The sequence below is a fragment of the Cariama cristata genome, unplaced genomic scaffold (genome assembly GCF_000690535.1).
Source record: "Cariama cristata isolate BGI_N322 unplaced genomic scaffold, ASM69053v1 scaffold28418, whole genome shotgun sequence".
Taxonomy (NCBI): Eukaryota; Metazoa; Chordata; class Aves; order Cariamiformes; family Cariamidae; genus Cariama; species Cariama cristata.
Genome location: NW_009631149.1, coordinates 1 through 56,570, shown reverse-complemented (window position 1 = coordinate 56,570; position 56,570 = coordinate 1). Strand labels below are relative to the sequence as shown.

Genomic DNA, 56,570 nt, shown 5'->3' with positions numbered 1-56,570 from the left:
CCTCGCCCCTCCCGCACGTACCCTGCGTCCCTGCTGCCTGCGCCTGTCCTTCGCCCCCCCTCCCGGCCTGCCCCGCCGGCCCTCCCGGCGAGCCTAGGGGGAGCGCATGGAGGAGTGGGGGCCTCTCCTATCCCCACACGCAGCTGGGCCTTTCCTGGTCAATACTTCAGAACACGTCTGGTTTTAAAACATCTGACTGGTACTGCATACGCAGGTGGGCATCTCTAGTGGCGCTGGGGGCAGAGATGAGGCAGCGTTAAAGAAATCTACTCATCTGTACCTCCCCTCACCTGTGTGAAAAGTCATAAAATTGTAGCGTGACACGTATTTTGGTGACGCCACAGCATCACCTTTGCCGCCCGGAGTTTGTATTTCTCAAACTGGTGTGTGGTGGGCCCATCTGCTGTCAGGTAGAGAATCACTACAGCTGTAAGGATGCCAAGGCAGAGCCATCACCTCCTCTGGGATGGCTGTACCCTCCTTTTGGCCTCCGAGTACCAATGGGGTGGTCCTGGAGGGATGAATGAAGGCAGTTGCTCACCTTCTTGTCTGTCAGCTACAAACCGGTGCGGAGAGTGGCTGGAGAAAGTGGGGAGTGGGACAGGAGGTTAGATGAGGAGGCATGTGGGCGAGCGGCCAGACCGAGACCAGAGGCCATCGCTGTCCTAATCACGGCTTTGGAAGGAAAGAAACGAAGGAAGGGAAAAGCTATCAGTGGCTTTTAGGGAGAGGCTGCATAAATGTGGAAGGACATTAGAGGAAAATGTCAATATGAAGTACTCAAAGAAGGAAATAATTCTGAGCATGACACTGCCTTTACTATAATAATGCGCTTATTGTTGGGGCATATTGTATCTGAACTGTCATTCATTCCAAGTCTAACTCCAGTAATCAGTCGATGCATCAAACATTAAAAAACATGACCCAAACCTAGAATAAAATTGTTTTAAAAATCATGTCTTAAAAAAAATGCACTTCTTGTTGATGGCATCTTTCTTCTGTTTTCTACACTTTTCAGATGTACCGGAGGTACATCTCCCATTTTTCTCCACCATCTGGAAGTGACATTTAATTATTAGGTAGCAGTGTCACTTCAGAGGTGGGGAGATCATGAAAAATAGTATTCTGAGTGCCATGAAAGCTATCAGCATTGTAATTTTGTTTCAGATGATCTGAGCTTGATGTCGCAAAAGCTACATGTATGGAATACCCAAAGCAATACTGTTGTGAGCCCAGAGCTCTGTATAGGTAAGCTTCATACAGCTTCCGGCTACCACAAGTCCCCGAGAATAGTGTCTATCCAGCATTGAATTTGGGGGAAAAAATCAAAGGGAATTCCTTCAGTTGTTTCTGTGAAAGTGGAAAAATGTTTTCTTACTGTAAAAAGAAATAAAATAGAATGAAAGGACTTTTATGTATTAGGCGTGAAGCAAAGGACTATAATCCTCTTTATGTGCTCTTGCTACATTTTGGTGTGTCATTTTCTTTCAAAAGCTGTGAACATTTTGTAGAAATTCCTTCCAAATACCTTGATATGCCACTTGATTGCATCAGGCTCTGCCCCCTATCAGACAAACCATTTGCAACAGAGAACGTTTGAAGTCAAAAACAATAATACCTTCCCAGAAAATCGTAGATCAAAAAATTAAAACAGGGTTTCTTCATTGTAATGGATGCCTGTAACTTTTGCTTCATTTTTGCAGTGCTTTTCTTTCATTTTCATCACTGTTTTTCTTCTTCCAAGGATACAGAAAGATGTCTTCCTCAGTAAACAGCAAACATGAGAATTTACTGTTTATCCTCCCTGTGCGCATTAATGTGATTGTAAGCTGCACAATCTATTGACATTGACACTAATTAAGTCTGGTGTTGGTCACTGTTAATGTTTTAATTTAATGTTAATTAATTTAATGTTTTGCTTCTGGATTAGCTCACTGTGATTTTTATTAGGTGATTTTAATAATTTTCTTTACTTTACATGAATCTGATCAAATTTCCATATTTCTCATGTGGATGCTTAAATAACCCATAGAGATTTTCCTTATGCTTGAGTACATTCTGTACCAATCCTGTTCAAGAAAAGACATGTTCATCTTTGTGTGATCTAGAACCATACTAGGTCAAGTGATGGTTATAAAAAGTGGGTTTTTTGTTTTGACCACTGTATGCAAGACAGTTATGGAGGCACCACTGTAATCACATTTATGTGGGTACACCAAAAAATTAAATAGGGATAGGGTTTAAGATGCAAGAACAGTTTCCCAGAAATAATTTAGTGTTTTCATGGCTGATGAAAATAAGGAGTTGATTTTCTTGCTGAAATCTTTTCAGGAATTTTTCAGGATTTTTCTTTAAACACAAAGTAAGATGTAGGCGTTATTAGAGTGTTGCTATCAGGGCTCTTGTAAAACTAAAATAATTCAATTTTTTCTAAAAAATCCCAAATATATAAAAATTTGGTTATATACCGTGCTGACTAATTTGTAAAGGTCCAGGTTTAACCACTTGGAGCTGTATCAGAGGCAAAATCATAGGTCCTAGAGTGAGTAGTGGAATGTCTTAGTCTTTGTTTTCCCTTAATTTTCCTGTTTCATTTAGCCAACAGTTTTGTAGTATTTTTACAACTGTATTTGACTTTGAAACATAGGGTTTCTTGAAGACCAAAGTTATTGAAAAGGAGAGGTGAAAAGCAAAATGTACTTGGGCTAATGGCTAGACAGAATTTTCTACTATTTATTAGTAGAATTTACTAATACCTGTTTCACTCTTACTTAGACTAGTCTGTATTATGTAAAAAAGCTATTGTACACCTGACTAGTCACTGGGGCATGGCATTTTTGCTGCAGTATCTTCATCTTATTCCATTTTCTTAATGTCTTAATCTTGTTTGCTTCAGAAATACTGTCCTATGTTTCATACAAGGGGATACTAGTTCTGCTTCATTCTCTCAGCATTACTCCAGTGTATACTGTTTTTATGAATGGGTCTGATTAATTTAATATTAAAGGTCTGATTAATTTTACTAAATAGGAGCTATAGCTACATGAGAATTTGTTAAAGAGATGGATTTATATCTGAACTGTAAAATGTGCTAGGACCTACCTAGAAAGGAGCTGGCAGTAGATGTTGCAGTATTAGGGAGATTTCCACAATGCTCAAGATTGCTACTGATGGTGACTCAGAGCACTTGACTGGAATTTGTAATGTACTTTGTGTTCTGTTTTGTAAAAAGCTCAGGCTGAGCAGCAGGAAGGCTGGCTGATCATCCACTGCTGATGGTTGTCTTCTGCCTTAGCAGGAACCTTCTGGCTGGAAGGAGAGATAGTCTGAGAGCAACTGACGTTGGTCTCATCCTACCAACTTAATGTTTTTTTTTCATGTAGGTTAAAATGGAATTTTAATGCATTAGGAATATGCTACGGACACAGCAGGGAAGAGCTGGATGGCTAAATAAATGGTGTTAAAGACTGGGATGAAATTCAAAGAGACAGAACGATTAGATACTTTGAGACTAATAACCCAAACTAGAAACTGTAACATTATCAGTTAGAAGCAACTGAAGAAGAGAAGTACCTTGGAATACTGACAAATCATAGAACTATGAGCTGCCTATACAGTACAGCTATTAAAAAAATCAAATTAAGTCCTCGGATATATCAGATTGAGTATTTCCAGTCAAACAGGGAAATCTTAGTGCCATTGCAAAAGACTATATCTGAGGCTTGTTCAGTTTTGGTTAGTCATGTGCAAGAAATTGAATTCCAGCTGGGACAAGTTAGGTGTTGCACCACTGAAATAGTGAGGAAAATGGAGATGAAATGCAAAAGGACTTTGGTTTGTTTGATATCTGTTGTTAAGACCTGGAGGATGGGCAGACAGGGAGGAAAGAAGAGGAAAGAGCTGCTTAAAATAAAGGAATATGTTGCCACACACAAACACTGTCTATATATCAAATGCAGAGTAGAAGTTTAAAAGCTAATTATCAAGTGGTGATGTTCTTTAATAGCTTTAAATCAAAATAATGAGGGTGAATAACCTATATGATTTAGGTTTAGAAAAAGAATTATATAATGTTGTTTCCGTAGTGGTGAAAATGACTGGATTCTTAAGAGATTTTAAAGTTTATATAGTAAGGAATAGAGGACAGAATGTTTAAATAATGTAAAATTGAGACAATTCCAAATCCACTTTTTAATTACATTGCATGGCTTACAATACTTTGGGAAAAATAGAATTAGTTGAGGTCAGAGTGTCAACTTCAGAGTGAATATTTGTCTTCTGCCACTTTAAATCAGTGCATCCTACTCTACAAGAGGGTAGTGGCTAAATATAGCTAAGTAAGAAGCATTTTTCTCTTAGACCCTTGTGTTTTAAAGCACCACTGCCGAAGTGTACCAAGAGGTATAGTCATTAGGAGTTACATGGTTTGGTGAGGGCTGCCTCCATCTACCACAAGCAAAGCAAAAATAAGTCAAAAATAAAACTCTGGTCTCTTGCTCTGCTGGATGTGTTTGTGACTCTAGGACATGTAAATCTATCTAAATAATGCTAATGTGTGCTGTGTTATCTTACAGGATTTCTATCAGAGATTTAGGCTGTCATATGGGATGCAATACTCAATTATTAACAGTTGTTCGGTGTATTATCATTGGAAAGCACAGAGTACATTAGTCTTATAACTGGAGAGGAACACAAATTCTACATATTAAATGCATATAATAATGAACAAAAGCTTGAATCCTCTAATTTAGACAGCTAACTTCTGTTTCAGTGCCTAGGTTGCAATGATTTATATGCTACATGCCTAAATATCCAGACTTAAAGCACACAGCACAAGAGTCCCTCATCTCCTCACTGCATGACACTGTTGGATCAAGAGATGCATGCAAGTGTCTTTACTTTTGCAGTTTTAATTTGCTAGTTTAGATTTTGCAGTATACTATCATGTTTTAAAGAGAGGCTGGAAACCTCTCAAATTTATTTTTAAAGTAACTCAAGAATAACAAAGAAAACCACAGCCCATATGACAATTGTGTATATTTGTCTTAACCACTTCTTGTATTTGATGGTTGATTCTTGATTCAAATTACAGCATTAAAAATGAGGCATATGGTATTATGCTACCTAGGAGGAGAAGGCATGTCTGCTTTATTTCAGTCTTTTAGCTATACCTCAGAGCGGCTGATTTGAGATGTACTGTATTTCGTGTTCTTTTTATCTCGGTGTAATTATATATTCCAGGAATGAATTCACATTTGCAGGCTCTCCTTAAACAACTATGTAGGCTATTTTCATTTTTTAATTAATTTATTTAGTTTAAGAAGTACTATAAAAATCTGCTGTCAACAATATTGCAAATGTATTATTTTATTATGACAACTACAATATGCAAGAAATACATTGTAATTTGCATTCAGTTTTTTTTTTGATCTGCTGAAAATTGCATATAAATTATATTTTTAATAGGGAAAAAAGAAGCTAGGTGTTCTGAACTTTATATTGCAGAATTCTTGTTTCTTGACTTTTTAAAAGGATGATGTCATTTAAAGATACTTAATGAAATCAGTATAGAGAAAGTATATTAATTGCATGGGGCAAAGATCTTGTATCCTTTTTTTGTTTTCTCTCTCCTTTACCCACCATTCTTACCTCAATCTGTGTTTTCAACCTGAATTTCCAACATATTTAGATTTTACATTGTCTTTCATGTAATTAAGACTAAATAACTGATCACTAAGAGACTTCAAAATTCCTGATTTCCAGCCCTTCATATTCCTCTGCATGTAGAGGCCTTGTCAATACAGAACACAGTAGATGGATCTTTTTCTCGATGAATGCATCACAAGAATGGCACTTTTTTTGTTTTGTTGCAGATTCCCAAGCAACATTTATTTTCTTAATGTTCATAAGAAGTAAAGCATACAAAGTTATTAAAAAAAATAAACAGAAGAATGAAGTAGACAAGATTACTATAACTATAATTTAGAATTAAATTGTAAGCTATTAAGTTCATATCAGCAGGCTGTATCTTTTCTTGATGACTTTGGAGATGGTAAATGACATTTGATACATACTGACACTGAAGGTAGTAAATAAAACATAAAAACACACTCCTACTGACTTTAACTGGAGTAGAGAGAGTTCAAATGCTGAGCTCTTTCCAAAATTTTCTCTGAAGTCAAGAGGACTTTCCCCTTTAGAAGATCCAGTCAGTAGACTCATGCCATTTTTTCAGCCTTTATGCTGCAGAATAAGAGCTCAAGAACATTGGTGGATGAAATGTTGAAGAGAGAAAGTCCAAAAAGGCTAAATAGTTGATTTGCTAAAGGTGTGAAACAGGATGTTAGAAGTTAAGAGGCTGATAATGAAGTGTAAGTTTGACCGAAATGGAGTCACTGACTTTTAGTTCTTTTGTGCCGTTGCATTATAAACAATGGAAAGATGACAGGAGCTTTTTAGTTGATACAGATTTATGCTATATTGAGATTATTATTTAGGTTTAGATCTTTATAATACAGCTTGGGAATTAAAAAAATGGACAGGAAATTTCGACTCAGACCCACCATCTGTTTTTTGGTGAGATCCCATTGTTGACTTGTCCCACCTCCACCTCCTTCAAAGCCTACATATGGGCACAGTGACATTCATTTCCTCTCTTGCCAGCTCAAAGAAAAAGATTAATTTCAAACACCCCATGTGTTGAATAGTCATTTTAAAATTCATACATCTTGAGATCATTCTTCTTAATTGATGTTCTCGTTGCCTTGGCTGAGAGTGAAGATAAGTGAATTGCCTAAGATCAGCCGGATCCAAATTTAATTCCTTTTGAAATAAATGGGAATATTATCTTTGTCTTGGGTTTTAATAAGGATTTTATTTACAATTTGTGGAGCTTCTAGCTTCTAGTTTGGGTAAGGAAATCTCACAAATGCCTTCTAAGACTGCTGTAAGACTTACCAGTTGGTCAGACACAGAAGTTTTCATAAAGCAAAATATTTACTGCTCCTAATGAATCATAGAATTACAGAATCATAGAATCATTATGGTTGGAAGAGACCTCAAAGGTCATCAAGTCCAACCGTATACCCGATGCCACCATGCCCGCTAAACCCACTAGACCATGTCTTGAAACGCCACATCTAAATGTTTTTTGAACACCTCCAGGGATGGTGACTCCACCACCTCCCTGGGGAGCCTGTTCCAATGCCTAAGGACTGTAACAGTGAAGAAGTTCTTTCTAATGTCCAGCCTGAACCTCCCCTGGCACAACTTGAGACTGTTTCCTCTCATCCTATCGCTAGTTACCGGGGAGAAGAGACGAACCCCCGCCTCACTACAACCTCCTTTCAGGTCGTTGTAGAGGGCGATAAGGTCTCCCCTCAGCCTCCTCTTCTCCAGGCTAAACAAGCACACTCCCTCAGCCGTTCCTCATAAGACTTTTTCTCCAGACCCTTCACCAGCTTTGTCGCTCTTGTCTGGAGTTGAATTTTGTATCTTTGAACTGTCTGACGAGGTGACTAAGAAATAGTAGTAACAGTCATCTCCGTAGTGGCTTGGATCACAAGTTGAGTATCTTTTCACTTAGACTTGGCTTAAAGGTGGAATACTGGGTACCTAGAATGAAGTTACACTGATTTTCTCTCAGTTTTGATGATAGGACCTTTTTTTGGTGTTTCAGAGGAAAAAGGTAGCTCCAATCCTTGCAGCATGTGGGTTGGAAGATTCACTTGTTTTTGAAAATGTTTGTTTGAATTTCAGTTTCTATGTGACTATCACACAATGAGAAACTATTGCAGTGTAGGTACGGTCCAGAGATAAAGCTGAAATGAGTTCTTGTCACTCTGCTCTTTCACAACATAAATATTTAAGATGTTTAACCAAGGTGGTGATTCTCTGAAATTTTAGGAATTGAAGGTTATTGAGATCCTTTGGTGTATCTAATGTGGAAGAAGTTATGTTTAAAGAAACTGTGGGGGACTTCAGAAAAGTAGCTATTTAGTACTTCAGGCTGTGTTAAATTCTGTTGTTTAGCTCTCCCATTCATTTAACAAAGGTGAAATATTTTCTTTAGCATTGTTCTTTTCCCCCAAATGTATATTTAAAAAGATAGATGAAGTAGAAAGAGAAATGCATATTAAAGATGGTGTGTGGTATTGTCAGGTCTTGCTGGGGAATGCGTACCACCTTACAGTGTATGCCAATGCACATCATAGTGCAGATATGGACCTTGATGTCCAGTGTAATGAAGTACTATGCACTCAGTAAAGCTCATCAATTAACTGAACCTCAGAAAATACTGGAACATAAAAATACTAATTTTAAGAATGGGAATAAAAAGCTATCAGGCACAAATTTATAGGAAGAGGTTCTCTCTGGCTATGTAATCTTCTGTTGCTAGGAAAACTCATCAGGATATTGAAGCTGAGAAAAGTTGCTTTATTGGCTGAGCTGGAATTTCTGAGGTAAGGGTGTGTAATATGAGGCCTGTAGCTCCATGATCAAAATCAAGCTTTCATGCTGTGCTAAATACCAGTAAAGCTAATTCAGCATTTTTTCTTTTCAGCAAAAGGGAAATATTTTATTACTGCTGCATGAATGTATGGCCTTTTTGGGGCGGAAATGTCAAAATGGTGCACACGCTTTAAATCTAAGTAGTGCAGTGGAGATAAAGTTTTTTTCTATTTTGTAATATGTTGATAGTGACACAAGTTGTAATGAATAATAAAGAGTTTATTAAATATGAGATTATGAATCAGATACAGACTTTATTTTTCTGACTATCTGGTTTAATCAATCTCTCACTCCAAAGGAATCAGAAAACTGATAAATGCATAATTTACGTTTCAGGAAAATACTTTCAGGGATAGTTTCAAGGGTTGCTTTTCAATCTTAAGATATTAGAGTTTGAAGTAATCAGCTCATGATTTTTCAGACTTTTACTGGGTTAGACATAATAATTGATGGTGAAGATTTCAATCATAATTTGAGACAACATTCTAATGTTGCAAAAGATGAAAAAGATGCTGCAAGTCATAAGAAGGAAATTATACTCACTGTCAGAATGTTGTAGCTAATATTATTTTTAGATAATTCCCTTGTTAAATGGAGATTTATTTTATGATTTGATGTAAATGAATGAAAGTAACTCTAATTATTATCTTACATTTGAATTTGTTATTTGGATTAAATATACTCATGAGAGTGATTCTCAACAGCTCTTGTGACAAAAAAACCAGATTTATTACATGCAAAATCTGCTAAAAGATGCATTGGTAAAAAATGGCGCTGGGTAGACATTTCTTCTTTGTTTGGCTGTTTTTCTGTCCACAGATGTTAGCTGTTTTGTATGGGAATAAAGGTGTTAGTTTATGAGTTTCTTGGAAAAAAAGTTTAAAGGCTTTGAATGCATGAGATGGGTGGACTGAAGCGCCAGAGGACATTGGTGGAATGTTAGGTGAAACCCATGGGGAAATAATTCAACAGCAGCATCTGGAAAGGAACTGAACGTGGCTTTAGGGTTTACTTTTAATGCAAGCAGTCAAGATGAGATTAAATGTAGGTGTTAGTATGTGAGAAATGGGGGAGCAAGTTAAGAGATGAAGATATATCATGTGGGATACTGAGATTAGGAAAAAGATTTAACAGAATGCACAGCTGATCACAGCTGAATTTTTAAAAGCCTGGAAACATAATTTGAATTGATCTATATGTTGGCTTCATATAAAGGAAAACAGCTTACATGAATAATTTATTGGGGAAAGAGAAGAGAGAGGATAGGCAATTCCTTGGCCCTGCCGTGTCTCACTTTTGCTTGAATGATATGAAGACGATGGAGAGTTAAGCTACTAAGGCAGCTGGCTGTTGGCTATACAGAGTGGAGTCAACTGATGATTGAGAATTTTTTCTTGTTTCCCTGCCATTTTTTGATATTTAGGACTTGGTTCAATTGCCTAAGTACAGTTGCATGATGCATGTGAGATGCCCTAAAGTAGCTGAGATGGCTTACAGGGTTGGCAGATACCAAACAGGATTTATGGAAGACCTGCACCCTCTGGTATGATAGCTGGGAGTCAGGTGGGATGTATCTCAAATGCACTAGGTGCCTGTAATTAGCCATCTGACTTCTGCCCTTCCTACTCAGCTGAGTTGTTTGATACACTTTTGACCATTGCTGGGAGTGCTGAGAAGTTGCTTGATTTAGCTGGCCATGCTTCATTGTTGATGGCATTTAAGATACAGTATAATATCCTACCTTACCTCCAGCTGCCAAAAAAGGCACAGGTCCTGTCCTACATGCTGTGTTTAGGGAACCTTAAGACATTATATGTGAATATATAAATTGACTGTACTGGGATATGTAGCACACCTGTAGACATAAACGTGTAGATACCTAAGTTCAGGTGTCTTCAAGTCCAGTTGAATCCTGCCATTAAGAACATTTCAGGTCGTTTTGAGCTTAGTGAGTGGTATGACTGGATTGCCATTTGGTCCATAAGTTTATTATCTATCATCAGAGTTTAGAACAACCCTTTGGTCAAGATTATGTGTCACGGTAAAATGAAAGTACAGCTAATGGTAATACTATTTTTTTTTTTTTTCACTTATTTCATGCTTAGTTAGCACTGACCCAATGGTCTTATTACCGGTTTTACAGCAATGCACATTTCTTTCTCATCTATTGTACAACTTACTATCCAGAGTATGAAGGCTGAAAAAAATCTTCCTAAATGTGCAAAGTCCAGAAGTGGAAGCAATAAAGAATTAGAAAATCTCATTATTCATTTTGCCATGACGACCCTTACTCTTCTCAAATAGTCTGAAATGATATGATCCCATTTTGGTTTTGTCTTTGTCATGTTTTCAGGTTTGCATGATTAGAACATGTTAAAATCTTGTTACGTTACTATTTAATGTAATAAATCAGAAGTTTAACCAGTTCAGCACAAGCTGAACTTATAATATGAGTACTTTTTAATAAGCTCCTAAAAACTGATAAAAAAATTTAAATGTTTAGTTTAGAAATAAGATATTATAGCTGTCTTTTTTCTAAATTTCATATAAGGAAAATTTCCAATAGCTTATTGTCAGTTAAATGGGCAGAAAATTATATTCTTTAAATGTGCTTACATTTGACTGATTCCATTGTGAAAATGGAACATTTTTATAACATCAAGAATGGTGTAGCAGTCAAGATACCATAATTTCCTTCCTACTATTGGGAAATTATTATGGCAACACTTTGCAGATGTTATTTTTCTAAAGAGCTTTATAAATTTTAAATGCTCCTGAAGGATGAGCTGCCAACAGTGGCTAAATAAATAACCATTAAACTACTGTCATTTTTATCAGTGTCTTTTGGGAAGAGAGAAATGGAAAACATGGTGATGGGCCAGCTGTACTTGAATTAAAAATTTCCTTGATCTTTTAGGCACTGCCTTTGGACACAGAAGGTGATTTTGATCACAATAATAACTGAGAATAGTTGATTTACTTCCAGCTTTTTACTTGAGTTCTTAAAGGTCTATGCATAACTCACTTTTATTGACAATGAGGCATTTAAAGAGACTTATCTGATAGGGTAGATGGGCTGGCTTGTCAATGTATTCGTTTCCCACCCCCCACCCCACCCCCCCATTGATATCCCAAAGCATTATAAAGGCAAATTACTTTCATATGTTGGTCTTGTAAGGATGATCATGCCTCTGCTTTTTTTCAATGTGTGTGGAAAAACACCACTCTTTCTGCCTTCTAGAATCCTGTCTTCAGTCTTGCCTGTAAAACACCATACACACCGTAATACTATTACCATAAATAATAGTAAAGGAAAGTGTGGGAGGTTTTGGCTCCAGTGTCATCAGTATGCTGTTGATCTCAATTCTCTGTATCCTTTTCATCCAGCCCAGATGGCAGAGTATAATTGCTTTTCCAGGCTTTGACCAAGATAGGGATATGGATGAAAGTGAGTTGGCTGCAAAACAACTTGGTTAATGGAGAAATGCTGCTTGTTAGCCAAGGGAAGCATTTAGGGAAATATAAAAAGGTAATGTATACACCATGTCCTGAAAATACATTTTTAATTTTTGCTGAGGTGACTGACTGTGTTGGCCTCTTACTAACAACCAGAGGCCTCTAGTACCATTTATTATTAATGATTCCGTTGTAACACAAGTCTAACTGTGACTGTCTATGCCTCTGCTATCACTTAACTCTAGTAATTCACTCCATCATTATTTCGCAAGTTATCCAAAATTATCTGTGACTACAGCACATCTGTCTGCTTTTAGGTTGCATGAACTGTTAGCTGTAATTGACACTTATATTCAAACCTCTGTGATTCCATGTGCTCTACGTTTGTTGAGAATAGCAATAAATGTTTTTTAGAAGATGGCAAGTCAAGTTGTCAGTGATGATTCAGGAAGTTCAGACTCATCCAGGAGACTTATCTGACAGATTTGGTCTATTTTTTTGGTTCTGTCAGGTTACGAATGATTTTATGTAAAATACAGACATGAATATTAAGGAAAGGATTTCTTTGTTTTCAAAGATTGTGAACAGTCTTTGGGCTTGATTTTATCATTCTGAGTATTTATCTTGTAATGCTACTACTTTTTTTCAGAGCATCTAACATCATGGCAGAGAATTGGATGTGGTTTGCAGTCACTCTTGGACATACAAGACATGTCCTGTTAGATGTTCAGTCCCCAGTTCCTGAGATTTCCTTTCTGAAGGGCTGTCAGAACAGCAATTTTGGTAGCCTGCATCTGCCTGTGGAATTTTTTGATCCACTGGAGCTCACATTTGGCAAGTTTTAAGCCATGACCACCAGAAATGTTTGTGTGACTCTCTACTGACATGTAATAAGTTGCCTTTGGCAGTATAGTTAGAATGTAGCATGGACTGTCATGATTTTGATGATCACAATTTAAAATGAGTAACTTTATGTAATTCAAGTATTCACATTTCTTACCTTTGCTTCTGTAACTATCTTAACATCATAATAATTTTTATACGTATTTTCCAGTATAGTTTCACTGGCTTTGTTTAAATTGAGATACCAAAATATTTGAAGAACAATAAGATTCAAAAACAATAAAATATGTAAATTATTCATAAATCTAGAATGTTGATATTTATATCCCTACATTTCCTATAAATATTTATTTCTGATATTTGAAGTAATACTAAGTAATTGTATTTTATGTAATAATGATATTATGTAAGTGTCTTCATGAATGTTTATGTTTTGAATAGGTGGTTTTAATAGATTTTGCTCTTTACCGTTACGTAAGGTGGGAAATACAGCTTTTATTAATTTTCTATCCGGCATAGCCATTACTGTGTACCTGAGATAAAACCACCAGCTAAGTTGTGTTCTATCATTTCACTGTTTTGGGGGTTGAAAGCAATATATGAAAAGCTACAAAGCAAGGACTTAATCAGAACTGAAGCTGAAGAATATAGGCTAGCAATTCATAGTTTCATATACTGCCACTGGGAAAAGCGCATTCCCAGTGTAGTAGTTCAGTGTAACTCTTCAGTCTTGGAAGAAATACTGATGGATTTTTGTGTTCTTTTCAAATAATGGAGAGATCAAGAAGAAAATCTAGTTTATGAAGAAACTGAGAAGGTCATAAAGAAGTACAGGATAATATTGTTGCAAGATCAGTATGGTAACCCATATAATTTGCTTGACTAAGAGTAGAAATTTCAGAACACTTTCCAAACCCACAACGTGATAAAAAACCAATGAGGAATCTTTAAGCCTGTTTATTATTTCTGAACTTGGCACTTCCTCATGAAAGGGGAAAATGAGGAATAGTCTAAGAATGAAAGTCAATTTAGTCTTTGATGTGATATGAAAACTACAACAGAAAACAACTTTCATCCTCTCGTGAATTTAAAAGAGATATTAATGAATTATAAGAGCTTATTCTTATGCTTTTAAAATAAAAGTGAAAGTAGACACCTTCAAACAGTGTTCAAATAAATGACTACCCTTTCAATTAAACAAAACAGAAAGAGCCAAGGTTTCAGTTTGTGTGTATTCATAATTCAAGCCGAGTTCACTTGAGTTGTTTATATGAGGCAAATTCTATGTTGGAGGCAGCTTGCAGCTCTGAGGGGCTAAGCACATCCACAGTAAGCAAAAAGGTAAACTGCAAAGCATAGAAAACAATACTCAGCAGGTGTTTCACCCCAAGTATGTGAGAGTTGACCTCTTCTGATCTAGCATAAAGTAAAATAGTCTGAGAAGTGAGGAATTCCTTCTCTTATTCCCTCTGTTAAGACTCCTGCAGACAGGGATTATATTGATTTATTAACTCTGTAGCTCTTTTGGAAAAATGTGCTATTTTGTGTTTGGCCTGAAAGAAATGTCCTTTCATATAGAAAGGAGTTGCTTATTTCATTTACTACATCTTGTTTCATTTTGCTGAGATCTGGGAAATGCTGTGCTGTGAAATCAGCTTGCACACTTAGTCCCCCTCCGGTGATTCTCTGCGGAGTAAGTGATTTAACACAATTGTGTATCATGCCTCAGTTTTCTGTTTTATGAGCGGAGTTGTATGTGTGTATTGGACAGAACTCTTTTACTGTTAGTTGGATTGTGGTGTATTTTTTCCTGTCAAACCCTTGTCTGTTGCTTGAACAAGACATTATTCTTTGTGATTACTCTCATAGCGTCTGATAGCTGTAGCCTCCACTGGGTAAGGAGATGGTGCAGTAGGATCAGGGAGAGTTAATGCGCAAAACACCAACTTTCAGATGTAGCTTATGACTGCTGCTGCTGTAATCTGGAGCATGTGATATTACTGACCTCCATCAATAAAGCTTATACTTACAGTGATAGCCATTAACAACTATTACACTTTATTTAAGGTACAACTGCTAGAAATAGGCAAAGTAGAGGCAGAAATACGCTACATTCTACTCCCAACATATATGACTTGGGGTAAAGAAATGCTCAAGGAGTATGTATCTGAGCTGGATGTCAGTTATGTTTTATGTTCAGATATTGCAATGAACTCTAGAATAAGATATTTCTCTCAGTTTGATTGTCAGGGAGCAGTGAGGACCAGCAGCTCCCAAGGGGAGGTAAGCTGAGGGTGGTAACAGGGCTGGCAGGGCACCAGCCAGGGCCCAGTCCCACAGTAGCTAAGTGAGGTGAGCAGGGTAGGTCTAGAAGTGGTAGCCAGATTCAAGCAAGAATCCAAGTCATTGGGCAAGTTTGTGGTGATAAGGAAAGTCCAAGGTTAGAGCTGGGACTGCAGGTCAGTGAGCCAGAGTCAGGATTTGGTCCAGTGATGGTAATCAGGGTTGACCATGCAACCTAGTGACCATCAGGCAGGTCCATAGTGATGAGAGGTCCGAAGTCAAACTGGAAAGTGAGTCCATGGGTCAAGGTCTGGATCAATGTGAATGCTCTGTTTACAGAGGGGTTACGGGAAAACAAGGAGGCAAGAATTCAGTTAATCTGAAGTGCTCCTAATGCATAGCTTGGGCAGAAGAGTAGGAATCATGCCAGTTGCTTCAAAGAGATGCTCTGAAACAGGAATTGGAATCCTCTTCATTGGACTGATGTTTAAATATCTGTGTGCTGCATGTTGCCTTTCATATACCTGGAGAATTGTTGATGTGTAAGGTATCAGTTGCTGAGGGCATATTTTGGATTGAAATGATCTGCTGCAAGGGGTAATGTTATTTCCTATGTTACAGTGGCATATAAGAAAGCTGGAGAGGGACTTTTTACAAGGGCAGGGAGTGATAGGACAAGGGGCAATGGCTTTAAACTGGAAGAGGGAAGGTTTAGGTGAGGTATGAGGAAGAAATTCTTCATGGTGAGGGTGGTGAGGCAGTGGCACAAGTTGCCCAGAGAAGCTGTGGATGCCCCACCCCTGGAAGTGTTCAAGGCCACGTTGGATGGGGCTTGGAGCAACCTGGTCTGGTGGAAGGTGTCCCTGCCCATGGCAGGGGGCTTGGAACTGAGTGGTCTTTAAGGTCCCTTCCAACCAAACCATTCTATGAATCTGTGATTCCTCTCTCCTATGTATGTATCTGTATTCCAGTTTTTCACTGAGGAAAAGCTTAGAGACAAAGAATAAATGGAGCAGCAGGATGGATTGGAAATCATGTCAGCATGGAAGAGTGAAAACTTAATTTAGAATGATGAAAAGAATACATCGCCTACTGAGCTCTTGGAGGAACTCAAAAGAAGTTAATCTGGTTTCTTTTGTTAACTCATTAAATTATATATAGTCCATTTGAGGCAGGTGTCTGCTTGGGATTAAGACAGCTGAATTAAGAGGTAAGTAGGTGTCTACAGCATCTGAAGTTCCTGTGATAGCCAGTACAGACCTAGGACAAGACTCAGTTACCTAAACATAGGTGCCTAGTGCCATTTGAAACACCTAGGATATATGAGACATCCTTATGGGGTAGGCATATCCTGTACGTTGTAAAATGAACAAGAGACCTCTTTCCTTCTGGAGTGACAGTCAGTCCCCAAGCAGTTACACAAACCTGACAATTGAGATCATCAGTCACTAAGTGTGAACCTTAAGATGACCTGAATTATTCTTTATCTCCATCAGCCATATCAAATAAAGCTCCTTCAGCTGTAATGGGAATTTAGACGTCTAGCATACCTTTAGACACCTGCATGGGGGGAGCCATTTAGAAGCTCAGTTCAGTTGCCTAACAGATGTGTCTAGTGCCGTTTAAGATGCCCTGCAGTATATAGACATCTTGATAGATTTGAAACGAGACCTATAGTAAGTGAGCAAAATGGAGCCCATGCCCTTCCTGAGCAGCACTTGGAGACCACAACTCTTAGGTCATCTAGAATGACTCCAGCTACGTATGTTTAGAGCGCAGGAATGAGCTGGGGTTTCTTAGCCTTTCGCTGAACACCGCCCTCAAACCTCGTCTTCTGTAGCTTTGGAAGACCTATTCTAAAGGATTTCCAAAGTGTATGATAATATACACATAGTATTTTCCTTTTTTAAATTTATAACTGTATGTCCATGAGTAATGTAGTTAAGAATGTGACTTGAATTTTCTAGTTTTGTGTAAGAATATTATTCTTAACACAGCAACATTTTTTTACAATCTCTGGAGAATTCCCTATTAATGTAATTTGTTACCTTTTGAACTGTCAGTTTGTCAGAATTCTGCTCACTTGATAGAATTCTTCTTACGAAATATTAATTTCTAACTTCTAAATAAAAGTCATAGTTTTTTTGTGTTATTTGTTAGTTAATATTATTTGCACTTTATGACTTTTATCTTTACCATTAAAGTCCTCTTTGTAAACAGAATTAGATCAAACAACTGGCCACTCCAGCAGCATAAGCATTTCTAGTTTAGTTGAATTCTCCTGTGTTTAGAGTCATATTTCTTTTGTTTGCGTATGACTTGTATTTTATTGTAAACAGCCCTGCAACAATTTAATAAGTGTACTAGCATATTGTATTAGAATTTAATAATTAATGGAAATGACAGTAGAAATGTTAGAGCTATTACTTTACAGTAGAAATCCCTACAGTGAATTCCCAGTCAGTTCAGATAATCTCCTGATACATGTAAATCACTACTCTTTCATGAGCTCACACAAGCCCTCTAATAAAATTTGAAGAGGTGGACTAATGTAATACCTGTAGGTTTAATCCCCAGTATAAAAGAGATGTAGACATACTGGATCAGATCCAGTAAAGGAACTTGAAGATGATTAATGAACTGGAGCATCTGTCATATGAGGAGAGGCTGAGAGAGCTGAGTGTTTAGCCTGGAGAAAAGAAGATTCAGGGGGATCTTATCAATAAGTACAAATACCTAGTGGGATGAATAAAGAAGACAAAGTCACTGACAGGACAAGAGGCAAGGGGCACAAACTGAAGTACAATAAATTCCATTTAAAGATGAGAAAAGTCTTTTTTACTGTGAGGGTGGTCAACACTGGAGCAGGTTCCCAGGAGTCTCCATCCTTGGAGATACTCAAGACCCAACTGAACATTGTTCTGGGCAACTTGCTTTAGTTGACCCTGCTCTGAGTAGGGGTGGTTGAACCAGATGATCTCCAGAGGTCCCTTCTGACCTCAACAATTACTTGTTTTATTCCAGATAAGTTAACTCTGCTTTTAACTAATTTCATTCTGTAATGATTTACTTGCATTTTATATTTTGCCCTCCTATGGATGGTCTCCAGTTGATTGAATTATTTTTTGAAGTAGGAAGTCCAAAACTAGACACAGTGTTTCTACTCATTAAGTGGCAGGACACTTTTATCTATGACATCCCTGTTTATAGCCTAGGATTAGATTCTCCCTTTCATTTCCCCCCCCCCTTTTTTTTTTTGAGAGCATGCTTTTTGTTTTTCTTGAGAGCATGATGTTATTGACTCGTATTCAGTTTGTTATTCATTTTAATACCCCATTCCTTTTCTGTAGAACTGTTTAGTCAGGTACTCTCTATCTTCTGTTTCACAAAAATCTTTTTTTTGGTGGTCAAAATTATTAAAATGGAGAAATAAGCATGACAGAATTTGTGAAGGACGACATGCAAAAATTCTTTTAATTAGTCAGTCAGGATCAGATACAATAAGGATAGTCCTAAGTGTTGCTACGTTTTACTCTTATTGAAATGCATCATATTTATTTCCCTAGTTTGTCAATGGAATTTTGAATTCCAGTCCTGTTGCCTAAAGCACTTGCAACTGCTTTGTTTGTGGTTATCATTCAGATAACATTATCAATGTTATCATTCAGATCACGAATATGCAATGATATCTTAAGAAAAATTTATTTGGTGAAAGCTTCTCAAGGGTTAATGAGGTTTTTTTGCTAGTCATGGCCTGTTCCTGGCTACTGTTATCCCAGGAGTCATGTTAGCAGCATAGGGCAGAAATTCTAGGATGAATACTCAGTTTATCTTTACTGAGTGATATTCGCCAGGTGTGTCCCACTGATTTCTGAATATCTGTATATATTCTTTATATCTCACAGGTGAATCTTCTCCATTTTCCACCTAGTTAACTTGAGAACGAATATGTTTTATATCTGCCTTCCAGTAGTGTGAACTGTATGAACAAGTCTCTGCAATACCACTTCAATCATTATTTGATTATGTACTACAATTTTAATTTCTTCCTGTTTATTTCCTCTATGTCCTGTGAAGTTTAGGGACATCTATGTGTTCAGAAGATTGACCACTGTTTTCTTTGTTCTCCTTCCAGCAATCATATTATTTATCTCAGAGCCTTCTCCCGTTTTTTTGGCATTTCTCCGTGTCACTGCACATTTACATGTGGAGCTATGATGCCACCTCCCTGCTGATCCTTGTTTAAAACATCTCTCCTGAATAATTCTTCCTTGTACAAGATGGATCCACCTCGGTTCAGTTGTCCTCTGTGCCAGAACACCACCTTGTGGAAAAGGAAAGCAGAGCTTCGTCTTTCCTTGGTTAGAAAGATTGAAAAGACCTGAACCTCCAGATTCTTCTCCCTTACTTTTGAGTCTTTTCAATTATTTTTGAGCAGCTCTGGGTAATATTTACCAGTGCTATTAGTATGAATGAGCTGCATGAAATAAAAATCAGAAGGCTGGAGGAACCTTAGCACCTTTACTAGAAGTAGTGAAGCAGTGACAGAGCTTAAAAGAGTGTATTTGTTTAATTTGATTACATTTATGGTTATGTTAAGAAGATTATACTGCTCTAATTAAGGGTTACTAGGACTTTCTATAACAAACTTGAATTTTCAGCTATTTATAGCTCAGGGAAAGTGTTTCCATACAGAAATTTGGCATTCAGTGTCTCAGGCTGAATGGTATGGTTTTCCTTTTTCTAATTTTTTAAAAAAGACTCTTTGGCTGCATTCTATTTTGAGGGAGGCAGTTTTTTGTCGTTTTATATGCTTTTTGTTCTCCCTTGGCAAGGCCTGATAGGTCGAAAAAACAAATTTTCCAGGCTCTTAGTCTTTTATGTCAACTATTTCCTTTTTGATATTTCAAACATTGTACTTTCGTTGTCATTACTTTTTAACAGAGCCACTATGTAATTCAATAAGCAGTCACCTCTAAGTATCTACCATAACTACTTTTTATACTTTGTTACATAAAAATACTTCATATAATACAATCTGGTAAATATTTTTTTCTGAAACAAATGTATTTACCTGACATGTTTAGTGTGTAATGTAAGCAACTTGTGTATTTCTGTAAGGTTCATCTTTTTTGGATTCTCTTAAAATATAAAAACTATGTTTCATTTTTCTGTTTATTTCTATTTCTATTTTCTGTTTATTATCTGTAGACAATTCAGTGCCATAATTGAAGGTGTCAAACTTCTCTAAGTTTGTCTCATTGTTGGTTCCGAAAATCCTTCCTTTTACCTAAGGCGATGGTGCACATTTGGAATCCTTCAGTTAGAGTTCGAGGAACTAAATCTCTCAATTCATGAAGCCTGAGTCCTGGTTAAGGTCTAATGCCATCCAGATAGTAAATAGCGAAGTGTTTAAACTCTGCGTAAGTTCTTAAAGACTTTAGTCTGTTCTGTGGATTTGAAGCTTGCCTAGAGAATGCAGATGGCATTGAGCCTGGCACAGAATGTGACTGGTGGCTCAGGTGACTTCTTTAACTGTGTTTCAAGTGATGTCCAAATATTCTGCAAGTGTAATACTAATCAGAAAACTTCCGAAGAAAGCAGGGAGTCTCTTTTTTTTTTTCCCGACAACATTGTCAAAACCGTATCTCCAGCGTCTTGGAAAACTGTCCTAACGGCTAATTACTGCGTATTCATTCATAGGAAGGCGAGATTAAGGTGAAGTAGTACTCCCTTATTCCTCTGATTCAACTTGGGCCACAGAATAGCAAAGTGCTAGAGTTATCTTAGCAGAAGATGATACGTGTAGTCTTATAGTCTCTAATTTGTTTCTGAGTTTTATCCAGTGATTATGCACTGTAAAATGTGTAAATAATACACAGGGGCCTGAACCTAAGTATTCTGTATCCCTTTTACTTGCTTGTTATCTGAGCTTCAGCAATACAGCACCAGAGAAATTATTGGTTATGTTGGGGAGAAGGATGTTCAGAACAGAATTTGTGAGAAGAGCAAGAAACTGAGGAGGAAATAAGAGATAATGTTGAAAGCGGATTTATTACACCAAAGAGACATTGCTGGTGAAATTCCTCAGGTCTTTTTTAAAAACATGTTTCTTCTATAGCACTAACTCAAATTTTTTGAGATAATACATGTTTGTGTTCAAATAAGGTAATCATGTTAGTCCAAATGTTTTCACCAGAAAATATCAAGGTGGTGAGATCTGCTGATGGCAGAAAGACAGGAGATATTATCAGTACCACACTGGATGCCACACAGGAGGAACTGGGTGACCTTGGAGACAGGAGCAATCAATGTACTGTAGGTGAAACTAGATGAAATTCAATGCAAAGCAAGACTCTTCTGGACTCAGAGCCAAGATGTTTACTCCAAGCTGTTAGTTCATCAGCTCGAAGAGTGTAAGGATTTGTATCTGGTACTGCCTTGAGTTTCCACTATGTGGCCTTTATGAAAGTCATCCCATTCAGGGTTCTCGGTGTCATATTCAAGAATGGTGAATTCAGGTTGGGACTAACTAGTGGGCAGGAAGGCTATAGAGAAAATCAGGGGGTGAGAGACCTGGACTATGACTCAAAGAGATTGTGTGCCTGTAATATCACAGATGGAGAATAAAAATCAATATTTAAATGCCTTTCTGCAGTGTCCCTTCCAAACTTCTGTCCCCTACGAAATCCAAGGGCTGCAGACATCCCCTGAACGCCTGTGTGAATGGCTACTGCACGTGCTGTAGCTCGGTGAGCTGTTCTGTAAGGACAGGTACAGCTCTTTGATTTCAGCAAAAGTTTTACCACAGTAGGAACTGAATAGGATTTAAAGGATTTGACCTAGAAATTGAACATTTTTGCCACCAAAGTTTTACGGACATTTTTCATGCGCTTAATTAAGCTTTGGATCACAGATTCTATTTTAGCTCATTTTTTCTTTTTTCCCATCACAGCTTTACTCATAGCACAGCTGTGGCATTTGTCTTGTAACTAGAAGAATCTGATAATCATGAAATAACCCAGATTTATGCCTGTAGTGCTGAAGCGGTGCCATATTTATGAAAATAACTTGAAAAAAGAGAAACAATATGCAGCAGATGTGAAGGTTTTACCTTCACATTGAAGTAGGTTTATACTGTCAGCGAGTGTGGGCTTAGCACAGCCTGACAGAGTTTTAACTTACCAGATGTTCCACGTGATCAAATAGATACTATACAGCTGTTTCCCATTCTTTTTACTGAGCTCAAACAAATACACAGTAAATGCTCTGAAATATGTTTATTGTGTTTTGGCTAGCGCTGCAGAGAACTTACTTTTATCCATGGGCACTGAGAATGTGGGGAGAAACCAAAGGTACTGTAGGAATGCTCATTTTCCATTACCGTGAGGAGAAATTAGCAGCTGTTTGGTTGAAACAACCCTGATGGTAACTAGCCAGGGAAGGATGAAAAACAGCTTTTTCATCTGGTTGTGGATGATGTGAGATTAGTGGCCAAAGTGACTTCTGGTCTCTGAGTGAGCTGCAACTCCCACGGGCGGGAGCTGTACCCGTGGGCTTTCCAGTGGCGTTGAACTCTCAGGGAAGGTGGTCGGTGCAGTGGGAGCAGCCATCCCACAGGTAGCTCGTGTTCATCCCAGCATGGGCTTTCACCACTGGAATGGAGGCACCGGGATGGATTTTGTATTCGGTGCAATACAGAAAACAGGGCGTCTTCAGAGGTCCTGGTGAGGCTGCCTGCATCCCTCCTGCCTGCTCCTCTGCCTGCTCCTCTGGGTGCAGGCAGTGTGCCCCAAGTTGGCCATTTGATGTGTTTTTAAAGACAAACAGCTTTTGGCGATCATTCTAAGCAACTGCTCTGAACTGTTTCAGGACTTAAAGGCCCAGGTTACGTTAACTGCCATGCTTGTCAACTTGATTCAATAACAGAGCAGCTAAATAATAAAAAAGGAAGTTCAATTTCCTTCACCTGCTTTTCTGCTCTTGTTTCTCATTCCTTCCCCTCCAACTCCCCGTGCTCTCCTTAGCCCTTTGACCTTACTGCTGCCTTCCTTCGCTCCTGTGACCGTCAGCCTCCTGCCTTTCCAGAGCTGCTCTTGCACTTGGATAATTATTCTTCTTGTCTATCAGGGGCCTTCCTTGTTCTCCTTTAAACCCTTCTTTAAAACCTTCATCTTCAAGCAAAGGGATCTTTCATTAATAATCTCTTCAACATTTATTGACTGTTCTGTTCTTTTCAGATTTATAGCCTAGTCTTGCAAACGTTTACAGAGAAGTAACTGTTCAGTTAAATTGAGAACATTCAGTTAGAAGTTTGGAGGACTGGCATGTTTGTTGGGATACTTTTTGAAATGGGAATATTTCTCACTCTGTAAAACACAATGTTCATTTATGGTTTTATGTACATTTTTATACTAAACATTTGTGGCCTCAGAAAAGCAGTGGAGCATGCATGCGGATAACTTCTGCTTTTAACTTTTATTCCCTAACTCAAGGTGTGGAACGTGTTGCACAGATTTTTAAAGGCCATGAGCAAACTTGATGTTGACAATATGGCTTTATACCCAAAATCATATGAGAGGACAAGTACAAGCTGTACCTTTGATCTCAGTAACCTTCATTGTTTTGTGTTTCAGTATTGATTTTTATTTCAGGAATCTCAAGCATGTGAACTGCCTAAGTACATAAAGATTGTAGAAGTTGGGCCAAGGGATGGATTACAAAATGAAAAGGTAATTTTTATCTTTTTTTTTTTGTTTTTGGTGTGTTTTGACATGGATATCAGTGTTATTTTCATTGTGTAAAACAGGTACATCCTGCTAATCATGTTCCTTCCATTCTGTACTATAAATATATTTATTTCTTTTTATATTAATAACTGTTTTGTATATTAGAATAAAAGTATGTTACTATTTAGCCAGATGTTAAATCACATAATTTCTTTCTATACTTGGTTAACTAGCCTTTCTGTTACTCAACTCCCATTTCTTTTTCTGGAATTTGTCCTGGCAGTCAATAACATTCTGTCATGACGTAATTGGTAAATGCCATGAAACGCTGGCTATCTTCATAATATGTGTTTCTGCTATAACTGCTACCATAGTAGGAATAGTACAATAGGTTTTGTCATGCTTTTTTTTATGGGAAAATAGAAATTACTCTTTTGGTAATATTATTTGCCTGAAGGGTGGTAGGGAAGCATGGAAGAAGATGAAAAGAGACTATGTAAAATAGGATACATGTATCAAAACAGTCATCTGTTTCCACAGACCAGGAGGGTAAGCTTACATGTATTATTGTTACTGATATCAAAGATGTTGATAGGATTAACAGAATGGAATTAGTAGTATTAGTACTGATATCAAAGTACTGTACAAAGTATTAGTACTGATACCAAAGATGTTAGTAGTATTAGCAGACTGGAACTAAAAAAAAAGTATTGATTATGTACTGAGAACATTTCATTTACAAAAGTTTCTTACCACGTGAAATACTTTACTATAGAATGTCTCCATGTCCATAGGTGATAGTCCCAACTGATATCAAAATTGAGTTAATCAACCGGCTTTCCAAAACAGGCCTGCCTGCAATAGAAGTGACCAGTTTTGTTTCATCCAAATGGGTGCCTCAGGTATGTAAAATCATCACCATTCAGAACTATTTCAATTTAAATGCCATTCCATGTAGTGGAGTTTTCCAGTAGTATAGCCTGTATAATTATACAATAAAATGGAACAGAAATAATGTTGCTTATCTGTGAAATCAGATGCTGTGGTCAGACACCATTTATGCAGTTTTCAAGTTTTATGCTTTTATTTAGGTCAGCTGAAGTTGGGCTAATTATGAAAAAGTAGTCAAAATTTAAGAAAAGCTAGTAAGCTGGGCAGAAAGCTAGTTAAATCCCTAACTCATCAGCAGCAAGAGCGAGAAGGGAAACTGGAAGCCAAGCATGATAATAAGGGGAGCAGAGGTTGTAGGCTTGTTGACCAAAGTGTAGTCCAACAGTCCGTGAGAGCAGAGCAAGTATGGTGAGGGTAACCAGGGCAGCCAAGAGTACACATACTCAGGTGAGGCTGCAGTAATGCAGCAGGTCCCAGGTTAAGCCGAAAAGTTAAATCTGGGAGACATAGTCAGGATCAATCAGGACGGTACATGGCCAAACACGGGCTTGGCTGCTGCTGTGCAGCTGCACTGTTTCTCAGGCAGGGAGGATGCATGAGAGTGTCTCAGCTGAAAAGTTGCTGTAAAGCAATTTTTGCTGTGAAGTTGAGTGAAAAGGGAGGGTAGGCCACGTTAAGACTTTGTAACAGAGCTGTTCGGGGGAGCCTTTGCTGATCTGCTTTCCAGCTTTTGTTGATGAGCTCCAAGGCTGATCAAGGGTTCTCAAGTTGCTGTCTTGTTATCAATGAGCTGACCTTGAGTGCAGGCAGCTAAGCTCTTAGGAAGGGAGCACTCCAGGCCCTGGTCAACAGAAATGCGAGGAGTACAATTTGCCATGATTACTGCATAGGGTGTGAGAAATCTTAAATGTTGTCATTGCTCTCCAAACATAAATAATTTATCAGGTGATTCCCAATTTGCCTCTTGCAGCACAAGGGTAGGAGTTTGTATGTGTGTGTACGTGCAAGAGACAGCTTTAAATGGGGAGTGAGAGAAGTAGTCACAGAATGCTGGATGGGGATAAGAGGTTTGGGGATGAGGGATCAGCACCATGAGTAAAGAGCAACTGAGATATAGGATGCTGAGTGTAGACATAAAGATTTGAAAATATGAAGCAGTCGGGATGCAGAGTACTGAGTTTGAGTATGCAGACAAACAGCAGTGGGGCTGATCTCTGGGGAACAGTCATGGTGGACGGGACTTCTTGTGGAAACAACGCCAATTCAGAGTCTGAGAATCAGGGCAGGAAAACCCAGATGTACAGGGCTTGTGCAAACTGAGTAAACTTCTCAGGAGTGCTCCCTAGCACCAAACCAGTGGAGTAGGCTCTCCAGGCCTAAGGGTTGTGTGGACTGTCATGGAAACTTGACTCTTACCTGAAGCCAAACACTATTTTTTAAGTTTTGCTGCACTTGGTACACTTCTATGTATCTGTCCACCATGCAGTCCTCCTTTTCCAAACACTAACATAAACACACACACACATACAAACACACATGTGCTTACATGTTTAAGGATTCTAGTTAAGGAGAGATGTTGCAGATTCTATCCTTGATTTTCAGTTTGCTCACAAAGAGGCAGTGAATTTTTGCAATTAATAATACAGAGAAATTTCTTTACAATCAGTGTTAAATATACTGTGGAGTGGAGGCAAAGGAAGTACTTATGCATTTTATTTTGCGCTTTATTTGCATAAACATTCAGTTGTAACTAAAGAATTGGGATGGTGACATATCATTAATATAAGTTAATGTTGTTCCTACCTCTTTGCTACTCTTCTGAGAACTAATAGTCATCGATGTAAAAAAGAAAGGTAGCCTGCCTTTTTTTCTTTTTCTCTAATTGAAATTTAATTTTCCCCATTTGGAAGTGTGTTTGGAAGATCTAAATTTAGGACTTTCAGATAAGTAGTAGTAGTTAGGTACATTAGTCATTTTGCAGATCTAGCACTCTGTCAGCAGCCATACTGAATTTTGATGAATCGTAATAATTTGTTCATTATTTTTCCAAAATTAATTTTTACATTTGGTACAATTCAGCAGAAATCTTAGCCTTTCTGAAGTCAGCAGCAAAACTACATTGGTATTATGAGTGCAAGGTTTTTGTTTGAGATTTAACACTGCAAATTCAGGCTTAGTCCTGAGGTATACTACGTAGCTCCTGTTTGTGCAAACTTAATTGTTCCCTGCAAGTAAGGAAATAAGTCAATATTTGTCTATATAATTTAAACTCATTTTCAAGAAATTACACACTTGTTTGCACAGAAGCATTTGGGTACTTGTATGTTTAGTAAGGACCACATGAGTTATTTATAAAGTAAAACATGAAATCAATTCATTTAAGAAAATACTTCAGTTTTTAACATTGTTTGTTGCACATCTGTCAAAATGCATATGAAGTTTGTCCATTTTAAACTGAGAATACATCTTAGTCCTGGACTGTATTTCCAGGCTTTCCTCTGAGAAAAACGTAGTATGATCATACTTACTCATGAGTTAGCGGAGCAAACTGTACAGCACTCTGAAGGACACCTTTGATTTATTTCAGTGTTCTTGGGATCACCGAGGAAGGGTCTAAAGGAAGGATAATAGGAAGGGGGAAGAGAACCGTGACAATGCATAATTTCTTTGGCAGTTAACTTTGGCAGTTACAGCAACAGAGAATAATGTAGGTTTTTAAACATTAGAAGGAAAAGTCTAAAGCAAAGGTGGATTTCTTCCTTTCTTGTTTAATTATTTCCTTTTCCTGTGAGCCGTTAGGAGTACCAAATTTAGCACAGGTTTGTCAGCTTTGGAAAAAGTGAACAATCCCTTCTTATCTTAAATTCATGTCTGAGTACTTTATTTTAATGGCTTAATTTGTGTTTTTTATTTAAAAGAAAAGATTGTGTTGCTTTGGTAGGGAATGCAGTCTTTTGTCTTCTCTTTGCTCTTTTCTTTTTTCTTTTCATAGGCCATGGGAATAGAATTCACGCTTATGTTTAGATCACTCATTCACTTAATTCTTTTTTTAGTGTTTTAAAGGTCTTTTATGTTTTCCCATCCACTGTTTTTTTTGGCAGAGATTTTTTTACCAAAAAAAAAGCTAAAAGAAAAAGTTCCACAGTAGCGAGCTGCCATATAAAACAGGATCCCACACCTATAACCTAAATGGCCAAAAATTATAAATACCTACCATTAGAAAGCTTATTTTTAAAGAAATTTGGAAAAGAAATATTTTATTACAATTTAAAATCTTAACATGCAATGTGTTTTAAAATGGGATTTCACTTACAGGAAAAATAGTAATGAGACAAATGTAATCCATATAATATTAGTTGGATCTGGCAGCTTTACACTGGTTGAAAAAGTGTCAGTTTGGTTTTCTAGTATATTTTGAGTCAGGCTATAATTTTTATATGTGGAATTAGTTCCAGCATTTACTATTTAATTAATCATTTGGTTTCAAACATTCTTCCTTGCCCTGAGAAATGTAGATACTATTCCATTTTGGCAGTGTTAGGTTTACAGCTGGACTTGATGATCTTAAAGATCTTTTCCAATCTAAATGATTCTATTTTTCTATATTAAATTAAGGAATGAAAAATTGTTCTTAAAAAACCTGATTTTTTTTGGTGAGGTTATCAGATATGTTAGGTGGATTTAGTTTATGTAGAAGCAATTACAAAATGTTGGTTTGTGCCATCACTTGTTTCCTGATGAGAAATGAGTTGTGTCTGGCTATAAGACAGTTTTCATACCATATATCCACTTCCTTATGGATACATGTTGCGCTTACATTTGAGGAGGCATACCTGCATTTTTCTGATATTTTTAATTTGTTCATTTTTGTAGTAGGAAACCAGTGACAGGAAGATTCCAGATTGCCAATAATATTGTCACTTAATAATCTGGTATAATTTAATATCATATATTTAGAATTGTGGTACTGCAAAGCTATCAATAAATTATCTGTTGAAAATAAGGAGTAACAAAAACTTTGTAGTTAATACATCTTTTCATACGGTACTCCTGAAATGAGTTTTCATCAGCATGGAAAGAATCAGAAATCCAATTTAATATTGTTTGCTTGGAAGATTTGTTTCTCTAAGAGCTGATTTAAAAAGCATTTAAAATACACTATTAATTTTTTAAAAAAGGCAGAGTTTCTTTTGTGAGGGAAGTCTAAGGAAAACATGCTTGAATAAAGTAATGGTCTTTGACGTTTGCTATAATAAAGAAGTATTTTCTTGTTTTGAAAGAAAATTCTAAGTATGTTAAAATGTTACACTACGCAGAGAACTGTGTTTTGCTATATTTTTAAAGATAGACTTGTGATTAGTCTTTTCAAATATGCTGATTACAGTGTTGAGTAATTCAGGTTCACTTATGCCTAAGGTTATGAAGTCGCATTTATCAGAGTGCTGCAGTTTTGGAGATTTGGATGGTTTTAAAATGTCAGTTATTCTGTTAATTCCACTTATTGAGTCCACTGAAGTAAGTTTAAAGTTGCAATAACAGTTGATGACTAGCATGATCACAAGTCTATCAATTTATGCTGCAAATTATATTTTTACAGATACACACAAAAAGAAAAACCCTAGAAAACTTAGCCCCAATTCTATATTCATATAGAACTGGCAAGTTTGCAACTCAAATACTCAAAAGTTAAGAAATCCAAAAAAAGGGCGCTTGTGCAACATCAGTTGAACCCCTTTGTTGTTACACTTTTTGTATGAACAGTATACCTAATGAAGGCAAAACCACAGTCTAAACCAATTTCTGCTTAGCTATATAAAATCAGAAAATAGCTGCTGATCAATACAAATTATTTATATATTTTAGATGGCAGATCACAAAGAAGTAATGAGGGGCATTGAGCAGCATCCTGGAGTCCAATATTCTGTTCTCACACCTAATCTTCAAGGTTTTCATTCTGCTGTAAGTGCCTTCATAGAAGATGTCCACAATTACCTCTTTCATGTTTCAGACACTTGTGGTTCAGTACCATATAGTAGCTATTTAATGTCATATAACCTGTCTTGTTAGAACTAAGTGATAGTTTTTTTTAATTAAAAACTCTTAGTTTTCATTGTGAAAAATAAGCAAATTCACCGAGTGATGTTAAGCTCTATATGTTCGTATTTTAATGAAAGTATTGATCAAACAGTCTTTGCAAGTTCCTGTAAATGATGCTTGTGTATAAAGACAGTTCCTTCTCCTTCTTTGACTTGTTGGCCTTAGAAAAGTTTCTGAAGAGTCTCTTCTTATTGGAAAGTAGTGAAGAAGAATGAGGAAAGAGTCATTTAGATGAAAATGCTTTATAGGAATGTATTAGATTTCTTAAGTTCTGCATTTCAATTTGGTAGAGTTTGAAAGTTTAAATTGTTTCAGTTCATAAAACATAAATGTTCAAAATTATAGACTTGAAGTGTTTGGAATTGTGAAAATGGAGCAGTTCAGTCTTCTTAAAACATACACATTGATAGTCAAACCTTTACACTTTTTTGTTTTCTGAAAATTTTTCATGCTTCTATGCTTTTGATATAGGACAAGCCATATTTGGAAAGCATACTGCTTGATGGACATTTGCAGTGTAGTCTACCGTTCAGTTTCTATACTGCATATGAAATCTCTGTTAAAACAGAATCCTGTACATAGGCAAGTTAACTATCAATAGTCAGATTTATAGTGCCACAACTTTGTCTGCAAAGGTAGCTTGTATGAGTTGAATTAAATATGCTATATCTCTATAATGTATTTAGTGATTTAACGAAAGGAAAACAATGCAAAAGTAGTTGTAGGTGGTCGCTGAATTCTTTCTTCCTGCTATTTTTTTTTCTTCTCTCTGTGTTTGAAAGGATATTTGTTCCTGTAAATGCTGCTGAAACTTGGACATTATCCTGCAAAAACAGAGAGGAAACAGAAAAGCTCCATTCTTTTTCATAGAATGACAGTATTAGCCTCACTGGAGAGTGAGAATTAATTAAGTAGCTATTCTCCTAAGCTTAAATGTTTTCTTCTGTCATTCTAGTTTGCCTCATGTTAGTTGATTTACTGAGTCCTGAGGTGCTGAGTACAAACTCAGGCTAATTGCCCCCTCAGTGAAGTCACCACATTTACACATTTTCTAGACTGGTATTTGCTCTGAGACTTTTTCTCAGCAGACTCTCACATACACATTTTCCATATTATCCATATCAACTATGACACCAAGACGAATGGAGCCGTTGATCCTAGAGTTGACTCTAACAAGGAAATCCCTGTCAGTTATTGTTGCTCCTCTAGGCACATGCAGGCACAGAGCTTTCCTAAGCATGAGAATGACTTCCTGGCATTCATGAGGAACGGGCTTTGTACGGAGGATGGGTATTTCAGAGTTGTTATACGATCTTTTCCTTTTCTGAAAAATGAATATAAGTATCAGTCATTGTTATTTTCATAGTTGGTTCATGTGATTTCCTACAGCTTAATACCTTTATCATTTATCACTTTAAAAATATGTTTACCTAATTACTAAGAAGAGGAAGGAAATATGCCATGGTGAATGAACTCAAAATTTGATTCAATCTGTTTGTATGCAATAGATTTTAAAAAAAAAAGATACAAGACTTTTATTTTAGATATGGATAATACACTTATAATGTACTTTAAAATTCTAGAATGTCAGAGAGAATTAAATGCTTAATCTAATCTTTTAATATATCGAAATGTATTTTTCAGATTGCAGCAGGGGCTACAGAAGTCTCAGTATTTGGTGCAGCATCTGAATCTTTTAGCAAAATGAATATTAATTGTTCAATTGAAGAAAGCATAGAAAAATTTGAAGAAGTTGCTAAATCTGCAAGAAATATGAATATTCCAGTGCGTGGGTAAATATAAAGATTCTTAAGCAATACAAAGTTATTGGGGTCGCTGTTACAGGGGGTCTTTTTGTACCAGTAGAAAGGTATACTACCCAATTTTTACTTTTTAGATGAATTGAAATAATAGTCTTTATTGTGATTTTTTTTTTTTTTGAAGATTGAATATATTTAGTAATTTGCTCTGTGTTGTGTAACTCCTAATGGTGACTAGTTTTCTCTGGAAATTAAAAAAAACCCAAACAACTGTGTGTATAAACAACACACCTATTTTATTATACAAATTTATTTTTATCATCAGAGGTGACAGAATAAAATTTATTTTGTGCTGCTGAGAACTCATAACACTGCTGCCTGCACCTTAAAAAATACCCTGCATACTTTTATTTTATTATACTATTGATAATATATCACTTCGTACACTGTCGAATCAAGGTATAAAAGTGATAGAATAAATTTACTCTGAAGAAAAAAAATATTCTTGATATAAGTTATTCTGAAAACTCCAGGTGTTGAAGTGTTTTGAATCTCTAGTGCATGAAGCTCTGAAATTGTCCAGTATTTATCTTTCTCTAGATTACGTTCTTTTAAAGTTGAAATGATCCTGAATGATACTTGCCCTTGAACAGTCTTTCATTTCCATTTTCTTTTGCATTACACAGAGCTACTCATCTAAGATTATTTGTGAAGGTCCTTGTGAATGCAAAAAGGCTTACATAGGTGCAAGGAGAAACTCAACAGTGAGATTCCTTGAGGATTACTAGTAATGCATACTACATCAAGCTCAAAAAATACCTGGACTTGAAAATAGATAGAGACTAAGAGACCTCAGAGATTAAGTGCTTGAAAGCGTGTCTAGGAATAAACACCGGGATCTCTCTTTCCTCCAGAAATAGTGATGAGGTAATGCTACTGCTCACTTTTTGCACAATACTGTGGTAGTTTGAGCATTTGCCTTGAGAAAGAGAGATCTGACTTCTAGTTAAACCTCAGCCTCAGAGGATCACAGAATAACAGTATGGTTTAGGTTGAGAGGGACCTTCTGGAGATCATCTTGTCCAACCCAAGGATTTTAACACACTTCCAACCAAGGATAGCTCATAAATGCTTGGATCCTTTTTCCCTAGCGTGGTTATATGTTTCAGATGGAAAATCACTGAATAGAGAAGTAAGGACTTTCATTGTATTAAGAAACAAGAACTTGTACCAGAGTTTAAGTACTCCACCTAGCTGCTAATCTGTCAGATAGAGTCAGGGTTTGCCTTCTGGAGCAACTTCTCTTATAAGAGGTCTGTTGTTTAAAAGGTCTCTGCCACCACTGTTTGCCACATTTTTCTGAAACTAAATTCTGACCTGAGAGTATAACTAGCAGTTTGAGTTCTCCAGGAGGATTAAGCTCAGGGATGCCTGAATTTTAGGTCCCAAATAGACGTGGATAAGGGAATAGGAGTCAATTCAGAAAAGACAGCATATGCATAGCAACAAACCTTAGGCACTGGTGAACATTTTTACACTAAACTTTTGTTTTCTGGTTTTCTCAGATGTCTAGGCATGTCAGGCAATATTTTCTGTTTCATATTCCTGTATCTCACTAACAAAATTCAACCAAATGGCACAACAGAGGCAACCAACCGTCAAGGGAATCCTCAAAACGTATGCATTGTATATGTTTGTGGAGAGCTATGGGTGTCAACAAATGGACTTTGCAACTGGTCCAGAAGATGTAAACTGCAGGTGATGAAGAAGCCCCTGTGACATACTCTAGATTGATGTTGGAGGTTAAAATGGTAACTTATCTTCTGTGCGCTAGTTTTCACATGTTTAAGAAAGTGGCAACCTGCTGCTTTTTTTTCCCACCGATTATATATCTATGGCATTTGTAATACGCCAGTAGCAGTTATTCTGGCACTGATACCTGATGTGATAGAAATGACTGTTCCCATGACAGGATTCTACAATATTCCCATATGTTTATTGTCTACTATCTGATGAACTGTGTGGCAGGCTTTTTTCCTGCACATAGCACAAAAAAATGAGAAAGCAGGAAGGCATGTACAGAGAGGAAGAAGTAGGAGGTGGAAAATGGTCAAACACAAGCAGAGCACAAAAAAAAATAAAATATTATAATAATTAAGAATAGAAGGAAGGAAAACAAAGCAAGGAGATACAAAGAGAGGAATATCAAGAACCAGGTAATGAAGCAAACAGAAAAAACAGCAGTACAGAGATGAAGAGAAATGAGGTAATTGAACTCAGAGAAAATACAATCGGATTATGTTTTAAAAGTGCTCACTTTGGGCATCCAGTACAATGATCTGTGATTTAATTTCAGTATACAAACCTAGGCTAACTTCACACAGTGCATGCAGGACAATTTTATTGAGTCTGTCGTGCCAGGTGCAGTATGTTACAGAATGCTTTAGCAGTGGACTCCTTAATATTAGATATGCAACAAAGTGAACAGATTCTAAGTCGTGAATGAAAATGATGTAAGTTCATTCCAGCTATAGCTTTCTTCCTTAGTCTTATAGGTCTAAGAAAAGTGAATCATTCAGAAGTAGGAAGCCATTGACAGATTCATTCAATTTGTGGGATTATAACCAAGTAAAGAATCCAGGTAGAGAGGATAAGTATAGTCAAGAGAAACTACATTTATGTTTATGTTACAGCTATCTTCATCACAGCGTATTAGTGTGGGAACTAATTTATCCAGTGAAAATTAGAGGTTGAGGCATCAGGAGATAAGATGCTGGACTAACGTTACCCTTCAACAAATAAAATATTTTAGGAGAAGGCTGTCTGTTGTTTGTCCTGGGGGATCTAATATAACTCAAGTTATATTAGTACCTATTATAAAATACCTAATCTGCTAAAAATCTGCTAAGAAACTAAATTGCAGAATATGGAACTTACTTCATAACGAACCTAACTGAGGTTATAATTCTGAGTGTCTAAAACATCCATTGAATATAGATTTTAGTACATGAAAGTACTGAAAAGAAAGTTTTGAGCTTGCTAAAAAGTTAACAGTTAGAAGAGATCTGGTTAACACAATCCGTTTGGGCTTTGGGTGCACTTTTAAAAAATCTCTCCTGGGGAGATTTTGAGGAGGCAAAATAATAATTAATGAGAAATAAAATGTTGCTATGGATCAGAGTCTAGACAAGTATGTTTTCAAGAGAATAATTACCAAGTATTGTGATACATTGAGTCTTGTTGCTGCATGTGCATACTCATTCAGATGCACTGCTTGTGGGTTGCAGTTGCAAGAATCTGTAAGCATTGAGATGGAATGATTGCTCAGAAATAATACCAAAAAAAGGATTGTTTAGTGTCCATCTGCCTCAGCACTTTCTATTAAGCTCTACTGTACTATCTTTTGTTGAGTAGAATTCTGAAGACCAGAAAAATAATAGCAGGAACATGAACATAGAAATGCAGAATTCAGAAGGACTTTTTTAAATGGTAGATCTCTTAGCAGTTGAACAAAGCTCTAGAATGTGGACTTAAAACTTTTAATTAGTTAAAAAATGAAAAAATACCCATAAAGAAGAAGCATCAGTTTTGAATGCCAAGTCCAGGAAGTAAATCAATCTGTTTACAACATTCAGCTGCTTGTGAGGGGAAAGATTATGGAAGCAAGCCCTCATTTCCAGTGTAATTCTGGAAGACTAAATCATAATTTTCTCTGATACTAATGTCCAACAATAGTAGTAGTAGAATTCCCTGTAGCAGACCGGGGATTCATTAGGACTTGAGTGGAAGCAGTTCATTAGTTCCCAAATATTGCAGTACATTTAGAAGACTTGTGGAGTTTTGCATCGTATTTAATGATACAGGGCTTCTCTTCCTTGATCAAAAAAGGTGTGGAAAAGATAATCAGAAAGTAAAATTTAAACAGAGATTTCATAGAAATATTCAGTGCAATCAAGGTGACTTTTTCCTGGAGATAAAACAATAAAAAAAGAATTAGCTATCAAAGCCTGCAATTTATGATCCCATATTTAGCTGCTACTAAATAAGCTGCTTTTAGTAACAGATAAAATAAATGGCATTTTTGTATCCCAATTCCATGCAAAATTCTCTAAATGCTGACAGTCCAGGTTTTGTGGCATGTTGTTCTTTATGCCATGTTCTTTATATCCTGATCTGTAAGTATCATGTGGACAAGCCAAGCAGGGGCAGAAACTGACAGTTTCAGAAATTGAAATTTGGGAGTTTCTGTTGAATGACCTCAAACCCAGCATTTTGGAAATAAAAGGACGAGATGTTACATAATTCATCAATTGACATTCAATATTTAGAATTGGTGCTCGTGGTTTGACTGGTTGTTACTTAATTTCAAGGAGAAGATTAGTTTCAGGCTTTATTTCGTTGTATGGCTTCTATTTACTGAAAATAATTATAAGTTGTTTACAGCTATTGTTGTAACATGAGGTAAATCTGAGCATGACCACACAACAAGTCTGAACTTGTCATCCTAAATTTGCTTGTAGTTACTAGAGGGAAACAGGCTGCCTTTGGGCTATGATTTATCGTATGTGCTTTTTAAAGTACCTGCCTTAGGATAAGATGAACCACTCTTCGGATGACTGATCCTTTTGGCTGCAAAGGAGCTTGGGTCCTATCCTATGTTAGTCGTCCTATAGATGGCCTATCTAAGGCATAGACTGTAGATTATTTTCTTTGATATCAGAAGTTAGAACAGATGAATCCCATCCTACCTGTGCATAGACTAAGGATTAGCACCTTGTAATTTATGTAAATTACAATAGATATAAGAAAAGTATTAATAGGCTTTGTGCTGCAAGGTAACACAAAATGAAACTGTGGTGGACAAAAATTTGTACTCTATGCACTGAGAATCAACGTTTTGTTTTTAATCACCCATGGCTACTTTTAAAGAACCATGGCCAAAACCCGCAGCCTTTGCTCATGCAAGCTTCCAAGACTACACATTTTGGCTTCTAATATAAATTTTGTAGGCTAAATATTTTGCTTGAACTACTTAGGTAATAAAAATATTAATATGCATACATTGTATTTATATTAATTTCAATACAGAGATTGTTTCCTTTCTAAAGCACTATTATTGTTTAAAGTGTTATTTATTTGCAGGAAATGGATAATTTAGTGCCTTGCCCTAACTCCTTATTTGTGCAGTTGAAAAATACTTCCAAAAATAATTTTAAGGGGTTCAAATTTTATTTCCTATTTTTACTGGCAGTTTAGAATTTCTGTAGTGAGCATAAATCATTGGCAATCCTTGAATCTTATGAAAAATGCACTCAAACAGTTGAAATTAAACTTTAAACTTTTGCATGTCTTACTGTTGCTACAGCTGCACTAACATTGACTCGATCATCATCCAGAAAATTTATGTTGTCAGCTGTCACATTTAAAATCTGTAGCACAGTACACAGTTTTCTAAATGTTTACTAAATTAGTTCAAATGTTTATGAAGAATTGAAATCTTGCACATGGTCTTTGACTATTTATTAGCATCATAAAGGGGTTTTTATTTTTATTTTTTTTGTACATACTTAAACACTTTGCAATAACAACTGGGACACATTCTGTGAAGACACTGAGCCAAATTATAAACTGTGTGGTCAGCTAATTACTACTACATATTTTGCATGTGAAATGACACAAAATATTGCTGGTTTTAATATCGCATCTTTTAATGCATAATTCAGGTACTGTTAAAAATGTCACATCTTTTTCAGTGATTAAAAGTGAAGCCTTAACAGCCAGGATTGCTGGAAAAAGTGTGGCAAATGGTAATTGCAAGTAGTCACTTGGATTGTATTTTAATTTAAACTTATTTTTAATGTATATATGAAGAAAGTGTTAAGTAAATTCTGATTAAGCTAGATTCTTCCAAGTTAATGTATTCCAAAACTTAAAAATACACAGAAATGAATTGCATTAGTACAATAGAACAGTAATGAAATAAGGACTTGCATTTCCCCCTTTTCCACAAATGGTGCTTCACTACCTACTTTGTGTCCTGTGACAGTGAAATAAAGCCAGACTATCTCCCTCTGAAACATTCAGTTCTGTATAGGACTCTCTTAGTCCTAATAAAAATTAACTGGGAATATAAGAGCTAAAAGATTGTTATTTTTTCTTCTTTACTAAAAAATACTTCTCCATGACCAGCAATTAAAAGCTGTATTTATGTCCCAGTTCTGAAAAATTTTCATGTGAATAACCCTTTTGAGGCCATTTGAACTATTTGCATGTGCAAATGTGAATGTGTATGTAAATGTTTAGAGATTCAGTGTTAGAAAAACAGATGCAAATGTTTGCTGTAAAATAACTCTAGAAGCATTTCCTTACAAAGCTGCTGCTTCATAAATTAAAGCATATGTAATCACACATTAATTCGAAACTGGTGTATGTAATTCCATTGTTTGTAGTCTGATGTCTTTTAAGAATGAGCAGTATGGTGAAGTTCACAATACGTAAAAGCATATTGAAATGTATCAATATTTGGCTTACGTCTGTGTAGAATTCAAATACTGGTTGATATACTTGAAACATAGCAATATTTTTGCTATGGCAAATAGATACCAAACAAATGATTGTATGCAATATTATTATTATTACCTTTTATATTATAATAAAGGTTACAGGTTACAACAGTATAATTCCTTGTTGTTTATAGGAAAAAATATTGTTTTGTTTTGATGCTAATATACAAGGTAAGACACAAAATAGTGGAAACATAAAGAGAAAGAATTGATTTTAGTTATCTTTATCTTGTGCTAGTGATATTTGGATTTATTTTGGAAAAAAACCCAACATGTGGAGGAACACATCAGTTTATTATAATATACTTTATAACAAGTAATTCCAGAAACTAACAATGAAGCCTGTTTTGTTTATAAAGAAACTGAAATTTCTGATTATCAAGACAATCTGATCTTTATAATTCAGTTCAATAATGCTCTTTTTTTCTTTTATTACAGTTCATCTTAAATACCTTAATTCAAGATACTTGGATGGCCTTACAGTACTGTATTATATATACCTAATTAGAAGTACCATGAGATAAACGCCAATAATTCAGTTTTGCACAAATCAATACAGTTTAAAGCTGTGTAAGTTTTACGAATATAGACAGAAACTTTGAACTCGTATTTTCTGGAATTCTGGAATACTTAGGACTGGAGTACACATGTTTTTTCACATTGCTTGAAACCCCCATTTTTAGACTACACTGTGTAGTTTAGCATAGTCAACAATTATATTGATGATAGGGTGATTTATACCATTATCACTTCTTGAGATAGTAAAACCAATTTAACACCTTTGCGCCCCTATAAGTGAGCCTATATTTGAGATTACAGGAACAACAAAATGTAGATGAACATTTAATAGGCTTGGAAGCAACACATTTTAGTACGTGAATGGTAGACAAATCTGCAGGCTTATACGGTATTAAGCCAGCTAGTCACAGGGCCCGTGAAGCTTGGGAAGCTGGAGATTACTGGGATGTGGGGACTTGGTGCATTTCTCTGTACTGGGGACAGGTTAAGAAAAGGATGTAGGAGCCATTGTACTAACTCTGTCATACTGGATGATTGCACTATGTAAGAGGAGAGATTTTGCTTAAGAATAACTTCATACTAACTGTTTGGTATACCAAAAGCAGGTATACCAACACACATGTTTTTGTGCCTGCAGATAAAAAAATATTAGTAGGCCAGGAAAGCTGTGTCTTTAAAAAAAAAAAGGAGAAAAAAAAAAAAAAGGAGAGATACCCGTGGGAAGTAAAAATGATCCCTATTTCTTCTTAAAGGGTAGTGTAAAATCAGACTGGAAATGTTAATATGAAATTGTAAGGTAACAATGCAATGTGTTTGCTAGTATGCTACTGTTTGCTCTGTGGATAATTTGATACAGTTATTAAAAGTTAAGTGGTTAAGTTGCCCTTATAGTAACAGTTTTGTTCTGTTTTTAGAGAAGAAGTTATTTTCTAGAACATAGTTCACAATTTAATGGTGTTTTGTGGGCATTCTAAAAATAACAAATATCATTACTGTAGGATTCACTTTGAATAGCATATATATTACTCACAACTGGGCACTAAATACATGGAGAGGTTGTTTCGTTTCTTTATTTTTTTTTTTTTAAATCAAATGTGAAAAAAGAATCCTGGCCTTATTTACAAATTTTGGGCTTGGCTTGGAGATTATGTTTCTGGAAGAATGTCCTTTCCCTCTTCTTTTCTTTGTATTTCCCCTCTCCTTACAGTAAAGATTGCCAGTATTTAACAAATGGCTTCCTTTGCAAAGAGACAGAATATATCAACTTTAATATTATGAATCCACCGAATGATAGGCATATACATTTTAGCACAAACATCCAATAAAAATAAATACATCTGCAGTGAACATGGTAAATTATATGCGAACTTACACTATAATAATAAACAGGAAACAGCAGCATCTGAGTCTGCAACTGGCTTCTCAGGAGGCTCTGTGCTTCCAGCTGTGGTAGCAGCTGTGGATCTGGCTCTGGAACTCTTGCTGAAACAAGCTGACAAAGGGCTGATTGCAACATGGAGTTCAGTTTCTGCTTGGATTAATTTTCCTTTTAACACGCTTTGGTTATGAAAAAACTTTGCTCATTTACCCTCTTTGTGGTTTTATATCCTGCACTTCACAGTCATTGAGCTGGTGTGGTGATTATCGCCATTCCTAGTGAACTTGATCGTGGGGACCTTAGACTGTCTATACCATTTGTGGAACATTGCAATTGGTTTTGGCTTACTGGAAGAAATTGAAAACTCTCTTCCTCTTCCTTCTCCCTCCCCATCCCCAGAGGCTTCTCAGCATTTTTGTCCAAGATATTACACAGTAAAGTTGTTGGGGTTTATTTTTTTAATTGTTTTTATATGCATAGAAAACAATTTAGGAGAAAACCAAATGATACTCACCTGCAGTGGGATCTGTAGAACAGGCAAGAGACTGGGTAAACTCTGCCAGGTGAAACAAGTAGAGAACTTCTTTTTGTCACTTTTTATTAAAGGGGAGAGTTCTGATTTCACAGAACCTGAGTGAGCAAAACAGCATTTACCAATGTGTTCCTAAAGCAGCTGTATAGATACGTTCACTTGTTGCAGGTCCTTCTTTCCACCTCTGGTTGCATGCGCTCTTTTCTTGATTGAATGCTAAAGATGTAGTTAAGCTACTAAAACCTCTGGCCTTGATTCAGCAAAGATTTAAGCACATACTTAGAATTAAACACTTCCATTGCAGAGTCTGTTTTGTGAGCTCCCAGATATTTGGTTCTGCCCTCAGACTGTGGAGAGTCTCTGGTGAACATCCTGAGACTGTATGTTATTTCATACACAAAAAGACTGAGACAGTCTTTTTCGTTACCAAGTCTTTTTTTTCTTTCAGTCCTGCCATCTTTTTAGAAAACAGCTGTATTCTCCAACTTAATTGAATCTCCATATTAAATCCCAGTTGCCTCTGTAACTCATTGCTCAAACTCTCCCCTCTTTTTCCCTCTGCTGCTTTTCTTCACATAGAATCTTGCTTTTTCTCCTAAGGAAAAATAGATACAGTATGCTCTTCCTTCTGTCACTCTCTTCTCCCTCCCCTCCTCTAATCCTTTCTCTTTCTCCCCCACTATCAGAACAGCAGGAGTTTCTTGTCTACTTTCCATCTGTACCCCTTCCACTTACCCCAGTGCCCCCATGTTCTGCTGTTCCTCTTATTTCTCCCCTCCCTTATTCTCTTTCTTAACCTCTCACTGTCGTCTGGCTCTTTTCCACTGCAATATAAGCAAGCATTTGCCTCTTAAAAATTGCACCATTGACCCTACTTGGTTCTTTATATCATATCTCATCGCCTATCTCTTCTTCATTCCTAAGCTCATTGAAGGCGCTGTTTATAATTGCTGTCTGGAGACCCTCTTCTGTGATTCCCTCCTATAACTCCTACAATTTGGCTTCTGTTCCTTGCTTGCAACTGCAACAGCTCTCACCAAACTCCCTGCTGACAAGATCTCAGAAACAATAGTCTATCCTCATTCTTCTTGATTTGTCGGTAGTGTTTGCTGCAGTTGACCAGACTCTTCTTCAGATTTGTGTGTTTTGTTGCTTTCTGTGGCTCTGTCTTGTTAATTTTCTTTTTTCTAAGCAGTTCTTCAGCACATTCTTTAAAGTTGTCTCCCATTATGGAGGGGTGTGGGTGGACGTCTTGGGGCTCTGCTTTGGCTGCATTCTCTTGTGCTTTTAGTGCCTTATGGGTTATTTCATACACAAAAAAAGAAAATTTAACAGCCAAACATATCTGTAGATAACAGATCTGCCTTCCTATTGAAACCTATTTCCTCTCACTTAAGCTTATTAATTTGGAACCACACAAAATACAGTCACAAAGCATTCCACCCAGCGCTGCCTTAAGTCTAGATGTCTTGGCAAATGCTGAGACTAGACGTGTGATTATGTTCCCTCTTTCACACTAGGCATGCATGTTTTCCCCTTTCACATGCTAGGCTCTCTGTACCCCTGCTAGCTGTACTCAGCCGTTACCTGCATCTGTTCTAGCTTGCATTACTTTTTCTACAAAGTAGTCGAATTGCATCTCTTATTTCCAGTAAGAATATAGGAAGACCTATATTGGAATTTGGAATTTAACAGAATGGAATTTATATTTTATATTTTATTGGAATTTATATTTTATATCCCCTTAAAAATGCTTATGCTGATATATGATTGGAGTGCATTTTACTCTTTTACAGCCTCATTTTAAGCATTTCACTTTCTTTGTCATTGCCACCAGCTGAGTCCCATTTCTATTGCTCTTGTTCTTTCTCCATGATATCCCAGTGTTTTTTTTTTTTGTATTGACAGTATTAAGAAATTTAATGTTATCACCACATCTCTACTTTTCATGCCCATTCATTGAATGAAAATATTAGATGAAATTCTGCCAAGCTCATCCTTGATGAACTCTACTGAAAAACAGTTCTTTCATTCTCCATAGGACTTTCTTCTCTCTGTGGTAGGAAGTTCTTTACCTGTCAAATTCTTTCAGTAATCCCTATTTTCTCCAGTTCAATACTGAATTTCAGATGCCCAGATAGATTATATCTATCATAGTTTCCTTGTTTAAAATGTCAGTCTAGTCACAATGGTGTAAGCTTGCAGAGAGTTCATAATCTCGAACAGATTTGTACATTGTAGTAGGCAGATACCTCAGGTCACCACATACTTTCATGCCCCAGCAGGCCCAGCTGAATTATGTGAGCTCAGGCCAGTTTCTACTCACTGGTCTGAACCATAGGGAGTATTCCCTTGTTCTTGAGATACATTCTGGCCTGCTTTTACTTTTGTTTCCCCTACTCTATTCCAGATGTCATTCATGCCACATTATTGCTACCAAATGCATGTCTTCTTCACCTAGCGTATGTAGCCATTAGGAACATGTAAAGATATATGTAATTAAAGGGAACATGTGCACATACGTACTCTATGTTTTGCATTTACTTTGTATTTAGTACTGTTCTTACTTCATAAGTGTTGTGGCTGATGTTGCAAAATAATTTTCAGTGGAAGTCTGTGTCTTCACTAGCTCTAAGCACTGTAGTATTATGTAAAAAGCAATCCTGTGGGTCTGAAATTTTTTGTGCTTGGTTTCATTTGAAAAAAAGTGTATGCATAAAAAAGATTAAGGAAATTATCCTGAATTGTTTTTGAGTCATGTGTCACTGAAAAGCAGGGCAGTGTTATAACTGTTAACAGTAGCTACTCTTTTTGAATCTTTAATTTGGATAGGAAAATGTAGACTTTTTAAACTTTAAACAGTGACATCTAAATTGGGGGTGGTATTTAATGAAGTCTATGGCGAAGTTTCAAAAACCTGGTTTTCATAATGACATACAGATAATTGAAATCATGTCTAGTAGGCATCTGCACTAAAATTATGAGCAGCGTGTAATGGACCCAACGACTTTTGTGGAAACAAAATTAATTTCCATTTCTTTGTTAGGGCAAATCAAGTTATTTTTAGATTCAAGGTTTGCTTCGTTCTTACTGCTACTTTTAGTGTGTCAACACCGTACCTTCATATAAAGGATGGAATATGTTCTATGCATTAAAATGTTCATGGTTTTTTGACAATTTGTTTTTGCCTGTTACTCGTCCGTATTTCACATTCTATCAATCAGTTTCTCCTTCAACTGCAACAAAACAGTACATCCTTTACCCTACGGACCTCAACTACATACAAACTAGCATCTGTTCAGTCCCGCTTGCATTATACACTGTATAATTTTACATTATATCCCTCAGTGCAGAGGGAAAGGGGATGATGGGGGATCAATGAAGGCTCTTGTTCTTCTATTAAGCAGTTGAGCAACCTCCCACTGGGACTGGGGCTCTGCTTGCCTCCGAATCTGTTGTAAATCCCTTTACAGCCATGCTTATTTTGATTTTGAATGGCTGTTTCTTGTTAGTTTAATCCTATTCCTAATCAATTTAAGATAAACAATTAGAAGTTTAATTGGAATTTCATGGCTCTTAATTGTCATTAAAAAAAGGAAATTTAAACCGAATTCTACACTAACACAGCGTTAGGACTGAACAGTGGAGGCTCCATTGTGGCTTTCAATTTTTGTGCTTTCTGGAGCTGATAGCTGTTGAGAGACACAGTCTGGCTTCTCAGTTTCTTCTTGTCCCAAGGCATACCTAAACTACAGCTTGCAATGGAGCTGTAATTCTTCTGAGGCACTGGGACAGAAATGCCAGTACAGAGATAGAGGGTGAAAGCTACCCCATTCACCACAGTTCTAAAGACTTAGGAGATGGTGGGGTTGTTCTAATTGCTTGTGTCCATGTGTTGCTTTCTATGATCCTGGTACCTAGTACAAGGAAGAAAGTGATACCTTCCTCTGAATATCTTGTGTGGGCCACACAAGGCACAACTTTAGCTGGCTCTTACAACTTCAGAAGGAAATACCAGGAAAAATTGAAGTCTCACACAGCAGCGTTAGCTTGGCTACATTGCCAGTCCTTTACAAGTTGTGATATACATTGAGCATAAATAAAGCTATAAATCTCTGTACGGTGCTTTAAAAAGAAAATTGATAAACTTGCTATTTTCATCTGATGTAACTTTAACTTTTCATTCAAATCTTTATTCTACATTGGCTTAAACATTCAAAATTATATTTAACCTTTTTTTAAATGTAACATGGATGGATACACATACTCATATAAAACAGAAGTATCTTTGTGTGTTCTTTTTATTGTAGGTATGTGTCATGTGCATTGGGATGCCCATATGAAGGAAACGTCGTACCTGCTAAAGTGGCAGAAGTAAGAGTGAACTTCTAGCTTGTCTTTTTTTAATGAATCAAAAATACATTTTAAAATGTCTATGAGTAGTGTTCTCTGCTTAATCCTAAAAAGATCTTTAATGGATAAAATTTAAGGAAAACAAACGCAAAACATAGCTAATTCTAAAACTGGGTACATAACCTCACTCAACCATGTACAGTCAAATGTGCAGAAAATAATGTATTTCGATTGTTATCAGTCGTGAGAAAAAAAATATTATGTGCCATTTCCTCCAACAAGAAAGTACGGAAATGCTTAAGGAAATAGACATCAAGCACATATGTCAGTGTACCATGTTGTACAAGATGATTTCCGGCACAGTCTCTTGCAAAGGATATCTACTTTTAAATCCATTTTATGCTGGCATAAGCATACCAGCTACAGCTGGCAAAGCCACTACTACAACATTGTGCTTCTAGCGAGTGTCATGGGATTGACACATGAACCAAAACTCATCCCCAACATGATTCCTTAACTTGCTCTACTGCTATGATGGAATAAGTTGCACCTTCCCTCCCTGCCCTGTTTTCCATTTAGGATAAAGGGGAAGGAAGAAGATGTCTTGGTCCAGGAGAGAAAAAGATGAGTGAAACACAAGTGTTAAATTTTGCAGGAAGGCAAAGAGGGCATCAAAGCTGAAATGGACAGTAGAGAAGAAAGTGGAGAGAGAATTCAAGAGGCACAAGGCAGAACATGCTGACCTTCCTCCTGGAGAAAGACTGGTCTTCTCTGTTACACTTAATCGCCTGGTTTTGGTGACCTAGCAGAATCTCCAAACCACTTTTTTTTTCTTTGTAACACTAGCAGCTAGTCAACATTTTTCTGATATATTGTGTTCTGCATGTTGGCTTTGAGGTCCTGTTCTCCTGCATCTTCTTCTTGTATACATTCCAGATGGAACTTATGATAGTACTTCTCCCGCACATACACTCACACTCTGAAAAAAAATAGCTAAATTGGAAGATATTCAGTATTTCTAAATTAATTGGTTTTAATATGAAGTGAAAGTTAGAAGTGACACAGCTTTAGTTAGAGTAGTGATGACAGATTCAACTGTGCTGTTGGTAAATTGCTTACTGCAAGATCATGTCCCCCAACAGGCTTCTTTCCATGTGTTGCTTGTTTTTTAAAACTAGCTACTCTCCTTGTGCAGAAGAGCTCCTTTTCAGTTTGCCAGTGGGAGTGCTGTTTAATGTTCCAAACCTGCAAACTTTTACTCACACAGCTATTTTATTTTCTGTCTTCTTCCTAATAAGTGTCTTCTCGCATACCTGTGCACCACTGTGTATGTGTTTAAGAATAAAAGCTACCTCATTAAAGTTATTAATTCAGGCCCTGATTCAGCGAGCAGTGATGTTTATATAAAAGCATCTGATGAGCTGTTAATGGATTTTACATAAACACATGCATTAATCCTTTGCTGAATCAGAGTTACCAAAATTACTGGCCGTCTTGCTAAACCCTTTCAGAGAGGTGCTCCTCTGGTCATTGTCTTTCTCGGGGTGGGAGCATTTTCGTAGAATCATAAAATCATTTAGGTTGGAAAGCACATTTAAGACCATCGAGTCCACCACTAAACCATGTCCCTAGGCACCACATCTACACATCTTTTAAACACCTCCAGGGATGGTGACTCCACCACTTCCCTGGGCAGCCTATTCCAGTGCTTGACAACCCTTTTGGTGAAGAAATTTTTCCTAATATCCAATCTAAACCTTTCCTGGCGCAACCTGAGGCTGTTTCCTCTTGTCCTATTGCTTCTTACTTGGGAGAAGATACCAACCCCTACCTCACTACAACCTCCTTTCAGGTCATTGTAGAGAGCGATCAGGTCTCCCCTCAGCCTCCTCTTCTCCAGGCTAAACACCCCCAGCTCCCTCAGCCGCTCCCCATCAGACTTGTGCTCCAGACCCTTCACCACCTTTGTTGCCCTTCTCTGGACACGCTCCAGCACCTCAAGGTCTTTCTTGTAGGGAAGGGCCCAAAACTGAACACAGCACTCGAGGTGCGGCCTCACCAGTGCCCAGCACAGGGGGATGATCTCTGCCCTGGTCCTGCTGGCCATACCATTCCTGATACAAGCCAGGATGCTGTTGGCCTTCTTGGCCACCTGGGCACACTGCTGGCTCATGTTCAGTTGGCTGTCGACCAACACCCCCAGATCTTTCTCTGCAGGGCAGCTTTCCAGCCACTTGTCCCCAAGCCTGTAACGTTGCCTGGGGTTGTTGTAACTCCCTTGACTGTGCATTGCAATCAGCAGCTGTGATTGAAGGGCTTAGACTGTTTCTTCTGCAGTCAATGACAGTGACCAATTCTTTTTTTTTAAGCAAAAGATTTTTTAACTGAAGCAAAAGCAATTAGAAGAGGTGAATTATTAACCAGATGACATGCATTTCTGGCATACTAGATACATCACTGTTTTACACATAGTTATCTAGTGAGTGCAGACTTCAGATGCCTTCAGACTTCTAGAATCCATCAGGTATATCCATATGGCTCTTCATTTAAAAAAATCCCAAACAATTCTCATCTCTTAAAATAAACTGCATAGTCCTTTTTTATCACTCCACTGCTTCTTGAAATGGAGTCACTGTTTAACCGTTTATCATCCTGTGGTTTCTGAATTTCAACCTTAGGCAGATAAGGCTTGAAAGTTGTTGGAAGCACTGTATAACATCCTTGAAGCCAGTTGTGTTATCCATTGTCTTCCAGTCATATACTTGGCTGTTATCTTTCTGCCTGCTTCTTTCTCTCCTTAGCTTCCTTTTAACTTAAAGCAGTGAATTCATTTAAGTATTATCCATCATACAGGCTGATAAGGCTACAGAAAAAGTACCTACTCTTGTTTGAATATTGTTGGTTTATTAAAGTTTCCCTTACAGCACAAGGACTGCAGTGTGGTTTTATGTTGTTATTTGCTTAAATAATCTGTAACTGGATTATGACCTTTTATATGCAATTTAAGAGTATAGTTTTAGATATTTTTTCCAGCAGTAGAATTGTTCACATGCCTAAGAGGTTGCAGTGTTGGGTCACCAACTCCCATTTTGATCAATGCTTGGTGTCAGAACAGTGTTCCCAAAGGGAGTAGCACACGACTCGTGTAGTAAAAGTGCTTAGTGGTGCAGAACACAACCCTGTTCAATCAACAAAGCTGCAAGCTCGTGATCACATCCTGATTAAACTAACAAAACAGTGTGTTCTCTTCTCCCTCACCCTCCTCCCAAAAATCCACATTGAAAACTTAGAAAACTAGAACTAATGGGCTGCCTCCTACTATGGTAGGATAGAAAATCCAGTATGAAAAACTCCCATTCAACTTCCAAGCATGCACATTCTTCTTCAAATTAAATATAGATCTCCTTTTAAGGGTCAATTTAAGGTTAGATCATGACAAGTCAGTGATGATGCTCAGCTTGTTAGCAGTTTCCCCCCTCTTTTCTTTCATCTTTCAGAATTTTATTTTCAGAAAGCTGACAGATCGAAGGACTAAGCATGGGAAAGAAGTGAATGCAATATGATTTCTAGTAGTTTATATAGTCTCTTTATCATCACTAAAATGCTCATCTGGAAAAACTTTGAATCATAAATCCAAAAGAACATGAGAAAAAAATGCAGTCTGCTTCCTTCACCCTGTTTTTAAACAAAAACTGAGGTTTGGGGATTAACTAGAGGTAATCCACCACTAACTGCAGATGATCCTTTTTTTTTCTTACAACAGTAGTGCAGCTAAAGCACCTGCCACGTGTTGATAATATAAAAATATACAGTGAGATATAATCCCTTTTTGCAATCTGGTGAATGTCCCTTTCTTAAAACATATATTGAATTTATGTTGATACAAACCAGGAGCTCTTTGACTTTAAAGCACAAAGACTTTTACTACATTTGCAATAGTCGTAGCACTTCCAAGCTTTAAGGAACACGATTCAGACTACTTGAAGTTCTTTTTCAGCTGTTCTTTGAATTAAGTGAACAGCAATATTAATCCAGCACTTCCGAGACTGCTGGTGCAGCACTTTGTCAGCTTCCTCAGACATATTCACAGCAATCCCACTGATGAAGTCCTGGAATTGCTTTAACAGCAGAGTACAGTGCAACTGAAGATGTCTTGGAAAAGGGTCGTATTTTCTCATTTCTAAACAGTTAATTGCCAGACTGGGATTCCGTTCCAGTGGAGTGGCCTTTCAGGATCGCTGATACACAGTGGGGAATCCTAAAGGGGACAAACATACTTAGCAACTAAAACTAAGGTGAAACCCTTTCCAAATAAATTCAACAAAACTAAGAGGTAAAAATCCAACGTTCAATTTGTAAAGCAATGTTTTTGGTGCTAACATGATTTTGTGCTTCCAAGTGTATGTGTCTCTCCATACAAACATTATGGAGCCAGACCTCAAATCTCTTACTCATACAAAGAACTCTTCAAAAATTTAATTTCAGAAACATTTAGGGCTCTACTTACATAAGTAAGAACTATTTGTACATGGATTTTTTTGGTATTAAGAAAACTTTTAAAACTAAAAGACTAGAATGCTAATTAAGTTACAGTTTTGCTTTGTTAGCATTTTAATGTTTGATTTAATGAAAAGCAAGCAACATTAATATTAATTATAACATGTTAAAACTTCAGTTTTCATTGATGTTTTCAGGGCCAAGAGAAAGCAAAATCAGGCTTGCTTCTTCTTAATTATTTATTGTCTTAGTTCAGCCATATGCTTGGCTCCGTGTAACAAGCAAACAAAAGGGCAGGTCTTTACCCTGTAGAACTTGTAAGCTGAAAAATACACAGAGAAAACCAAACAGCTGGGAAATCCCCAGAGAGAGGAAAATGTTGGGAAAGGGCTTGACAGCAACTTAATTCATAGTGTAAAATTTTGCTTATTTGGATTCTGTGGGAGAGTCAAAAAGCAAGTTTTTGATGAATTTGGCTTGGTTGGTTATTCCATGTACAGAAGCAGAACTATAAATTTAAAATAAGATGATCTATGGGATGTTCTTATTGGTTCACAATTTTCAAGAATGAATAGAGGGTTTCTGATATATAGGTCCACCTTGGTGGGTCAAAACTTGAAACCTGTACAGAAGTATGTGCTTTTTAATGTATATTCTTGACCCTATTTTATATTCTTTCATCTTGACCTCTTTGCGTTTCTCTGTTTCTAATCAGGTATCTAAGCGACTGTACAGTATGGGTTGTTACGAAATCTCTCTGGGGGATACAATTGGTGTGGGGACTCCTGGAAGTATGAAAAGAATGTTGGAAGCTGTTATGAAAGAAATTCCTCTGAGTGTCCTTGCTGTTCACTGTCACGACACGTATGGCCAGGCGTTAGCCAATATCCTCACAGCCATACAGGTAACTCAGGTTCTCATTTTATACATATGATAGTAGTAGTCTTAGTTTCATTCAAATGCACAGTTTAAAAAAAACCCTACCCTTAAAGAAATCATTAGAAGAGGAAAAAGGCACTCACTAAGTTTTCAGAAAGTATTGCTCACACATCAGATTGTCTACAGATATTACTGCTGTTGCTTTTGCCAGAAAATGTCAATCCTTGTCTATTTATTACCTTCAATTCCATACAAAATCACTAAGAAGCAGTGATGATTATTATATTCTATTGATTTTGAATGAAAGAAGGACATAAAATATATTTTTTCTGATGCCTCAGATTCAACTTTTCTTAGGAACATCTAGGGGTTTTGTTACTAAACTAAAATTTCTATTTTACAGAGGTGTCTAAATATGAAATAGATTAATGTATAATTACATCTTGATTTCAGATGGGTAAATCTAAATTATTGCTTATTACATACACAGAGTGGTCTGGATAACTTTATCACTGTTAACATGCTTTCAGTATGCTTTTTGATTTATCAGTTACACCTTCCAAATAAGATTGCCAACAACTTTATATCCTATTTAATCTTCTTTTAATCAATCTGTGGCTAAATGATCAGAAATAGTTAATTTCCATGAGAGATATTTTTCCCTTTGTGTTTATATAATTTTAAGAATAGGACACAATACAAGAAACAGACTACAGGTTCTAATGTCATTTTTGTAAAGGTATAATCTTGAAAAATATCTTAATGTGTACATGCATTCCTAAGGAGACTATTTTTACTAAATGTTACAGAATCAAAGGCTGTTTACAAATTGTAGGCCTTTATTGTTCTATTTTATACTTAATGGCATCTTCTGCTTCCATGCAATTCAGGCAGCTGTTTTTAAAGTCAGCTTTCCTTTTTCTGACTTGTTATTCTGGCAGAGCTCATATTATGTTGTTTAGAAGTAACAGCGGGATGTTAATAGTATTAGTGATATAAGCCACAAGAAGGAACAGGGAAAGTTTCTATATGGAAATCTGCAGGTATTTGATTAAATAGTGAATGACAAAATCTGATAAAAAAGGTTCTAACTTTTACTCACAGTGTTCACTATTCACCCTTACTCATTTTTACTGTTGCAAATGTGTGTATATGTACCATGGGATAAATAAATTGCTAATTTCACAGTTAGCTTCAGTTGCAGATGTAACAGCTAAAAGCACGAAAACCCCTGAGCATGGCAGGAGTTTGCCATGAAAATACTGGAAGCATTGTTTTTCAAATCCTTCCTTGAAATAATTGCTGTCATGGTGCCTACTAAACCCTGAACAATGGCTATGCTTTGTTAACCCCGGTATTTGTTTTCAGTGATTCTTGTCTCATGTTTACCTCCTGCTTCAATCTTTTTATTTACTTCTGAAATCAACTGTGTAAGAGTTAAAGGAGAAAAAAGCTCTTAGGTACCTACTGTGCAGTTCAGGCTAATTAACATGCAAATTCAAGAGAGTGGTAGACCTAAAAAAAAATAAATTCCTATGCAGGCTTCTCAGGTTTCTAGGAAGCCAGGGGTGCCTGAGACCCACCAGAAAAATTCCCTATGTGCTCAAGTTCTGCTACGGTGCATGTCTAAAGGTGCGGTGCTTTTGGCTGAGCTGAGCTTGTCATAGATTTTGCCAAAAGCCCATGATGAAGCAGGCATTACACAGTCTCTCTGACTGGCTTTGTACAAGCAGCTCCTTGGCTCGCTCTAAAGGTAGGTCCCCAGGCTCTTGGATCCTCAAATGGGGCCCATACCTCACAACATCCTTTCCTGTCTCTGGTCAAAGAAACGAGGCAGCTAACGGTAAATTATAGCGAAGCAATACTCTTTCTAAAACAGGACAACTTTTACAGGTCAGACGGGTGGTCAAGTGCCAAAGCCAGTGCATCAGAGTGCCCAGGTCACTTGTAGTCCCTGCTGGCAGGCTTGCCTGTGCTTTCCTCTCTGCCAAAGATACAGAAATGGCGAAGTGCTGGAATAAAACCTCTTGTCTTCAACTCAGCCATTTGTTTCATAGACTTGACTCTCCACAGATGCAATTCCTTACCCTTCCTCCTTTATGGGTCTGTGCAACTGACACGGTATTTCATCAGGAGTGAAATGTATTGGAGGGGTTATAGAAATAATGGGCTATGGTTATTGTTTGAAAACAAGTTTAAAGAATATTCATCAGGCAAATTACACTCTTCCTAAGACATTGCATACTCCAATCTCAGGCTGAGTACTATTGAGTTGTATATTGTATTTCCTAAGAATTAATGAATGACAGCTGGAAAGCCACAAATCACTCTGCACTAATTCAGGCATTGCTTCGATGGGAGATCTCCTAGGAGCAGAAAGAGATCCTAGTGATTCAGTAAGTGATTTTTTATACAGATCACATTGTTCCATGCAGGATTATACTACCCAGAATGTTTTCTTTTGTTTGGGGCTGATCCAAAGTCATCTAGAACTGACAGGCCGTATCTGTATAAGAAATTAGCAGGGAAGTAGTCTTGTAATTTTAGTATTCAGTTTTATGTGTGTTGTTTTAGCAAAAGGATAGGTAGTGAAAGATGGAAGAGAGATTAGCCAACTTTTAAAGGATAAGTACTTTTTTAAGTTGTGGAAGTGAATAGTATAGATAGAAAGCACTGCCTAGAGAAAGGAAATTCACTTTCTTTTGCGAAGAGAATCTGTGTAAAAATATGAGGAAGTGATCCTTCAGAACAAAACAGTAAACATTTAAAGCATAAACATGACTGGCTCTGGTTAAATGGTTTAATGTAAAAATATCAGAGTATGCAATTTACCGAGGCGACAAATTCAGAAGATGGGAAGTGATGTGGCTATCTTGTTAGAGGTTGTGGTATTTTGAGTAGAATTATATACATGGGTTAGGTAATGTGACAAACACAAAATGTAGCTAAAAGAAGTAGTAAAACATGTATAGGAAATTGTTACAGACCTCCAAGGAAGGGTAAAAAGATGGGTCAGGAAACTTCTGTGCTTGATAAGCCCCAATACGGTAGACCATTGATCTGAGGAGATTTGAGTTACCTTGACAATTGACTCTCATAGCATGTACAGAATGGGTAAGAAAAGGGAAATTTTTTAATGGAGTGATACAGAACTCTTTTCTTGCATAGCTTGTGTAGTTGCCAGAAATAACTTTGTCTCTTTTCATAGCGCATATCCGAATGTGAGAAGGAATATGCTAAGAGGCAAAGAGGAGTTTTGGCCAGCAGTTATACCTCAAGGAATGAAACAATCCTATGGTAATCCCATAGAACTTTATCAAATTCAAATTGCTATCGTAATTCATTAATATAGACTGATCCCTACACTACTGAGATCAAATCCTAACTTAGAGAAAACAAGCATAAAACTCTAATGACTTACAGGGAGCAAGGATTTTTACCACCTTGTGTAATCATTTCCACCTTATTGGACACAATGAGATGAATGACATTGATGATTTGCCAAATTAAATTACTCTTTGTTAGCGCTTTCTTTTTCCAGAAAGCAAGAATTTTGAAATAAAATCCACACTTTAGTACCAGAAAAAGAATTTAGCAAGCATCTAATTAAACTTTAAAGATTCAGACTGCAAAATCCTAGTTTGTGAATACAGGTTTTCATTACAAATATTATAATATATCCCCTTACAGACAGTATAAAATATTTAATAATATTTTGTTAATGTCTTTAGGATCCTTGAATCTTAAAGATTAAATAAACTTTTTTTTTTTTAAATCCAGATAGAAATGGCTGACTGCTGACCTCTTCCCTTCACCTCTTAACTAAATAGATTATAGCCCCTTTGGTGCATGCTGGTGAGTCTAACCAACTTGCATATTTTTGTGCCTCCAGTTTATTTATGTGGTAAGGGCTAGGTTCACATACAGGCACTTGATGTTGATATGGCTAGGTTTTAAGTGCCAGAACCAGGAGGAGAATTTGAATGTAGATGCTGAAGTTCATGGTTTATTAGTTCACAAGGACCATTGTGTTACAGGAAAAGAGTTCAGGACAGCAGCCTGAAATTGTAGAGCCTAAGTTAAGTAACTGAAAAAAGACTGTGTTTAAAATTCATTCCTCCATGATTCATGTGAGCTTATATGTGAAGCCTTAGATGAGATGAATTTTCCACCCAAAACCAGCTCCTATGTGTAAGTACCTAGCTTGTCCTTTTTTTTTTCAAATACAGGATTTGCTGTTTGTAGATGTTGAGCTTGCCTGTAGTGACAGGCTGTCAAGACCCCTTTCAGCTGGTGATTAGAGGCCACTTTGCTGCTAAGATCTCTTGTCCAGGAGTTGCTCGCTGCTAAGGAGCCTCAGTGGGATCTTCCCCTCCTTCACTTGGCTCTGGCTTTAAACCTGAAGCTCTTGTGCTTGGCCCCTGTCTGAGCTATTACGCTGCAGCGTCGCAATTGCACTTGCTCCCAGTCTTGTATCTCCTGATTCTCACCCTCATCCTCACCTGCTGGCTTGACTTACTGATTTAGCCTCAGACCTGGCTGATCTGTGCCTGATCCCAGTTACTATCTCCAGCCCTGATCCTGACCTTGAATCACTGACTCAACTTTCTGGCTCCTTTTTTGGTGAGGTTGCTGTAACTGCCTGCCTAGCTGTGACCCTTGGCCCCTCGCTTGCCTTTCTTTATGGAACAGTCCGTCCTTGCTGATGCTCAAGACAGTCAAGTCTTTAGAGGAAGGACTAGCAACCAATATCTTGAGCTTTAAGAATGCTTCTGAATGGCAGGGAGGTGGAGTGAGTGCTGAGCTGGGAGATACAGCAGTTGTGAGAGTTCGCAGGTCCCACGTGCTTTGATCTTGGAGCTCAGCTGGAGGCTTTCTCTTGCAGAGAGATGAGATATTGCTATTCAGTTAAATCCAGAAAGCATTTCGTGGTGTCTGAGTGTACATAAAGTCCTAACAATTCTGCACTGGGAACTCTGTTGAGTCAAAAAAAGAGTCCAGAAATCAGCCTGAGGAATTGGTGTCTGTCTGACAGAAGTTAAACATCTTTAGGTGCCACGCTACTTTCGCTGCCATTCTCCTCTGAAGTTTTTAGACCTGTATTTCTATGACTAACTGACCTCAAAGAACATACCCATAATGATGAATTTCCAAATAAATACAGAATCTGTAAGAATATTTCTGTACTAGAAATTTCACTTAGCATTTGTATCCTGCAGTCAGTTCTTTTACCTTCGATTTGTCCAGCCTATTTTAGTAGATACGTACAAGGATGCAGGGCTCATGCTAGCTTATCCCAGTGAATGAGTAGTAGGTACAGCTAGAAGCCATGCAAGTTAGAGCAGCCAAATAGAACAGAAAAGTGATAAAAAAGAATAATGGTAAAATGGCATGAAGGTATGGATAGCAATGGTGGGAGGCCGAATGTGAAGGCGGCAAATACATTTGTATACTAGTCACATATAAATTGTTCTAGGGTTTCTGTTGGTGATCTGTTACCTTTTTACTGAGTTATGCATACAAACATGTATACAGTCAGAGTTCAACCTCTTGATTTAAAAAGAAGCAACAGGATAATTTTTTTGAAGTACAATTTTATGAAACTTTATGTTGTAAAAACTCATAAGCACATTTTTCTTTGGTTTAGTTTTCATGAGCTTTATGTCCTGATTTCTTCTTTGGAGTTCATTTCCAAATAGATATAAAGTTGAAACCATCAGGTTTCTCCTGGATTTATGTTGAAATTCTCCCTTTTTCATAATTTTTTTGCAAAACCGTAGCTGGGCTGTGATCTTTTGGATGGTTGCTTGGACAGGGCCACAAAATTAAGAGAGATTTTAAAACTAGATGAACTTTGTTGCAAAATGCTTTATTAGAAGAGAGCAATGAAGACACCATATAAGTAAAAATTAAACAGTAAAACTAAAAACTCTTAAGTTCCCTGATTTTCTAAGTATGAAACAGCAAACATAAATCCTCAGCATGCTGGGTAATAAAACAAAGAGAACAAAAAAAGCAGGATGAACTGAAAGCATCATTAATTCAAGTATGCACATTTATTTATGTACTGATATAAATGGTCACCATTTATATAGAGTATCAAATCTAAGGATTGCTTTTTATCTACCTACAGCCTAGGTTTGACCAACATCTGAATTCCTTCACTTTCTCCCTGTGAAACAGAGAACAAAGTGTATGCATGGACCTTGAATAATAATAATAAAATATAATAATGAAAATAATAATTAAAAATAATAATAACAATATTAATAATAATAA

At 36.9% G+C, this 56,570-nt stretch overlaps 1 protein-coding gene across 1 annotated transcript; it reads left to right on the top strand.

Moving 5' to 3' along the window:
- Positions 1-23,747: 23,747 nt before the first annotated feature.
- On the top strand, positions 23,748-50,316 carry LOC104154627 (3-hydroxymethyl-3-methylglutaryl-CoA lyase, cytoplasmic-like; the record flags this gene model as incomplete). Its single annotated transcript, XM_009705853.1, has 6 exons — positions 23,748-23,825; positions 24,617-24,724; positions 29,577-29,672; positions 31,455-31,603; positions 44,873-44,936; positions 50,128-50,316. Coding segments are annotated over 6 exons (684 nt in total), but the record flags the coding sequence as incomplete, so codon positions are not given.
- Between the last annotated feature and the right edge of the window lie 6,254 nt (positions 50,317-56,570).